At 45.0% G+C, this 61,766-nt stretch overlaps 3 protein-coding genes across 11 annotated transcripts; 1 reads left to right on the plus strand and 2 right to left on the minus strand.

The window, feature by feature from the left end:
• Nucleotides 1–5,086: 5,086 nt before the first annotated feature.
• LOC130530605 (serine/threonine-protein kinase pim-2-like) lies at nucleotides 5,087–24,224 on the minus strand. Of its 2 annotated transcripts, XM_057041965.1 has the most exons (8): nucleotides 7,062–8,111; nucleotides 6,654–6,962; nucleotides 6,449–6,543; nucleotides 6,316–6,363; nucleotides 5,997–6,203; nucleotides 5,707–5,887; nucleotides 5,437–5,625; nucleotides 5,087–5,319 (listed from the first exon to the last, which is right to left on the minus strand). In XM_057041965.1, exons 1-8 carry the CDS (start codon nucleotides 7,201–7,203, stop codon nucleotides 5,201–5,203), a joined length of 1,290 nt encoding a protein of 429 aa, XP_056897945.1. In that variant the 5' UTR covers nucleotides 7,204–8,111; the 3' UTR covers nucleotides 5,087–5,200. The 2 variants fall into 2 exon arrangements, with proteins under 2 accessions (XP_056897945.1, XP_056898030.1); XM_057042050.1 differs by lacking the exons at nucleotides 6,654–6,962; nucleotides 7,062–8,111 and adding an exon at nucleotides 23,887–24,224.
• On the plus strand, nucleotides 8,230–43,611 carry st6gal2a (ST6 beta-galactosamide alpha-2,6-sialyltranferase 2a). 7 transcript variants are annotated; one of them, XR_008951824.1, is made up of 8 exons: nucleotides 8,230–8,426; nucleotides 30,441–30,497; nucleotides 30,573–31,641; nucleotides 33,680–33,777; nucleotides 34,677–34,778; nucleotides 37,486–37,660; nucleotides 40,698–42,568; nucleotides 42,799–43,611. XR_008951824.1 is itself a non-coding variant. In XM_057041756.1 (8 exons), exons 4-8 carry the CDS (start codon nucleotides 30,657–30,659, stop codon nucleotides 40,943–40,945), a joined length of 1,608 nt encoding a protein of 535 aa, XP_056897736.1. In that variant the 5' UTR covers nucleotides 8,297–8,426; nucleotides 24,500–24,590; nucleotides 30,441–30,497; nucleotides 30,573–30,656; the 3' UTR covers nucleotides 40,946–43,611. The 7 variants fall into 7 exon arrangements, 5 of the variants coding, with proteins under 5 accessions (XP_056897401.1, XP_056897578.1, XP_056897736.1 ...); XR_008951830.1 differs by having other exon boundaries at nucleotides 40,698–40,996; nucleotides 42,081–43,611; XM_057041756.1 differs by adding an exon at nucleotides 24,500–24,590 and having other exon boundaries at nucleotides 8,297–8,426; nucleotides 40,698–43,611.
• On the minus strand, nucleotides 37,651–53,736 carry tmtops2b (teleost multiple tissue opsin 2b). 2 transcript variants are annotated; one of them, XM_057042242.1, is made up of 4 exons: nucleotides 53,002–53,736; nucleotides 48,290–48,615; nucleotides 43,936–44,169; nucleotides 37,651–38,111 (listed from the first exon to the last, which is right to left on the minus strand). In XM_057042242.1, the coding sequence occupies exons 1-4, from the start codon at nucleotides 53,366–53,368 to the stop codon at nucleotides 37,989–37,991; spliced, it is 1,050 nt and encodes a 349-aa protein (XP_056898222.1). In that variant the 5' UTR covers nucleotides 53,369–53,736; the 3' UTR covers nucleotides 37,651–37,988. The 2 variants fall into 2 exon arrangements, with proteins under 2 accessions (XP_056898222.1, XP_056898165.1); XM_057042185.1 differs by lacking the exon at nucleotides 37,651–38,111 and adding an exon at nucleotides 38,175–39,711.
• Nucleotides 53,737–61,766: the final 8,030 nt, after the last annotated feature.

A 61,766-nucleotide genomic window follows, 5' to 3' on the forward strand; every position in this document is an offset into this window, starting at 1 on the left:
TGTTAGGAGCTCTATCTCAGCCACCTGGCAGGCTCTTGCTTAAATGAGAATTTAATTTCTTAGAACTTTCCACCAGTTTAAATAAAGAATGATGATGCTGATGGAAATATACAGTGTACTCCTTTAAATGTTGGTTCGTGGGGACTGTCACTTGCGTTTTTGCTGCCTACTTCCTTCCTTGTGTCCCTTGTGTCTTCATATAAATGTTCCCTGCCTGTTTTTGGTGCAACTTGTTCCCACTTTTAAAAGCGGTAGCTCTTTTAGTTGACCTGAGGGCATTACAGTTGTTTAAACTGCTGGCTGGTAATTGTATTTCCTTTTTAGGATGAGATGCTTTTTCCTGGAGGAGAACACAGCTCCTGATGCCATTTAGGTGCTCTTCTCATTCACAGACACACCGATTAAATCAACACAGACAGTCAATACTCAGTAACAAAAACAAGCCATTTGGCTGCTTGTAAACAAGACATTTTACCACTTTAGAACAAGGCAGACATGCAAACTAGCTAATGCCGCTTCACCACGACAGGCTGTTTGATGTTCAGGTACTGTTGGTGGTTGGTGCCCCTTGAGCCCTCATGATTTAGCTGTTCCTGACTCTGCCCATCTGGAAATTCCCTGAAACAATCTCAGATCAGTTTCCCTAATGATTAAACGGTCCTTCAGTAATGATCCCAAGGCCAGGACAACCCATCTTTTATATGCTTCCCTTTTTTAAAATAACCAACTGAGCCATCTGCTGTTGATTTAGCTCTCGCAGGTGAAGGAAACTAGATTATTTGGGAATTTCCTAATCAACAACCCCTCCTTTATCCTCAGAAAATTGCCTTGATGCCGGGCTGTCTTTGTTTGGCAAGACGTTCTTCCGCCTCCGGTTGAGTTTGTTATATCTTCAAAGCGTAAAAAACAAAATGATATAAAATCTGAGTGGAATTGCCTCAATTGCATTGACTCAAAAATGCTATTATCATAGGTGACACTGGGTGGATTACTGGTGGAGGAAAACCATTCTCTTCTAGTAACTCTCTACTATGATACAGGTGAACAGTCCAATCACAAAGCTTTTCAGGACTTTTAATCCATTTTTTAATATAAAGCCTGAATCTCAGCATCTATTTTTGTCTTTTTGAATCTGAGATCAGAAGGCTGTTTAAGGTGTGTTGAATGCCAGCAGGAGAGCAACACTAACTTAACCGAAGGGGCTTTTTAGACTCGTAACCATCCACACTGACAGTGTTTGGGTGGTTCTGTTTCTTGTCCTTTGACGATCCTTTTCTTTTAGGATTCCAGCTCCATCACACCTACAGCTCAGCTGAACATTCTGGGACAGTCTTAAAAGTAGGAGCTTAGTGCCGGAAATAGTGATGTTAAATGGAAATTAGATCTGCCACAGTGCTTCAGAGTCGTACGTTTGGAGGAGGATGATGATAAAAGGAGAGTCGAATCAGAAATGGGGAGGATGTTGTCTGAACCACGGCCCTGAAGTAAGTGTGCACGTTCTGGCTCCTCTGCGATTTGCACTCGCCTGAGTTTTCACCAACAGTGGGAAGACAGAAACATTCTACTTCTGTCATTCTGACACTTGCATGTGCGATTCAAACATATAACAGAGCAACTCTTTGAAAGCATTGGTTGATTAAAGTGAGCTGCTTTAATTCCTCATCTACTGGTGAGGATCCTGCAGGGCTCAGATGCTGCACAGCGTCTGCAGACTTAAATCAATGTGCTTTAGCTCTGGGCTGGTTGGTTTTGAATTTCTACATTATTGATTTGCCTAGAATTATTTGTAGTGTTTCTAATTAATTAATGTTTGCATTCCTCTGGAAGTTTTGCTCTCTGTTTGTTTAGCTTTAATGTTTGCAATTTCCATATTGTATGGATGAATTGTTATGAGGACTTTCACATCTCATAGATAATTAGATTCAGGAGTTTGATGGTGTTCCTTTGTCTCATTGTAGTGTTGCTTCTGTCTCTTTGGTCTCCCTGTCATCAACAAATTCCCTTGCTTCGCTCCAGAGTGTCAACATCAGGAAGATTTGGAGGACCAGTTTGTGTCTATGGACAGAACCAGCTTGTGCTGGGAACAATGGTATTAAAAGTTGAGCTGTAATGGGACGAGTAACAGTTTCCCTCCACCTAAAGTAGAGGCTTTAATCAAACAACAGGCATCAACTCCACCATGTTCTGCTCTACTGTTATTTCAGACACGCCCAACACACACACACACACGCCCAACACACACACACGCACACACACACACACACACACACACACACACACACACACACGCGCACACACACACACACACGCATTCATGAATCGTTCAATTTCAGTTGTCCCTTGCTGTACATCTGTTGTGGACAGAACCAGCTTGTGTTGGGAACAATGGTATTAAAAGCTGAGTTGTAATGAGATGTTATGGGGGATGTTGCTGCTCAGAGATTTATCTTGTTGTTCAAAATGAAAGAATGTGAAGCAGTACCCACCCCCAGCTCGGCCAGACAGGTGCCTCTAGTTGGCAATCTAGCCTAATAGTGCAAATGCATTCTGTTTATTGTTGTTTGCAGGTAGCTCGGTGCTACACTAGCATTAGCATAGGGTTACACTTTCGTAACCACAACAGATATTGTTAATAGGTGGTGAAAGCAACACTTAACTGGCACCAGTTCTAGGTCAGGTAGGTTTTTGTCTTATATAATGGTGAATGTAATGTAATGTATTTAGCATCAATAATTAATTATATTTAGCATAGTTCTGTCCTATTTCTTCTCTTTGATCGTCATTGTTATCTCCTGCTTCTATAGCTCAGCTTTCTCTTACAAAATGATGCCATATAGGGCACAAATACTAATACTAGACACGGACATTTCAGCAAAAGTCTCAGGCGTTGTTTCCTTTATCCTGTCTGAGCTCAATAGATTTAATAATTCGCTGCAGATTGTGTAACATTTGTCACGTTACTCCCTTAATCTCTCCTGCCATTCTGTAGGGAGGAATGCGTTTGTTTAAATTTTTGTTCCGGTGAACAGTCCCATTAGGCCTGATCGACTCCAGTGAAACGTTAACTATGGTATTTATCAAACCACTAGTGATAGCCGACTGTGATTAGAGGAAACAGATGGCATGAAATGACCAGGATACTCAAGGCTTGAAAAACACCCAGGCATGTCGCCACGTTGCCATGGAAACCGCCATGCTCTTGCAGCTTTGTTAATGACCACAATTAGTGGGGAGCGACAACAAAGCGGGGCTGATCAGAAAGACAGCCTGATGTTGTGATATGCTTTTAGCTCTGACTGCTGCAGGAATCAGCTCAGTCACAGTTATAATTCTCCATTATGGTCACCAGTGTGGTGACAAGTGCAGCGCGGCTGGAATTGGATTTAAACCAGGTGAAAGCCTTTAATACATGCGTAATAGAGCGCACTGGCTTTTCTTAATGCTCTTCAAGAGTAAACATCTGAATAGTTCCGGAAATATTGCATATTTCATCAGAGAGAGAGAAAAATGACGCAACGCCTGTAAATGAATGTTTTTTTAAATTTTTTTCGTTGTCAGCAACAGGCTATAGTGAGCTACTCAGTACTGAGAGAGGGAAAAAACATCCAGAACACTCGGCACAAAGGAAAACATGCAGGTGGAGCACACATGCAGTGTAAAAACCTGTCACGTCCAGCCTCAAGCCCATTTCCTCACATTTTAAAAACACTTCCAGTCAGCCTTTACAAAGGCAGCAGCAAGATGAAGTGTGGCTGACTGACACACCTGGAAAAGGAAGATAAGCGCCACCACCGGGCACTCCACAAAGAGCACCTCACCTGCTGGGGGCCTATTGATACAACTGAAGGCAGCGCTTCAGTGCACAAGCCGTGACGTGCCAGAGAGCCACTTCCTTTTTTTTCAGTGAATCAGGGCGACTCATCTGCTTCCAAACACAGTGTTTCTCAGCCCCATTTTAAACAGAGAGAACAGTCTGTGTTTAAAAGGAATAACACATCTAGTAGTATGATTGTGGATACAATCGTAAATGTTCAAATTGGGACAGTGTCACTATGTGAGAAGGTGGTTAAAAATTCTTTATTGTTCTTGTGGTTAGAGACGCTACAAAAGACACACAAATGTACTCTCCTATCACTTGTAGTTCACGCGGGCAGCTGCTGAGACCTCTTTGTGCTGTGATTTATTATTCATTTGCACATCGGGCTGTAGCAGCAGCATGCAGTGCTGCATCTGATAGAGCATGAACAGATGAATAAATCTGGATGGCCATTTGACATTTACTGATGAGGCAATTAAGAGAGCAGCACACAAACCATGCACGCATCCCCCCCCCCCCCCCCCACACACACACAGATGAGAACGGTTGATATTTGAATACGAGTAACGGTTTCCCTCCACCTAAAGTAGAGGCTTCAGTTTCCCGTTCAATTTCAGTTGTCCCTTGCTGTACATCTGTTGTGCAGCACAGATGCTCAGTAGAAGCCATCAGGCTCAGTACTCAAAGACTTGGACACAGTCACAGAGTCCAAATCCAAAAACCAGTTCGACAGATAACCAGGCAGGCTCTGAGATCAAAAACAGAATGCTGATCAAACACTGAGAAGTAAGGAAATATTGCTGGACCGATCACATATAACAAGATGATCCGAGACTGAAGGGGGGAGAAACGGCTCAAAAAGAGGAGGTGGAGGGAGACGAGACAGAGACATTAGCCAATTACACAGGAGGAAGACTTGTCAGGAAGATGCGGAGGACACCCACCAGACTTCAAAATAAAACAGGACGTGATGAAGACAGGGACAAAAACGTGTTGTTAAAAGTTACACTAAATTAATGTCTGTCAAGGCCACCTGGGTTTCTTTTGGATCAGAGCCTCAGACTTGGAAGACTTGTTTTTTTCAGCAGTTCGACACCAAAACATGGGTAACATTTATTGAGCAACCTCTAAAAGCATTCCCCCAGCCCCAAGTCCACCACATGGTCCCCATGTTGGCCCATCTGGGCTGGGTGTATAATAGAAATAGTTACTTAGAAACAAAGCAGAGACCAGACACCAGTCATTTTCTCAGATATTGTAGGATAATAGTAGGATAATAGTGTGTTTATTTAGGCAGTAGTGATAAAGGGTTACATATCATTGTAAGGTTCACATTTCCTTAAAATTACAGTAAAAAAGAGGGACATCGGCTGTCAAATAACCTCAGAGCTGCGCTTCTGGCGGAACACTTGAACAGAACCATGGGTGGCACCTCATCTGTTCCAGGGTAATACGCTGATCCGGGTTGAAAAGGAAACAGCTCATCAAAAACTTCTTACAGTCTGAGGAGGGTAGACGGAGAGAAAAGTGACCTTTATCACAAAAGCTGCATTCATTAATTACAGGTTCAGACAATTGCAAAATATTAATAAAGAAAAGAAGCAGTAGCATCTTTTTACCTTCAGACACTTTCAACTCCATTATGGTCTGGGTAAGGAAATTTTCGCAGTGCTGCATCCCTGTTGTGAACAAGTCAGTTTTTTCACTAAGTAGTTGGAGGAGGATGCAGCCGAGTTGCCAGACGGTGGTCGGGCCAGCTTCATAGGTTCCCCGGTGGTTAAACTCTGGAGGCTCATAGCAAGAGGTTCCTGTGAGGAAAGAAAAAGCTTTTGAATTAAAGTGTCCACTGAAAATCTCTCAATCAGACATCAGCATGAGTTCAGCCGTACCGACGTAGCCGCGATATCCCGGCGTCACAAAACAGCCACAACCAAAGTCGATGACGCGCACTCGAGGAATGAGCCGAGCTTCATCGTCTTGAATCAGTATGTTTTCTAGTTTGAAATCACGGTGGAACACGCCTGCCATATGGATTTGAATTGCAGCTTCCACCAGCTGCCTCATGAATTCCTGATGGACAGAAAGAAGAGTTAACGAACATCCAAAGATATTATCAGACCCAGCTCTGCAGCAGTGGGAGGTGGTCCACCGTAGCACGATCACGAACTAGCGTTATTACCTTAGCCAGGCCTTCGTCTATTTGGCCTTCGTCATACTCCAACAGGTCCATGCAATACTCTGGCCTCTCCATTATCAGTAGGACTTCATCATCAATGCTGGTCCATGCTAATGGGGATATGACGGCATTTTCCCCTACAGAGTCCCCTGCTGTCATCGCCATCAGTACCATCTCCAGTGGGACGCAGTGGAGCTCACCGTTTATCACCTGAAGAGAGGAACACAACATGCTCGTCTGTGTTTACTGCTGGTCAGCAATGAAAAAGGAACAGCTCCACACTGAGCTCAACAGCTGATGGTAGGATCAAAGTTAGCCTTACCACTGGCTGGTATTTGACCAAGTCTTTATCAATGTGCTTGATTGCCACCTGCAGGAAAGAATCATGTGTCAAGGAGAGCAGTGACGATTATGTGTATGTGTGTGTTTGGTGTGATTCAAATAAAAATACTTACTGGAAATAAATCGTCCCTTCTATAACCAGAATACACTGTTCCAAAACCTCCTTCTCCCAGCTGGTCAACTTCTATGTACTGTTTCTGATATTCTTCTGCAAACACAGATTTACTACAGCCTTATTGCACACACACACACACACACACACACACACACACACACACACACACACACACACACACACACCCTCCACAATAAGCTCACCTCTGCTGATGGGCACCAAGACATGCTTGGTCTTTGATATAGTTGATGGCTGCAGCTCAGGAAAAGGGGACACATTATGGGGAACCGTCACTGATTCCGTCTTCTGTCTCTTCCTGAGAGCTTCTGGGTCTGACTGGGCCTTTCGTTTTCTGCCCAGGTTTGACGCCTCCTTCAGTCCCACTCGAGGAGTGGGTTCGCTGCAAACTGTTCTGTGTGCTGCCGTTCGCCTGCACTCAGAGCTGACCTTCCTCTTTTTGCTCACCACCCTACCGTGGTCCCCTGCGCTGGTGGATGGACTGGTGCTGTTCTCTGATTGTGAGGTAAAACCAGTCTGCTTTAAACTTTTCTATTCAATGAATCAGGCCAGCATGAAAAACATGGATGTGGCTTCTCTGATGGTGTAGTCACCTGATTTTGAGGATTCCTCATGTTTGCGTTTATTGGAAGAGACGCCCATTTCTGCTTTGTACCACAACTCAATAGCCAATGTTGAACAATTTGTTAGTATATTTAGCAGAGGAACTTTGTTGACTATACCTTTTTGTTTCATGCCATTGGCTTTAATCTTGGCTTTGACGTATTCGTGTATATCTTTGAAAGTGGCTTTGGTGTTTCTTTAAAGTTTTGACTCTGAACAATGTCTTTATGCTTTGATCCCACCCATCGTGTTTTCGTTGTCTATTCAAGGTAGTTTTCATTGTCAACTGGACTGTTCTTCTTGTCTTTTGAAGATGTTTCACCTTCTATCCAGAAGGCTTCTTCAGTTCTGAACTCGCTTGGGACAGAGCTTGAAAATATAGCCCCTGTGGACCATTAGCATGCTAATGATCTGGGTGGTCACCTAAGAATTGTTGGTAGGGTCGTTCACCTAATTCCAGTTGAGGTCTCTCCCCTTTGTCTGCTGGCTCACATGGATATGAGTCACCAGGTCTCCTGGAATGGTGTGAACGTTTGGTTTGTTGGAAGGAGTGGAGGACCATTGTATGTGGGTGACAGCCCACCCCTAGCCCTCCACCTCTGTTTAAGGATGGCTTTTCCAATTTGACATGGATGGCTTCCTTGACCCCCCTCTCAAACCAGCAGTCTTCTCTGGCCAGTACCCATACTTGGCTGTCCTCAAAGGAGTGCCCGCTCTCCTTTAGATGTAAGTGGACTGCTGAGTCCTGACCTGAAGAGGTGGCACGTCTGTGTTGTGCCATTCTTCTGTGGAGAGGTTGTTTGGTTTCACCAATGTACAGTTCCTTGCATTCCTCCTGGAACTGTACAGCATAAACAACATTACTTTGTTTATGTCTTGGTGTCTTGTCTTTCAGGTGGACCAGCCTCTGTCAGTGTGTGTTGCTTGGTTCAAACTGAACTGGTATGTCATGTTTTTGGGGGAATCCTCCTTGGGTAACTATGACCTGGATGATTGAGAATCTACACAGACATTTTGCGTGTCTATTATTGATCGAACAGTCATTATAGGCAGGATGAGACAGGACAAGAGAACATGATAAACTTTTTTTTGGGTAAACCCAAGATGTCTCAAAAGGAAAAATCGTCGATCCGTCTCTTGTCTCCGCCCCCCCCCCCCCCCCCCCCTCCCCAGAGGTGGATGAGAGAAAAAGGGCAGCAACAGCGGGGCGCTCAGCACAGCCCATCGGCGTGTTGGGGTGGCGGCAGCGGATGCGTGTTCTCCGTGAGCAAACCGAGCCACATGCGTGCTGTGCAACAGAAGCAAAATGGACCACCGGTCACCATCAACATCCAACCGGCAGCGACAGTTTGTAGGTGAGGATTTGTTCGTTGCATTTTGGTTTTTTTTCTTTGTGCGGATCTGCGATCGCCGCTTTGTGCAGGACGCGGTGCTGCACGCACAACGTTCGGCGAGAACCCTGCCGATGCAGATGGCTAATTTAGATTCAACTTGGTCAGAAAATGTGGAGATTGTCCTTTGTCTCTTGCACGTCTTCGGCCAGGAGCAGCACTGGTTTCGCGATGGGAAGTGCGTTTTAAATTGCTGCTCGTGCAATGTGGCGGCTTTTCGAGCTCCAAAACAACAGAAACGATTCCAGAAACAGGTGTGTTTTTGACACGTTGGTCGGACTTCATTGTGTTTGGCCGCGTCCCTTTTAAATAAAAACAAAAGCAACCAGCTTTTGCACAAACTGAGTTCATTGAGAGCAGCCAGGCCTGCACGCTGCTTCACAACTTAAAGATGCAGCACAGCCTCATCGTTTTACTGACAAGTTCTTATTAAACTGCATCCTGCACACGCCATCACCTCAAAACAATAAAGAGCAGAGCTCAGCAGCAGTCTGCGCGTCTAAACTCCCCGAAAAGGCTGTTCCCTTTCTGTAATGGGAGCTTTTATTTTGATAGTCCGATGATTTAACATTGTATCGGGCTTTAAAGTTCCTTACTTGTTTTGAACTCAAACCTTAGCACATCTCATAATAAAGGCACCGGCGTTTCAACTGCAGCTTTTAATCATTTAAGATGATTGAATGATCTTCTGGTGTCATCTCAGTTTCTGCTCCTGCTGGTTTGTCTTAATCCCAGATTGTCATCCAAGTGCCTTCACCTTCCTGGAGCTGGTGAAAGAATTCAGGCCTTCACGCGGAAACAAACTCGTGCAAACAAAGCCCACCATCATAATAAAGCGCACGTCCGTGGCACTCTCAGCAGGGTCATTTCCTTTTATTTTGACACTCTGCACATTTCCTGATATCAGTGGCATGTGAAAGCATGTGTCAGGACAAGCTCAATGTCAGCACATCACCTTCATCAGCAGCCAGGACTGGGTTTCCAGGGGGATCCAAGGCAGCGAGCTGGTTTTTCCTCTAAACTGTAGGAAAGTACGAAGTCCCTCCGGGTCATTGTGACACGGCGTTGGATTAAGTCATTTTGTTGGTGCAGATGCTGAATATTTGTGTTCAGGCATTGTGCTTAACTCAAAAGTTCACGTGGAGGGGTCTTTTGACCCGCCTCAGCACAGCTGCAGATACACACTGATGCAGTCTGACAATGTCCTGATGAATTCCTGATAAATGCAGCCGCAGAAACCGCCACTGACGTGTGAGGAAGTGTGAGCAATGCTGCCGTTATTGCTTTTGCAGGTTGTGTAATTGCGGCCACCACCTTAAAAAACCTGCCAAACAGTTAAACTGTCTCAGTTCTGATACGGCTTGAAATGGTCACAACATTCTGCTTGAAATCTGCACCTTCGTCCAGTCTTTGAAAGTTGGATTTGCCGGCTGCTGCCGACGGATGATGCATGATAATTGATCAGAGATGTGACAACACTCGCCGGAGTTCTGATCTGATCGCACATTAGGAGGCTCGTGTGCCAAAGAGGTGCAAATCCAACTTGTGTGTGTGTGTGTGTGTGTATTTGGGGAGGAATCTGCAGCTGAATATTAAATGTGTGTACAGGTGTGACAAAGAGCTGCAGTCATTGTGTGCACTGAAGCAGAATTCCAGTTTTATCCTCTCCACAGCTCCATATTGAATGAAGGCTTGAAGCTATTTTCCATGCAAAGCATATTTTCTCGTATTTTTGTGTCACTGTGAGGAGAATGGCGGAAGGATGACGTGTGCGTGCACAATGTGGCGCTCAGTTAACGGGAACGTCATATTCTACCATTATTATCCTTTTGATTTTTCTTACTATGAATAAATAAATGAATTAAAACATTCCAGAATATCCGAGCACTGTCAGATATTTAGTCTTTAATGAATAACGGCAGCATTCATCATTTAATCTCTTGCATTTAGTGATCAAATTTTGCAAGTTTGCTATTGTTGCTGCTCCCAGAACATCCACAGAAATACAGTTGGATCCAGACACTTGGTGCTACTATTCCCGTCACTCCTGCCAGCAGTATTCTGCTGGAATTTCTAATCCAAATCAGCAGAGTGCACGTGACACACTGAATGGTGAGCACATTCAAATTCAGTGTCCATGTTGAATGTTTTGTGCTTTCGGAGAATTGCTAAGCAGCAGTAGCAAGCTGGGCGTTCATTATTTAGGAGGATGTCTTATTTTCTCTGCTGTTCATAATTGCTCTTTGGCCAAGCAACAATGTGTTTTACCCGATAAACCGAGGGACTTTTCAGTAGAATACCCGCTAAAATATCTGAAAGCTGCTGATAGGGAGACGTTTAGTACTTCACCAAGCTGTGGTTGACGCAAATGCAACTTTCTGTTTTAACGATTTCTTTGGTTTCTGCAGACTTCAGTGGGAATATCTTTCTGGGGGGGGGGCGTGTCTCCAGCTTAACCACAGTAGCACTACGGTTCACTTCAGTGCAGCACAGTTTGGACCAGCACTGCTCAAAGTGGGGTGGGGTGTGTTTAGGCTGCTAGTCGCTGTTATCAGCTACAGAAAGATTCCAACACTGTATCAGCAGGACACAGGCGGAGTGAGCTGGAACTGATGGGGCCGATGAAATTTATGCAAATTAATTGAATAAAGACACCAGGTTTTCCTCTGGTGGCCTCTCAGTATCTCTCATGTCATTCAGATTATGAGCGTTGTGACGAGTTGCTGGACTAGCGCCACCTGCTGTTGTTCTTGGTGATTCACTGCTGGTATATGTGGCAGGTATGTAGCATTTTATTTGTCAAGTAAAGAGGCAGCCAGTTCAATGTCCAATGAAAGCAAAGTTCCAAATCTTCCCAGAGGACCAGGATGGAAGTCAGAACAGTCTCTTGGTAGGTGTTAGCTGCTAGGTGCTAATGTTCTGTGTGTGTATGCGTGTGTGTGTGTGTGTTAGACAAGTATGAGGGACGTGTGAGCCACGTCTGGACTAACTATCAATCAATCAATCAATCTTTATTTATATAGCGTCTTATACAATCAAAATTGTTTCAAGGCGCTTTCCAGAATCCCAGGGCCTGACCCCAGACAAGCAACAGTGGCAAGGAAAAACTCCCCTTTAACAGGAAGAAACCTTGAGCAGGACCAGGCTCATGTAGGGGGGCCCTCCTGCTGATGGCCGGCTGGGTAAAGAGAGAGGAGAAGGGGGAGGACAGGTAGAGGATAGGATGGGTAGGAGAGGAGAGGGGTAGAGGAGAGGAGAAGTAGAGTGGAGGGGAGGTAGAGGAGAGGAGAAGGAGGAGGAGGGGAAAGAGGAGAGGAAAGAAGAGGAGAGGGAGAGGAAAAGGAGAAGGAGGGGGAGAGGAGAGGAGAGGGAGAGGAGAGGAGAGGCACAGAGCACAGAAACACACACAAAAAATATGATGCACAATCACTTCAGCGGGGCCGTAGGTCATTATGCAGCTCCGAGGGCGGCGATACCTGTAAATAAATAGAGGGGGGGGGGAGAAGCAGAAAAACTACACAAGAATCAGCATAACTAGTCTGCTTGATGAGGAGAGGAAAGGAGAGGAAAGGAAACCATGACCCAGTGGAGTGACAGAGGCCTGTCAGGTGATCATGTTTCCGGACCCCGGCAGCCTTGGCCTATAACAGCATAACTAAGATGTGACCTAACGATTAGACGACCCCTAGGTATGATAATTTGTCTGTCTATGATAGAAACTGGAACTACTGAATTAGTAACAATAAGCTTTTTCAAAGAGGTAGGTTTTGAGTCTGATCTTAAAAGTAGCGATGGAGTCAGCCTCCCGTACCTGGACAGGGAGCTGGTTCCATAGCAGGGGGGCCTGGTAGCTAAATGCTCGGCCCCCCATTCTACTCCTGGAAACTCTGGGAACCACAAGTAGACCAGCATTCTGAGAGTGGAGCGGTCTATTGGGCTGGTAAGGTATCACTAGCTCCTCCAGGTAGGATGGAGCTAGGCCTCTGAGGACCTTGTAGGTCAAAAGAAGGGTTTTAAAAATTATTCTAAATTTAACGGGCAGCCAATGAAGCGACGCCAGTACAGGAGTAATGTGATCTCTTTTGTCAATACCTGTCAGAACTCTGGCTGCAGCATTTTGGATCAACTGGAGGCTTCTTAAAGAGTTGTTTGGACACCCTGATAATAAAGAGTTACAGTAGTCCAGCCTGGAAGTAACGAATGCATGGACTAACTTTTCAGCATCAGGCTGCATCAGTAGCTTCCTAATCTTTGTGATGTTCCTCAAGTGAAAAAAGGCACTTCTAGAGACTAATTTAATGTGTGAGTTGAAGGAGAGATTTTGATCAAAAGTTACTCCTAGATTCCTCACAGAGAGACTAGATGTTAATGAGATACCATCTAGAGTGATCATGTGATCTAATCTATCCCTGAGAGGTTCAGGACCAAACACCATGACCTCAGTTTTTCCTGGGTTAAGGAGGAGGAAATTTGAAGACATCCAGGACTTTATGTCTTTAAGACAGGTCTGGAGCTTCACTAACTTCTCTGTCTCCTCGGGTTTCATGGATAAATAGAGCTGAGTGTCATCAGCATAACAATGAAAATTTATCCCATGCTGCCGAATAATGGGCCAGATTCACCAATATGTTCTTAAGAATCTTCTTAGATTCTTTCTTAACTTGTTATTAAGAAGTTTTTTAAGAAAACCCTACGTCGGATTCATCAACGCGTTCGTAAGCCCCAGAATTGTTCGCAGCTGTGTTCTTAGATTGATGAATGCCATCTGTTCGTAAATTGAAAGCGCGTGCCAGGTGAGTCTAATTAACATACGATTAGCATAAGTCACCGCCCACTAATGCCCATAAAAGGAACTGCAGCAGGACCCTGTAGACAGAGCAAAAAGCAGCCAAATGCCCAAAGCGAAATGCCCAAAGCTTGCCTCTCCACGCCTGATTTCTGACGCCGTGTTGAACAATCAAGAAAGGATGGCTAACACGCTTGATAAAATTGCCTCAACCCTGATGACTATAGCCAACACGCTTAAAGAAATCAACGAGAATGTAAAAAAAAAAGAAGAATGTAAAAAAAATAAACGTGTAAAAGCTGTGCTCGGATTGTGACAATAATGCATTTTATTCACAAACGGGCAATTAATCGCGCTCGAACGTGAACTGCGTGCCTGCAGTCTGGCCCCATCATTGCGTCAGGACGCACATCCTCAGTTGTGGCTCTGTGTCCAAACACATCCAGCGCCCCTTTAACATGCCGATGGTGCGTTCAATGGTGGAGCGACTGCGCGCATGCATCTGATTGAATAAAACTCCCTGTGGAGTCTGAGGGTTGGTCAGTGGTGTCAACAACCAGGGAGCCAGGGCATATCCTCGATCCAGGTGACCACCCGGATCATTAGCATGCAAATGGTCCACAGGAGCTATATTTTCAAGCTCTCTCCCCAGCGATTTCAGAACTGAAGAAGCCTTCTGGATAGAAGGCGAAACGTCTTCAAGAGAAGAAACCCAGTCCAGTTGACAGAGAAAACTACCTTGGATATTGGCCTATAATTTGCTAAGACATCGGGATCCAGTGATGGTTTTTTAAGCAACGGCTTAATCACTGCCACCTTGTAGGACCGGGGTACATAACCTGACACTAAAGAACCATTGATCTGGTCCAGGATAGAACTGCCTATCAATGGTAAAACATCCTTCAACAGGTGTGTTGGGATGGGATCTAAGAGACACGTGGTGGTCTTGGATTTCTGAATTAGCGATGACGCCTCAGAAAAATATATAGGGCTGAAGGAGCTTAAGGGCTCGTTGGAGACCCTGTATGTTCCCACAGTCGGCACATCTGGTGATGGTCCAGTTGTTGGGATGGCCTGGTTAGCTTTCTCTCTGATAGCTAGAACTTTATCAGTGAAGAAGCTCATGAAGTCTTCACCACTAAGGGAAGAAGGGATACGTGGATCTAAAACACTGTGACTCTTGGTTAATTTGGCCACAGTGCTGAAAAGAAACCTGGGGTTGTTCTTATTTTCCTCAATCAAAGAAGAAAAATAAGCTGTTCTAGCCTTGCGAAGGGCCTTTTTGTAAACTAATAGACAGTCTTTCCAGGCTACATGGTAGCTGTCTATTTTACAAGAATGCCACTTCCATTCCAGTCTTTGCACTTTCTGCTTGAGGGTCCTGATATGTGAATTATACCAGGGGGCACACCTCCTCTGATTTACTATTTTCTTTTTCAGGGGGGCAACAGAATCAAGCGTGATTCTCAGTGAGGTTGCTGCACCTTCAGCAATAGAGTCAACCTCAGCAGGGCTAAGATTATAATGATTGATCCCTGGGGAAACACACGGTGGTCCTGGGATCAGCACAGGGATCACTTCCTTAAACTTAGCTACAGCATTATCTGAAAGACATCTGCTATAGTAAGACTGAGCTCTGAGCATAGAAGAATCCTTAATCATAAATGTAAAAGTGATCAAAGAATGGTCTGACAGGACTGGGTTCTGAGGGAACACTGACACATGTTCTACCTCAACACCATAAGTCAGAACTAGATCTAGGGTGTGGTTAAAGCTGTGAGTTGGTTGGTTTATCTGCTGGAGGAAACCAACTGACTCAAGTAATGAAATGAAGCCATTTCTAAAGCTGTCATTTATAACGTCGATATGGATATTAAAGTCTCCAATGATAATGACTTTGTCCGTTCTAAGGACCAAGTCAGATAAGAAATCAGAGAACTCAGACAGGAACTCTGAATGTGGCCCAGCAGGGGGCCGATATACAACTACAAACAGAAGTGGCTTTTCTGTCCTCCAGTTCAGATGAGTGATGCCAAGAGTCAGGCTTTCAAATGAACTGAAGCTATGTTTTGGTCTGGGATTAATTAATAACTTGAAGTGATAGATTGCTGCCACTCCCCCTCCTCGACCAGTAACACCTGGAATATGATAATTAAGATGGCTAGGAGGAGTAGATTCATTTAAGCTCACATACTCCTCCTCCTGAAGCCAGGTCTCAGTAAGACAAAATAAATCAATGTGATGATCCGCTATCAGGTCGTGCACTAACAGGGATTTACACAAAAGAGATCTAATATTTAACAGTCCACACTTAATTGTGATATTAGTTTCTGCAACTTGTGCTTCAGTATTAATTTTAATAAGATTTTGGTGATTGACCGCTCCCCCACTCTGTGCTTGGTGAACTTTTAACCGTGGAACAGAGACTACCTCTATAGTGTTAAATATGTTATTGTTGGTGGGTGAGGGTTCTAAGGAAGCAGCAGAGAGGTGTGTAAGACTACAACTCTGCATCCTGGTCTGGACCCTGGATTGTCAGGTCACTTTGGGTCTAATAAAATTAGCCAGATTACTAGAAATGAGAGAAGCACCATCTCGCGTGGGATGGACACCGTCTCTCCTAATCAGACCAGGTTTTCCCCAAAAGGTGCTCCAATTGTCTATAAAGGCCACCTGGTTATCGGGGCACCACCGTGACAGCCAGCGACGAAGCGATGACATGCGGCTAAACATCTCATCGCTGGCCAGATTGGGGAGGGGACCAGAGAATGCTACGGAGTCCGACATCGTTTTTGCGTAGTTACACACCGACTTCAAGTTAATTTTAGTGACCTCCGACTGACGAAGCCGGGTGTCGTTGGCTCCGATGCTCTGGCCCCCGGAATGCACCTAACTGTGGTCGCTGGAGTCGGCTTCACGTGGCGCAAAACAGAGTCGCCAATTACCAGGGTCGGTTTCTCAGCGGGTGTGTCGCCGAGTGGGGAAAAGCGGTTAGCCACGCGAAGCGGTTGGTGGTGCACCGCGGGCCTTTGTTTTGGGCTACGCTTCCACCCAGCCGCCCTGGCTAGCCGGCTGGTCGGCTGCTGCCGGGGGACCGCTAGCTGTAGCTACGCTAGGCGGCTCCGCAGCAGCTAGCTTACCCTGGCTACATGACGCAACTCCAGCTAACTCCAAACTGCGGAACCGCGTCTCAAGCTCGCTAAGTCTTGCCTCCACAGCCATAAATAAACTACACTTTCTGCACCTATTCCCTTCACTAAGGGAGGCAGAGGAGTAACTAAACATTTCGCACTCTGAACAGACAAAGACACCGGGTGAAACAGACGGTGAGGCCATGCTAACGCTAGTGATCGGCGAAGCCCTGTATTTGTTTAATATGGGTTGTTTCTCACTGTTGATATCGGGTGACTAGAATGTCTCAAGTGTTTAAAATTTTAAGTAAAGTGAATACAACACACCAAGTGTTCAATATTAAGTGAATACAACACACCAAGTGTTCAATATTAAGTGAATACGGCACCCCGTGCACAATGCAACCAACGAACGATAGAGGAGACAGGAAGTGACGCAAGGTAAAGATTTAAGTAAACCTTTAGCTTTAATCGGAATAATAGAGAAGCACCGTACATGATATACTCATGCTACACTGGAGCTAAGAACCAATTAAAAGTGTGTTTTAAATGTCATTCCTAGAGCCAGCCAATTTAATTGGAATTCTAATTAGACTTTTTATTTATAAAGCTTTCCTCTGCTTCTGTCAGCACATTATCCTTGCAAAGTTGCTCTTTTGAGCAAATGTGAGCCATTTATTTATCTTGATTGTTTATTCTGTGTAACCATGTGAGTGGTTGTTCAGAAACTGGAATCACACTGATTAAGATATATAAAATAAACAACCGAGGGTCAGCATACCTGCAGTGAATTACCGTCACTGACATTAGGTAGAATTTAACATTGCAGAATCACTTCCTGTTCCCCAGGATGTGGTTGTACCTGTGGGGGGAAATAAAGCTATCACCAGAGGGTTGGCCTCATTCGTGGAAGCCTTCTTGTATTTTCTTTTTTACAATCTTTAGTTACCCATTTGGACGCAGATGAAGCAGCTACCCTGATATTTGCCTGACTCCTAGCTCCGAGCTGCTCACCACACTGACGAGTTAAAATAGAGGGAAGCTCCTTTTTTTGTGTACTTAATCCCAACATTTGGTTAAAGCCGTATTTTTATCCTTCCTCGACCTCTGCGAGGAGGTGCGCCGTAGTGCAGCGCGGAGGACAGATTGCCTGGGTCGGGCAGTCTGGGAAGGTGTAATTTCAGATGTGGTGGAAGCGGCCAGAGCAGCAGTTGTCGGAGGTCATTCTTCAAAAGGAGCTCTGGAGTCATGAAGAGCAGCTGTAACCTGAAGTCTGGACCTGATGTGTGAGGCCTCGGAGGGCACGACGCCTCCATGGGAAACATATGGTCATCTGGGCCTGTGAATCATGGAGACACACTCCTTCCTCTGAGGAGTTGCTCGGACGCCCGAGAGTGCAGACACATGTTTTCCTGCTCTGTGTTGAATCCTCCTTCACATGGAAGTCTTGGGAAGCTCTTGTGGCCTTTTATTCATATTTGTCACCATAAATCTGATAAACTGCTAATCTTAATCTGTGTTTAGAGGGGACGGTCCAGAGTTTGAACAGATTATAGTGAGGTTAATCTGGCTGAAAATGGCAATGCAGCTTTAGATTAGTCTGCTTGTTCTCCCATCAAACATAACGCTGGTCATCACAGTGCGAAGAGTTTTATATTTAAGACCCGCTAACCTCTGTTCCTTCTGTGTAAAGATGGGTGAGCGAGCGCTTTCAAAAGATGGTAAATTTAGCTCCTCTGGAGAGCCAAACGGCGTGAGATGGCTCCTGTTGTTGTGAGAGGGTGAGACAAGCCGATGGTGCAGGCATTGTTAGGTCTGTTCAGCCTCCGCAAGCGAGAGAGGAGAGACGGCAGAATGGGCTTTAAGCGGAACCTTCTCACATCAGCGGCTGCCTGCATGTGGGCGTCAGCGCTCCTGGCTGTATTTATGGGCTATAATGTGAGCAGCGGAGCTACATTTCCGTCACGGGACCTGGCAGTCTGCTCCGGGCAGGGCACCGTGAAAGCCTGTCATCAAGAACCGCGGCCTCCTGTGATTTATCAGGGTGGGATGTTCTTCAGAGGTCGGGATGAGTCCCATTTTCCAGAGCCATATGTTTGCTGGCTGCGTTTAGCTATTCTTAGAATAAAAATGCTGTTTCATCTTAAGGCAACTTCAGGGTTTTTTTTAGGGATTTATCGTCATTGTTGCCATGAAAAAATATCACTCAAAGGTGAAACATGCACATCAGAATTCAACTATTCATTAAACACAAAAGGACGTGATGGGTCGTACGCCTGCTTTACATTCGCCGCAATCTGTCGCTGGAATGCCGCGGTAATAAAGATCCTTTACAGTCCCTGCAGTCACCGCATCTTTAGCTGCTTTTAAATCTTTCAAGATCTTGCTGTTCACACTCGGTAGGAACCCGGGGTTGCTAACCAGCTCCGGCACAGCCGACGATCGATTTGGTTTCACCTCTGTTCCTGTCTCAGGTTGAACAAATCGGACCCCTGCTGGGTGAGTGTGACGCTCGCCAGCACATTACAGTGGAGTAACGGCCCCATCTTCAGCTGCCGGAGATTTACCTTCAGTCCGACTCCGACCCGGTCGGACGTCGGACCGCTCTTTCGAGTGGACCGCTCTTTCGTGGCGAGTGGAGCCTCACGCTCGTCTCCTGAGGGTCGTATCTGCACTGCTGATTTCAGATGAAACGCCTCCGCCGCTCTAATCACAGCACATATGAGCGCTTCACACGGTCCGCAGTTAAGAAAAAGAGAAGGGCTAATTGGCACTGCCACGTTCTCATCCAGGTGTGTGTGTGTGTGTGTGGGGGGGGGGTGTATATTGTCGCTGTCTCTACATTCCTACAGAGTAAATGCTGCGGCCCCCATCCGTCCACCCTCTGCTGGAGTTTTTCTGCAGCCGATGGGTCTGAATTAGAGACGTCGCCTCCCCACGGTCTTTAGCATTCATTGGATTTCAAGGTTATGCACGAAGCACCGAGCTTCTGCTAAAATAGACATTTTTGCCGGTCCGTGGTTCAGGAGGATAGCAGGAGACGGGGCTGGTGTAATCTGCCTCAGTGGGATCAGTCTTTAATGGAGTTAGCGCTTTTCCGGTCTGACCTTGCTGCCCGTGGCGTCACAGCAGCGTGAAGGGAGCCCTCGCTGATCCCACCGTCGCCGAGAGAGCGGCGGAACGGAAGGTGAAAGAGAAATCAAACCCGTGTCGTGTGCAACAGAACGTGATGTAGGTGGAAGCAAACTCCAAAGCTCTAGGACATGCTGCCTGGGTTTACGTAATTACCGGACTTTGAGTGGTGAAATCTGCTGAAATCTGATATTTTGTAACTCTTCCAGTGTCACTGGAGTCATTTTCCCTGCTAGAGGGAACCACAGACCGGCACAGTTACGTGACTTTCGGCATATGAAGTCTTTAATATTTCCAACTATACTGGAGAGAAGTGGGACAATCGAGGCCTTTTTTCACTTGTTGCCATGGTGACTCATGTTATCTGTGTTCCATTAAAAATGCTTTTTAAATCCTCAAGCATGAACTCGGGGTAACTTTGACTCGGAGTTGACTGAACTAACTCTTAACGCCTGTCCTGAAACTAGAAACCCTGAAATGTCATTATTGCTACTTTCCCATAACTCTCCCACCTTCCCTCTCCTTCCCAAACATTTTCACTTCCTCCTTCCTCTTCGGTCGCTTGGGTGACCACAGACATCCCATATCAGTAGGCGCGTCATGGGGTGTGTCGCCCCGCTGCTCGGACACAGCGCAGCCTCCACATTACCCCGGTCGAGTAAATGGGGAAGAGGAAGATTTAAATATTAAAGCTTTTTAACTGGCCTCACCAGAATGTTCACAGAATTGAGTTTATAATCTACACGGAATAGGTTACAGTTGTACAATTACATTTTTTTTTCTCACACTGAATTATGAACATCTCTGTTGTAGCCACGTAACCAAGGTTACCATTACGTGCCAACTCTCGTATTGATGCTATCTACTTTCTGAAACGCTTTCATCCAGAAATATTGACCTTTTTTTGCTGTTTATTTATTAACACGGGTGACTGTGCAGCCTATGGCCTCAAGCCCTGCCTCGCCCATCCGGTGCTTCCGCATTTAATCAGTTAATCAGTTCCATATTGTGTGTCATTAATGTGCTCCTTCACCAAAAACACATCCTCTAGCCTTACCTCCTCCACTGAAAGGGGAGCAGGTTGTCCTCCACGTATGCTCGAAGGACGTGCATGCAGGCTAGAGCGCTGCTCTTTTTAGGGGATTTCTTGAGACAGCAAAACAGGATGTGTCTAACATCAACTACAAGACCACCGCAGCGTGTTGGCAGGAAGCTGGAGCCACATATAACAGCAGTCATGGTGGCGAACGGCGAGGGAAGCGCTGCTTCGGTAGCCAAGGGTAACGGTCTCATCAACAGCCATTAGGGAGGCGCTATCTCTTTGTATTTTAGTAGAACTAGAAATACTTGTGAATTGTGAAAGTGCTCCCTGCTCCAAGTGGTCCTGGCTGAAGCGGCACAAACAGATGTAACACCGGACACATCAACACCTGTAGTATCTGAAGTCTGTGCCTCTATTCTCTGCAGGCCGTGACCTTTGTAAAGCCACGACTTGTTTTTCAGCCAGTCTGACGCCATCTTAAGATCTCACGTGTCCTGCGACCCTTGTTCTTTCCATAAGTTTGAGGTGTATATTTTGTTTCTTTCCCGTGAGAGGAGCTGATAAGAGGTGATACTGGGGTCCATAGGCTCCTGATTGTTCTTCACATGAGGATGTGTACCATGAGGCCTTACTCCCATTTTTGGGAATAACTGGACTGACCGTATAAGAAGGGGCCATCGAAGTAAGCTCTTCACCATTTGACCCACGAAACCTCCCTCGGTCAAACTGCAGTGTCCGATAGATACCTGACTGTTCTCTCCGATAAACATCTCATATAACCCAGTCGGTGTCGACGAAGATTCCTTCCTCATCAGCACCTCTCGACTACCATCAGAAGAAATACGGATGTCAGCTTTCAAAACGCATATTTGTAACATGCTCACGGAACTGCAGAACAGTATGAAACAGCAGGAACTGCTCAATAATCACATGCTATAATTACCAGTATCACCCGAAAAACCACAAATCCTAAACTGAGCACAAGCAGGTTCCAAATGAGACAAACTTATGCCAGAACCATATGAACATGCCTCCGTGCCCCTTTGAAGCCAATATGACCTTAAAGTCTCTCAATGAGAGAAATTCAGCGGCCACAAACCCCCCAGGAAATATCTGAACATACTGACCATTTTTGAAATCCTCATAACCGTGTGAAACACTTTTGGACACATGAAGATTAAGATGAGGCGTCTGTACTTGGTTTTTCTCTTTATTAACTTAAGCATCAGGTGCTTTGCTGACCCGGACGACTGAACCTTCAGTCGTTCCTCGACACTTGTATCATCTGACGAATACATCAGAATCAACATTTTCATTAACCACAGAATAAACAGTTAAGTTAATAAACAACGAGATAAGAGAACAACTGTGAGCTACACCCTCTGTTCAGGGAATAACCGTTAACGTCTGCTGATATTTACAGTATATCTCTGGGTTGTGCGTGCCAAAAGCAGCGAAATGATAGAGCTTACCTTTAAATGAAAAGTTTATAAGTTGACATGGCTGTCATTCTTGCCTGCATGTCATTTAGCATTTTATGCTCCAAAAACTCAGATAATTGACAGCCATTTATCCGGTAAATTGAAAACTGCCGGTCTCGGCGCTGGCGGTGCATAGTTGTGGAGGATTGAGGGTCTTTTTTCAGTGAAAAAGACAAAACTGTGTAACAGTTAATAGAAGGCCACATTTTTATAGAAAGGCCTCCAACAGATTAGGTTCACAATGTTGTGGCTGTACAGCATTTTTACATCTTTAGCTGTGCACTTTTATCAGCCTTGAAATTTCCCTGACGCACCAGGCGGGACAGAGTGTAGCTTGTCCACACGTGCCTCACGCAACCTTGGCAGCAAAAACATCAGTATTTACAACAACAGGACAGGTCCCACACTGAGATCGCTGTCATGTGACTGGACCTGCAGAGTGGATCCCTCTGACCTCATGGAATCTGTATTCATGAAGTCACAGAGGAAGCAGGTCCATCGCTGTGTTGCTACCAGGTGAAATATTTTAAGTTGCCTTTTTAAAATGATTCCTGGAAACGAAACCTGTAATTACAGGTTTCGTTTCTGTGCTGTCAGCATGAAGCTAATTTCAGATCGTCATTATTTTAAGCTGCTTCACACATTTTAGCTAAATCTGTCAGAGGAAAGAAATATATTGTGAATAATCTGGAATATTATAGCTAAGTACAGTGTGACAAGTATGATTGACTGTAGTTAACCTTTTATGGCTGAATAATTGCCAAGTTATTGCTTTGTGGATTTTGAATTCGACTTTTGCATATTTCTTTTAATGTACTGGTGCAAACATGCAAAGTTTTAATGCTAGATTCAAATAGTAGAGTTAATTTACATCCTTCCTTCTAAAGGTCAGAGGGGTTTTGCTGCAGAGCTCATTCACTTTGATCAAATAACTCAGCCTTTTATGTGAAATACAACCCGCTGGCCATATTTGATCGTTTGTTCAGCGCTGAACGCAGAGCTTTCGCATGGATATAAAGCTGATAGAGACCTGCATCACTTTCATGTCCCTACAAGCTCAGACGGAGGCGTGTCTGCTCTTGTTTTGAATGCAAACACACAAGGCAGATCTCAATCAGAGTCAGCGTCTGCATGTGAAACCACAGCGTGCTTGGTGATGATAAATGGCCGCGGAACAGAAACTGACATCGGATGGTGCTGCTCCGTCTTCAAACGTCAGCAAACAGGATGGACATGTGAAACAGTCAAACGAAAACAACAATCTCATCCTCACTAATGAAAGTGTAGGATAAAACTAGCTTATATAATATTTACCTTCATGTGCCTTATTTCTCGCCATCTTGGTGACGATGACATTAAATACATTGATTCACTTATTCGTTATTGGTTGCTATGACCGCTGAATAATTAAGCACTTTTGAATGAACGTTTGAATGAATTTAATAAAAATACTAGAACAAAAGATGGGTTTAGCTTGATAAATTAAATAGTTAAACTTTTGTTATATGAGTGTATGTAGTTGTATTTAATTTGTAAACAAAACAAAAAGAATTCTGTTTTTAGTTATTCTATTTTAGAGCTGCACCTAGAAATTCACTACATTTTGCTATAATAATGTTTAATGGACCGTGCCCCTAAATATTGCTTGATTTTTGCTCTGTAACTCCTCCTCAGTCTCATTCTGATTTCTTCATTGCTGTTTTACCTTGATGTTGAAAGTTCTGATGTTTAAATCCGGTTTACACAAAGATTTGGCATTTAGATTGTGGGCAGAGCTTAACATTTACTGCAAAAGCTTCCTGATTTTGGCTCCGGATCAACAAACCTGAAACAATAATCCCTCCACGCGTACCTTCACATTTCCACATGAAGCCTAACCGGCAGGGCAATCCCCCAGATTTCCCACGTGCACATCTCCTCCGCTGCAGCTGCCTTATAAACTGCCATCGATTTCTGGTGTGGGTGCGATAGCATTAAAGGATTAAGCGGTAAGCATGCAGACATGTCGCAGGCCCTCCACTCACATCTGCAAGCACAGCGCTGCGGCTCAATGTAGGTCAGAGCAGACGGATGTGGGGGATGGAGAAAGGTGAGGAACAAGCGAGGAGATAATGAAGAGGAAGCGTTTCATTATCACGCTGCCGTGGGAGGGTTTGACTGATTTGTAAGATTCACGAGGAAATTGGAGTCCTCCTCCTGTTCATCACAGATGTGACTGTTGTGCCTCCTCCTGCTCGCTGCAGAACCAGCAGCAGTGCCAGATGCAAATGACAGAGAACGTGTCCTGAAAGAGCAGCTGCTTGATTGCTGCATTAACGCTGTCTTTCATCTGCTCCCGCGATTGATTTAGGAGCACGGGGAGTGGCTGAGCTTTCCTCCGCAGCTGCTCCTTGGTGGTTGGTGCAACAAGAGATTAGAAGTCGCTGAGTAACGTTTAGTAACGTTTGCACTTCTTGTTTCTGCAGGCACATTTAGCTGCGTAGTTCCTGTTTTTGCCACATGATTGGCAAACATTCTGTTCCTGTTGAAACACAACCCAAGTCTGCTTTTGGCCTGGTGGGTAGTATAACAGCAACTGCACACACACACACACACACACACACCACACACACACACACACTAGAGGTGTTGATAACGTGGAAATGCATCTTCTGTCACATCACAGTTCAGGTTGTAAGATTTTCTATTTCATACCTTCTTTTTCTTTTCTTCTTTAACAGCATTCCTCCCTTTGTCTGCTCTTAACGACCCGAGAGCTCTTTACATTAATTTAAAGGGACAACTCCTCTAGATGGCGCTGTTGCTCCATCTTTTGTGACCTTCCACCTCCACCCACGGGTCCATATATTTGTTGTTTCTGGACAGTTTGGCTGAATTCTCATCAGGTTTAATGGCCACACTGTCAGTTGTTTTTTGTGTAGTCCATCATGTTTGTTACAGTTTCCAATACTGCCCCCGTTAAAATCTGCTGTTACTGCAACTGTTGCTCTGTCAGTGGAATTTATGAGAAAATCAATACATTTGATCAGTAAACAAAAGAATGCATTGATGTATTAAAGTTCAGCAAGAGTAGCCTGGATGAGATGGGAAATTCTGAGTAGCGTAGAGAATCTGGGCAAGTATCAACAAGTTTCACTGCAGGAATGAGGTTTCAAGGTTACCCAAGAGCTCATTGGCATGGAATTAAGAAGTTGTGCTTTCAGCATGAAATATTTCACATTTGAAGATGAGGATGGCCCCAACGACCCTGACTAGCTGGTGAGGCTTGATTTAAAGAGCTGTGAGATGGGGAATAGTTCAATTTTGCTATTCTTTGTGCATGTGTTTGTGTTTTTGACAAAAAGAAGTAAAATATCACCACCATGCTATTCTGTGCTATTGAATGCATTGTAGAGGTTGGACTATAAAAGCTTTTGGCTGATGTGTAGACAGACTGTGTTGCGCCAGATGGTTAGCTCTCTCACAGCTCCACCAGATTGGGAAGTGGCGCATTTTAATCCGCAGAATAGTCCGCATGGACCCAACAGACGAGTCTGGATCAGATGGGGAAGCTGCAACCAAACTCCAGAAAAGTGCCACTTTTCATTAGTGGAGAGTCTCACGTTGTCATCTCACAGGTTTGAGTGAGCTGATGTGTAAACGGAAATTGCTGCTTCCTGAGCGCACGCTTGCATCAGCCGCCCGTTGCTCGACTCTTCCCTTTCGTGACCTTGCCGGGACGTGTTATTTTGTAAGCGCTTGAACTGCTGCAGTGTGAATATTAAAGGGAAGTGGCTTTAAAGTTTTAGGGCAGGACCGGCGCCACTCTGGAAGGGTTAATATTTCATGAGGAACAAGCCCTTTTGGCCAGCGCCGTATTTGACAGAACCTACGCTCTTGTACATGCGCTCCTGTAATAAGCAGAATAAAAGAGGATGGCGTGTTCTCTGGACAGCGCCATCATGTCCTCACCCTGTCCTCAATGTCCCCCTGTGAGAAGGGATAGGTGGTTAATATTGGCCTTGTTCAGTAGTATTATGAGTGTCCTCTTTGGAATAAATTGAATCTCTGTTTGTGTTGTGAATGAGAAGAACAGAAGCTGTGACTCCTTCAGAAACCTCCTCAGACTGGCTCTTAACTTTCAAGAAAATGCAACTGGCTCATCCTCTGGCTCATCCTCTGGGCCCTCAGCAGGGCCCCTGAAGTGATCTTCAGGATTTCCAGTTTGATGCTGCGTGACTGGATTCCCTCAAGTAGTTTCCAGTCACCCAGCAGGAAGTCAGTGAATGGCTGGAGTTGAGTTCAGCCACCTCTGGCTGTGACTGTCCTCGTGATGTATGAGAAATATCACTGTGGGCAACAGCAAGGCATGCTGGGACTTTAGGAGCATGATTGCATTGTGAATATTGGGGTTTATGTGCTGTGTGTCCAACAGGTCTGGCGACCAGCCTTCCTCACTAGTGCCATTCATTTAGTGCAGAGGTTTGAGTGTTTCACCCAATATAGAGTTTATGTACACATGTGTACATGTATACATGTGTACATGTCAATATGTTTGTGTATTAAATAAAAGGGTGGTGGTGACTGGTCTGTTGGGAACTGGACTGAGAAGCTGAGGGTATGCGGTTCGAGCCCCAGTGTGGACAAATGGAAGGAGTTTTGCTAGTTGGGGAAGGTGCTGGAACACCTTCAGAGCACTGCCGAGGTACCCTTGAGCAAAGTACCAACCCCACAAATGCTCATATAGGAACTGGCGGTTCACCCTGCCTTCACCCACTGTGTACCCTCGCCGTGACCCAAAAAGGATAAAGCGTTTAAGAAGATGAGACTAATGTTAAATAACGAGCCTGTGCTCAGTAGTTACATGCAGTTGTAATAAAAGCAGCGTCTGTAAACAGGAACACACATCAGCAAATGCTGCAGCTCCCCGGTGCTGTTTGATTCTGAAGTGTTTTTTTTCCACTTTTCATCCTCTTATTTTTGCTGCATTTACTGTCAGGACATTTTTTTTTTAAATATTATAATGGTCATCTTTTTTATGAGGAATTCGTTGCACGGAGGCGAGAAGTGTTTTTCCACCACCTTTTTTATAACCGTGTTGGCAGCCGAGTGTTTGTATCTAAAGTATCGGAACCACAGCTGTTGCACCAGAGACTGACTCTAATTTGTGTCTTCATGCTGCAGTAATGGGTACCTGTTGTCGGGGCGAAAGAATAATAGGGATGATTATGGGAGCTTTGCCAGGAATCAAAATGTGGGCTGGCAGAGAACGGGAGGACCAGGTGTGCACGGCTGGATATTATGTATGCAAACAGTAGAAATAGTTTGCTCTAATGAAGTGGTCCAGTCTATAAGTGTCCTTCCTTGCAACTTCTATAGTTGAATGTGTTAAGTTTGAAATGTCCCCGTTAGAATCAGCTACGATGTTCTGTCTGCCACAGCGCCACCTGCAGGCTGAAGGAGTCCTCTCCCACGCAGGTGCATTCAGCTCAGCAAACGGGTGAGAGAAAGAGGGGGAAGCGGCTAATCTGAACACCAGCAAACCTCAAAAACACCAGCAAACTTCAACTCTTCCTGTACTTTTTGTTTAGTCTCATAAGCCGATTGTTGTGCTCACCCGCAGCCGTCTGCGCTGCACAAACACGCAGCTTTAGCTGTGACTTCGGGCAAATCACACGTAGCCAAACATTCCCTCTATATTCTGGATTCCGTTTTAACTAGAAAATGCCCACTTTTATTGTTTAAGGTTTACAAATGCATGTGCTAGTGCACACAAGCAAACAAGCCTTCAAAATAAAGCAGTGCAGATGTTTCATGACTGTACTCTTACACCAGAGTCGTTAAAGATTTCTAAAAAAAATCCCCATTAACTTTCCTGGATCAAAGCAGCTGTGGGGGCTCTGGAGTTCATAAAAATAACTAAACCTTTAGTTAAATATCATGTTTGGTTGGACTGATGATCCACGAGTTTCCTGTGACAAGGAATGACAAAGAAAATTGCCCATTATGACCTAAACCGTTGTTTCATCCATTCATTTACATGACGAATGGAATTTCCAGCATTTTCCTCCAAAAAACAAAACACCGATGCTTCTTCCACGCGTCGTCATTGACTTTTACTTTTGGACATCTGAGTCATCTGAAATGGTTCAGAAAATTATAGTGGATGTTTCTGTCACAATTCCCACCCTAGTGTCAGATCTCTTAAAAGTCTACCTTACTGTCAGTTCCTGAAGCCCTAACACATCTGTCTCTAACATCTGCAGCAGTATTTATTTTAATCGTCCGCTGCCTGATTGATGAAGAATGGAACCCCAGTGTGTCAGCAGAGTTTTCATTTGAGGTTGATGGTGATTTATGCTCCCCTACATGTTTTCCTGTCTGCCCATTCACTCACTTTCGCTCCTTTTCCCTCCCCTGCTGGTCGTAAACCACACAATAATCCTCCTGAGGGGAAATGACCTGATCCCTCCCTATTGCAGAACTTGTTGTTTTTTCATTTCCCCCCCAACACCATCTATTGAAATGTGCTCTTTCCTGCATTCGTCATCTCCTCCGGCCTTGTGCTGTGTCTGGTTTGCCGTCTGGCACTGACTGGCAGCCATCTTCCTCCGGTTTTGCTCTGTCTGCCCTCCTCCCATCCCTCCATCTGTGCGAGGCATTTATGCTGCTTTGCTGCAGTTATTGAGGCACACATCCTGATTGCTACCAGGTGAGGCGGACTGGCTGCTCTCACACAGCCGTGCACTGCCAGCCTCGGGGCTCACACCCGCAGACGCCGCATGGGGAGCGCGCTCACGCTGGGACGGTGTGGAGCGCTGCTGAATACAGATGGCCTTTGCATGATGACAGTCCTGTCATTAGGCAGCTGTGCTCCTTTCTGCTTGATTTGTGTGTGTGTGTGTGTGTGTGTGTGTGTTTTAGGGCATGCCACGTCCACAGTTGTCTTTTCCAGGTGTCACATGGCATATTTTCCATTAACATCTGACCTAAACATGGCAAACATGTTGAAACTGCTTCACAGGGGGAAGATGTCTCAGACCTATTCTGCTTATGTTTGCGCTTGAAGAATTCAACGTGCTGCATGTTTTCATAGTCGTTGTTTGTGCAGATGTCCTGTTCTGAATCCTCCAGTCCCTTTGTTTTCTCTCTCCCATAGTCTTTCTGCTCCCTCTGGCCCAGTTGCTACCTGCTGCTTGGACATGGCCTCTTGTACTGTATGGCCCTGGGAAAGACGGCAGAGTTGCCTGGGATCCTGTCTGCTGCACCCAGCAGACACAGGAAGCTGTAATTAGAGTGAAAAAAGGTTAAATGCTTTATTTCCCCCCTCACCCATCCCTTTTTTTTTCAAGACTAGTTTGCTCTTGCATTGAGACCAACGCTCATAATTATGCGTGCTGGGGAAGATTGTATTCCTCTAGATGTGAGGCAATTTAATGCCTCATTTATTTACCTTCATCGCTGCGTTTTTCACTCTGTAAGCCATTAGTGAAGCTAATGTGCCGTACAGCAGCTCGCCTGCTTAACGAAGAATGAAAATGAGTGCTATCTTTTTGACAATGGCACATTTCCTTTCTTTGTCCTGTGAAAACCTGCTGAAAGGAGATCGCAGCCTCTCGGTGCAGTCCTGGCCTTTTTTGGCATTGTTGGAGTCCTGGTGTCCACTGTGATGGGCTGTAGTGGCCCCGTGACTCTGAGCAGGAAGTGTCGGGGGTCATGAGAACAGTGAAGGAATGGATGGAGGGTCGGTGTCGTCATGAGGAAATGAGTAATGATTTGGTGAATGAACTACAGATGCGGGGGAACATGGAGTTTTCCTGTGATCTCTGAGCTGTCTGTGCAAGCTCTGATGGTGCACAAAGAGATTCTCATTTATTTATGTAAATAGATATTTGGGAAAGATGGGGTACGGCGGTGAAACAGCAACATGCAGCGAGGAAAAAAAGGAGCCCTGAAACTAAGCAGGATTTAGTTTTCTGGAGACGGATCAGTTGTTGGTGTTGAAGTGGGAAAAGGCACAGACAAACATCCCAGTGAGTCACGGTGACTAAACTTTTTTAAAAAAAGAAACAATTTCCATTGGGAGATGTTATCACACTGACCTTTATTTAATCAAGAAATTTGTTTCTGGGGTTTTTTTTGGAATGATTTGCATGCTGTGAGACATTTAAGGTGACGTGTAAAGGCAGTCCTCTAATACCAGCTTTGCATCCTAACCCTTGATTGAGGAAGCCATGAATTTGATTGTAGGTAATAGCTGGTCCTCGCCTTTTCCCTTCCTCTTTCTGTGTGGGTGGAGAGCGGCCCTGGTTTGCCCTGTAGGCGGTGTTTTCCTGTGGTGTCTCTGCTTGCGCTGTGTTTTCATGCACGCATTCATGCGTGTGCACTTTCGGCTCCGCTAATTTGGGCGTTTCCTCTTCTCCTCAGGGTTGACTTTTATCCTGGAGGAAGCCCGGTCATGAGGAAATAGAAGCATCTGTTCAGGTGAGTGTCTCCTCGCCTCACATTTACCCATGTTCTGTGTTTTCAGGACTAATTGATTCTTCTGTTCTTCTACAGGCCCTCCAGCTGACCTCTGGGCTGAGTCCTGGCCGCGAGGCTTTGTTGTTGGTGGGCCAGCTGAACAGGTGTGACTGAGAGGTAATGACGTCCTGGGTGAGGCAGGGGCGGAGGCTGGTGCTGGTGGGAATGCTAGCCTGGGTCCTCCTCTTTCTTGCGCTCCTCTCCTACTTCTTGGACGCCCGTGTGAACGAGCCCCTGACCAGCACTGGCTCCGTACTCTGCCAACACCCGGACACGCGCCGCTTGGCATCTATACAGGCGTCCCAATTACACAACACCAACCTGGGCCCACGTCCTGAACTGGCTTCCACCTTGACTGCCACATACACCAGAGATGAGCCAAGACCTTCTGCAACCCCAGAGTTCAGTCTGGAAGCGAGCCAGAGCCCCGATAGTGCACCGGTCGCCATTTACGGTGGCCCGGAGGGAATCCACCAGGACTACCCGGACCCACAAAGTCTGGCTGCCTGGTCCTCCTTTGGTACCGAGAATATCGGTTCTCAGTCAGACCCTGTCGTTCAGAGTCGGGAGAGAACTTCCCAGAACCACGGGAGCATCACCCGCTACCGTGGGGGGGAGGAGGAGGAAGAGGAAGAGGAAGAAAGGCAGGAAAACGAAGACGAAGATGTAGCAAACGGCCTGAGGAACACAGCGGCCAGGAAGCCTGGTGGTGACTCCTCAGAGCTGGAGAAATATTACTTTTCCAAATCCATCTCTGTTGTGCAGCGGCTGTGGCGGGGCCACGTGTCTGCAGACATGCTCAGTCCTCGGCTGCAACGCGCCATGAAGGACTACGTGAGCGCCAACAAACATCAAGTGTCCTACCGAGGTCGTCGGCGCCCCAGCCAGTCTGCTAAAGAACTGCTGTGTGAGATGAAAGCCCAGGCCCGCCTGCAGATGGTAGACGGGACACAACAGCCCTTTTCCTCCCTGGGCTGGGCCAGTCTGGTACCGTCCCTTCCCCTGGAGCAGCTGCACAAACATCCGGACCAAGGTAGCTTCAAGAGCTGTGCAGTGGTCACATCAGCTGGGGCCATTCTACGCTCAGGCCTGGGCAGAGAGATCGGTGAGTGGCGAGACGTCTTTAAATGTTCATCTGTGATGTGCCAGTTTCACATGTTTAGGTCAGACAACACAGCTGCAGCCTGTCTGCTGCCTTTATCATACGGCTGCTTCTGCAGACATTCAGTTTGTAGAGTCGTCTGATCATGGATTAACAGTGAATCAACACCTCTGAGTAACACCACTCTCTCTCTTTCTCGCATGTCTATATGTGTTTGCATTTCAGCGTTACATAGACCACAGTATTATAATATTCTTCCATCTTTGCTGTGCAAAAAGGTTAGGGTTTGGTTTAGGTCAGGGTCAGGGGTGGTAGAGGTTTAGTTGTGATGTCAGAGTTAGGGTAAGGAGTAATGCATTATGTGTATGGATGTCCTTGCAAAGATAGAAGTCTAAGGATGTGTGTGTGTCTGACACAAAGATGGAGACAGAGAAAGACTTTGGCAGTTCTTTGGTCACCGTGGAGAGTGTGAAGTCAGTGGCAGATGGCTCACTCAAGAGGAAAAAATAAAAAAACCACCAACCCCTCTGGTAACCAAACATGCTCTGTTGAATCGCACGTAGCCTCGGTGCCTTTCCTCAGCTGCTGCGAGCAATGCTTCAGGCTTCAGGCTTTGTTTCGCGCTAATATTTTAACATGTAAGTGCTGTCACAGGTGTCACTTGACAAAGCGAAGCTGACAAAATGAGGTTGCGTGCGTGCAGCCTGTGCATGTTGACATGGTGGTGACTGCAATGAAAACATCAGCGACCAAAGCTGAAGGATCATGACGTCCATCCAAAGTTTCTCTTTGTTTTTGTAAACCTCGGCAGGCTCATGTCTCTGATTAAAGATAATCCACAGCTAACAGAAGCCGGATGGATGGAAACATTATTAGGTCAGTGTGTCGTGGCCGTAATGAGCTGAAAGAGAAAAGTAGGTTTTTCAGCAGACTGGGCGACTTGACAGTTGTGATGAAGCTCACAAATCGGATTAATTATGGAATGGCCTCGTGCTCCTTGGAGGGAGGCACTTTTCTTTAATTTAATCGCAACCGTCAACTGGAAATCATACACATACCACCCCCCACACACACACACACCACACACACACACACGCATGTTTGTGCTCACACAAAAACTAACAAAAGGTTCTTCAAATAAACTTGGCAGCAGTAATTCATGTGAAATCAGCGGCAGATGAAGTCTTTTGTTCCGTGTTGTGCATCAGCCAGTGATGTTCACCAGTGTTTGGGGAGAGTCACAGCTTTGGGCTTTTGATTCGCTATTCAATATTATGTGTGACTGCCCTCATGTGGTGAAAATGTGAACTACACTCTGAGCACAACATCTTGAAACACAACCCGAAGAAATTGTATTTTAACCATTTTAAATTAATATTTACAGTCAGAGCCTCTATAATAATATGTAGAAACGGGCTAAAAGGATAAATACATACATTTCACAAAAAATAGTCCGTTAGTCATAAAATTTTAAATTATTAGACTCTTCATTTTACTCAGGTCCACATTGTTACAATAAACAACACTTTTAAAATAAAAACGTCTGAGTATTTATTTTATGTTTCTTCCTTAATATGATTTTGTAGAAATCTGTGTTGTATTAGTGTTGTATAGGCGACATTGGAGGGACCAAATGTTTTTCTCTGGAGCATTTTTCTTCTCTAATGACCAAACAATTCAGAAATGGAGCCATTGGAGGACACTTATCTTTCCGCTAGATGTGTTGCTGTTGGTTGTCACACACACAATTTTATACTTGAAGATGTCAGTGTGTAGACGAAGGAATCATCTCAGAGAGCGAGGCTTTCACAGCAAAATTTATATATAGAATTATTTCTTTTTCCTTTCTGATGTTTGATCGTCACTATTTTGCCTCTTCTTTTCAATCCCAGACTGTTGTTCAGTTCATGTTTTCAAGCTCAGTGCAGAAACAAATCTGGGCTACAATCTCTAAATAAAATGCTGCATTGTGAATAATTTCCAGAACATAATTTCAGCCTGTTACCTGCCTCCAGTCACTCGAGTGTGTTCCATCTTTCAGACGCTCACGATGCAGTTCTGCGTTTCAACGCCGCGCCGACAGAAGGGTACGAGAGAGACGTGGGGAATAAAACCACCATACGCATCATCAACTCCCAGGTGAGAGAGAGTCTGGCACACCAGATAATGCAAACACATCTGTCTCGAAGAAGAAGATCATCATTTATGACATCGTTTCTTTAACGAGGCGCTTCATCGGAGGTTGCTCTGTGGTGGATTATATCTCAGCTCTGTCTCCATTTCACAGAAAAGGTGATGGATATCTGTTAATGGCATTTCAGTCAGGACAGATGAGGAAGAAATAAAGATAAGATGAAAGAAAATGGCTCTTTGTAATGCTGCATTATGTAATCAAGGGGAAGAAGATCAAAGGATCTGGATCTGGATGGATGGATGGATGGATGGATGGATGGATGGGTGGATGGCTGGATGGATGGATGGATGGATGGGTTAATGGATGGATAAATGGATGGATGGGTTGATGGGTGGATGGCTGGATGGATGGATGGATGGGTTAATGGATGGATGAGTGGATGGATGGGTGGATGGGTTGATGGATGCATGGATGGATGGGTGGGTGGATGCATGGATGGGTGGATGGATGGATGATGGATGATGGATGGATGATGGATGGATGGATGGATGGATGGGTGGGTGGGTGGGTGGATGGATTGATGGATGGATGGATGCATGGATGGGTGGATGGATGGATGATGGATGGATGATGGATGGATGGATGGATGGATGGATGGATGGATGCATGGATGGATGCATGGATGGGTGGATGGATGGATGATGGATGGATGGATGGCACATGCAGGGAGGACACACAAATGAGTGACTGGTCCAGCCTTTATAGAACCAGACGAGTGTGTTCTGTCTGTTTTCCCATCTCAGTGTTGTCAACAGATGTTTGTAACCAGGCAACGATGGGTTCGGATGATATTCTCTCTTTTTTGTAGATCCACTTTGATCTTGAATCTCGTGTTTCTCTGCAGATTCTGGCAAACCCGAATCACCGCTTCAACACGAGCTCCCTGTATAAGGATGTGGTGCTGGTGGCCTGGGACCCTGCACCTTACACTCTCGACCTACACAAGGTACGCAGGCTCTGTCCCATTACATGTTTCATCTGCCTCTCAGAGGTAGCGTCTTTGATGTTAGTCACAGTCCATGTTGATTTGGGATTGATATTCAGGGATGGGCTTTGTTGTTCATTTTCTGACTGTTTTAATTATTGAATTGATTTCTTTTGGGTTGTAATGTTCAAAACAAAACAGCAAAAAAACCCAAAAAACCCAGCTGTCATCATCTGTTGAATCACCTTTCAGTTCTCAGTCTAGGAATAGAAGCACTGAATTTACATTTTCTCATCACTTCCACCCCAAAGTCTCTGCGGGGCTTATTTAACTGCCCCGGGCTGCAGGCTGTTGATGTGTTAGACAGCAGAACCCTGATTTAGTCAGGCTTCCTTCAGCAGTTGCGTAGCGGCTCAGTGCTGCGTGCTGTGATCTGTTTTCTATACGATCCTGTTCCACCTGACCGAAGCAGCTACGGTCCGTGTCGATGTTGACGCAGTTCCGTCTCGTGACTCCTTGGTTCTCTGTGACATCTGCGTTTCAAAAACCTCAATTGCTGACAGCAGAACATAATAAATGGTGCTCTCATGAACCTGAGAAGCAAACCTGTGTAGACAGGACGCAGCGGTTTGATGCTGGTCCAATCCGGGGCTTCCCAACGCAACGCTGAGGTCATCTCCTGGGGTGTTTACAGTCAACCCCGACTCTTCATTCTGGAGTTGAAACCACTTTTTATTTTGAGAATAAATTTTAAGAAGCATATGGTCGAATCATCTAATTAAAGAATGAAAATGTAATTAAACTGATTTATCTAAGCGGGTGTTCATCTTTTGTCTCTGGCCTCAGCAGCACATTATTATTCCAGATCACATCACATCTGCCTGTTTCCATCCATGTAGCGTGACTCATCTCCAAGTCCTGCTCATCTCTTGGTCACGTCCCACATTGATTATTAGGGTCCGTGCCTGAGCATCAGAGCGGCACTGCTGCTCATCGCTGGGGTGCAAGGTGCCCCCACCTATGAGGCCCTGAACTGCTCCTGGGTCTGCCCTCCACCACACAGTCGCCACAGCTTTGACTCGCTCTGAGCTGTGCAGCGTATGAGGCCAAAATCAAAAAGCTGGCCTGAACACTAGAGATGCCAACATGAACGTTTGACTGGACCCGGTTAGATGGATAAAACTGATGTTCAGATTCTTTAGCTGTAGCAACAGTGGAGGTGGAGCTGTCAGCATCAGGACGCTGAAGAAATTGAGAACAAGTACCGGTAACACGGGTCTGGAAGAGCTGCTGTTAAAGCTCTGTGTGTGTATGTGTGTGTGTGTGCTGGTAGCGGCGTGTGTTTTTTATTATGGCGGTGTTCTTTAAGAGCCGCGCTCGATGACTGTAATGAAGGATTTGTTCAGTAAAGATGATGCGTGTTGTATCACAAGACGCCGGACGACTGATGGAACTGTTTGATGGCGACGGCGCGGCGCGGCGCTCCGGTGAGCAAATCGCCTGTGACGCAGACATCAGCACATCAAAGGTTTCAATGATCCATGCGGGCCGCTTCACGTTATTCATTATTTATGAAATCGAAGAAGTTTCAACTAACAGTGGAATGAAATATCGAGGCTGGCTCACAGAGTTCTCAGCTTGGCCCACATGCAGCATCTCTGGAGCCGTGGGTGGATGAACCCTGGCTCTCGCCACCACTCTGCTGCCTCCTGGTGCTTTCTGTGCAGGAACTCGTTGTCTGTCTCACCGTGTCCGTGTCTCATTACACACGGGAGCCGAGGTGTATCCTCGGCATCATATACGGTGTTCGGGTTCCTCGCTCCGACTCATTCATCATCCTGCTGATGATTAAACCTTGTAACATAGAGCCGGGTTACTGCTGCACGCTGTCCGAGGGTTTTCCCTCCACTAATGCCGTCTATATTTGTTGGGATCCTTTAATTTCCTGCCACAAAGTCGGCTGGCTTTGGTGCCTGCAAGCACAAAAAGGCCCCCTGTTATATTTTGTCAGACTGCACATACGTTTGCCTTCTTTTCAATCAGCGGCCATTGTGTCCTTGTTTTTTAGCTTTTGTGGCGGTTGCCCTTGGAGGAAGGGTCACATCAATAGCAGTCAATGTCATTACAGTCAAAGGACAGGAAATATTGGCTAAAATTCTCCAAGTGATTTCCAGTGCTAAAAGTGAGCTTTGTGGAAATAAGAGAATGAGGAGCATAATGTCACTCTCGCCGGAGCTGCTTCACCGACTGCTGGCTGCAAAACTGATAAGACTGTGAAGAAAGATTTTATTGATGAAAACAATGATCAATGGTGACATTAAACCATGGCTGAGGTGGACACACAGGGCTGTAGGATGGCAAAGAAGAAAGTACGAGGCGCCACTGTTAGCTACAGATTAGGTACGAAGAGTAAGGCTAACTGGAGGAGACACTAGAAACTACACCGCCTGCTGTTCATGCCACAGAGAATCAGCTAATTAATGCTAACTGCGTTAAACAAAGTCCTAACAATGTAAAGTCAACAGTGACAGCGGAGCAGCGGCAGCACGAGATACTGCAGCAACTCCAATATTTAGATTAGGGACTCATTTTTAGTGCCCGTCTAGTCCAGAATAAGCCACAGCCACTGGTTACCTGCAAGCAGGGGGAATTCCTGACTGTCCTTTTGAACTCAGTTTGACATTTGACAAGGAAAAGGTGATTGAAATGGATACGTGTTCTGTCTCAGTGGTACGCCAGTCCCGACTACAACCTGTTCGGCCCGTACATGGAGCACCGGAGGGCCCATCCTGACCAGCCCTTCTACATCCTTCACCCCAGATACGTGTGGCGGCTCTGGGATGTGATCCAGGGCAACACTCAGGAGAACATCCAGCCCAATCCTCCCTCGTCTGGCTTCATAGGTGAGCGCACACGTCCTGGCACTAGATACATGTAAACATTGTCTGTATGGCTGCAAATAGTTTCTGAAACACCTGTGAGGAGTTTTAGGTTGTCCTCCTGGAAGCAATGCGTGCTCAAGGAATGACAAAAATGCTGCATTTCTCCTGAACATCCAACAAAGCTGTCACCAGTCTGCCTTATCCACCATCCTCAATGCAATTAAACATAAATCTGGTTAAAAGGTTACATCAGAGCGATTAAAGAAAGGCTCTGAAAGGTCCAACTGACTGGGAAATCCCTCCATTCTTCCAAATTACCTCTCCTCTCCTGGCCAAAAGCTTGTCGTTTTTACATCACATCCACTTGGGCAGAGCAGAGCCGAATCCCAGTTGAGGAATTGCGGGGAGGGATGGGTGCATCTCCGCTCTCTTCCTGCCCCAGATGGAAAACAGTCAGAGCCACATCTTTATTCTGCACAAACACACGCACACGTGTCATTTATGTGAGTTCCATTAAGTGCTGTTTTAATATCTAAAGTCTAAAACAATTTGTCACAATCCAGTGGAACGCATGCGTCCATGCATTTCTAGAAATATCTAAATAACTTATAAAAAAAAGCTCCAAAAATGGCAGGATAGCAGCTGATCCTTCCCAACTGAAAGTGCTTTCACATCTGTGTCTCCTTGTTCCTCAAACCAAGAAACAAAAAAGAAACATGTGGTGTCTCTAAGGGATGCTGGCAGCATTGCTGTCCTTAAAGGCAGCGACAGCAGTCTTACTGCATAGTTTCCCATGAATAAATGAGGAGAATTGTGCACAGCTGATGGGTCTATCCTGCTGATCCCAGCAACATTGAATATTTAATCAGCCTTTGCATCATGCTTTCAAATCAGGCTTCACATCACTCTTGTAACTAAGAAACAGGAGGGAAGATTTTGATTCCCTTCAAAGCCGAAGCTTCCTCCTATCGTGTATTTACTTGCACATTAAGGCCCTAGAAAAGGTCAGAGAAAAGGTCAACACTGCATGTGTCAAGACTTTAGATTCATTTGGAATTTAATGCACAATGATGTGAGGATGTAAACCATGCTGGTAACACAACAGGGTAATCAAGGACAGACACCAACATCCGAATAAACGTAAAGAATGTCACCAACCAGACAGAAACAGAACAATTTGAATATTTACAAGGCAATTTTAGGATCCTAGAGAATCTTCATTCGCTTGTTCCTGAAGTTCTTTAGTTTTTAAGTAAACCTTGTGAAATTGTGCATTTTTACTGTGATTACGGTTGAAGAAACAAGAAGATCATGAGCACATCGATCTATTAGACACAGAAGCAGCACACGTGATCACACTATGATCGCCTCAAGTTTACACTTGAGTAGAGCTTCAAAAACCACCATAGCAAAACCAGATTGATGCACGATACAAAGCAAATTGCGAGGAGAATTAAGTGGTTTTGATTTGTGCAATGGTTTTCTTTCTTTGTGCTTCTCGGTTCCTGGCAGGACACAATGCACCCTGAATGTGAAACACTTCCTTTCACATATTTGCATCTTTCTGTATTTTATCACTCTGTATCTGTGCACAAAGAGGGGCTTTAAAAATGAGAGATGTTGGAAAAGACCCTGATTTCAGCCCCTTCACCACCTTATTTGGGTGTAATACTGACACTTGAGCCGGGCACGTCATGTGGAAGGTCAGGAAAAGGAAACGGACACGTGGAGTATTCCCACCTTCACATGTACAACGTCACACATTAAGTACATTTATGTACAGCAGAAATGGACAGCGGTTTAGTCCGTGGTCCTGGGAGGACGTGAGCGAGCCGTGTCCTTCGGGTTCAGGACAGCTTTCCTTCGACGGTTGACGTGTTCTTGGTGGATATGGTGTTGGCACTGCAGCACTGTTTGAGTGCGTCAGTGGAGAGCTGGTCGGCGCAGGCCACCGTGTTGCTGTAGACCCGGCGGTTCAGCTGAATGGCCGTGGTCTTTGAGGGCATGGAGGTGTTGCCGTTGTCTGCTGACCAGTGGCCACAGTGGAACAGAATCAGGAAACACTTGTAGAACTGAAAAAAACAACACGTGGACGTATTGATGTGTTGCACTCTCAATAGTGAGTCAGAATCCCGTTTTGTTTGTCATCACAATAGTGATTTCTCCTGATCGCCGTCTGAACTGCTGCTATGTGCGTTCTTCTGTCATTAGATCGATGATCAACAGATGCTAGCGTAGTTTTGTGCAAGAATGAATATTTGTGCATTCAAGAAGAGAGAGAAAAAGATACCTGGGCAGGAATGTACAAATTAAAATGTGATCATTAAAAAAAGATGGTCTGAATGCACGCATGACATGAGTGATCATGCCGAGGCGAGCCAACTCAGCCTGATATATAATGCATTTAGATCTATTTTTACGCCTTAATGGAGAGCTGCTTATTTTGGCACATCCAGACTTTACCTAGAGACCTAAAATCACATCGGCAACCAAGGCTGCAGGTCTTCTTTTCTGATGCAGAGCACGTGCAGATGAAATGACCACTTTTGTAGCTGACACATTTGATGGAACCCACAAGAGGAACAGGAGTGACAATGATGTAGATTGAGAGCGATGATCCACAGGTCTGTGGGAGGGAGGTGCAGCAGTGAGGGACACTTGCTGGGACATTTGCCATTGGACAGATTGTGGTGTTGTTGACTTCCTGCCTTCCCCGGGAGAGGGGCGTGGGGGGGGGGTGGGGGCTGTATTTGTTTTTCTAGCTTTCAGGGCTGCTTTGATGCTAGAACCTCACTGTTTCCTGCCGCTGCCTTTTTAAGATGTTTGTGGTTTTAAAGTATGTATGAGGTGCTCAGGATGTTTTCTTTGCACATCATTTGTGCTGTAGCTCAGCCACCCCCTGCACAGGCAGTTTGACTGACCTGTGCTTATGTGGAAGACAAGACAAAAAGTTTGAGCCAGAACTCAAATGGGGTCGGGGTTAGTTTTATAAACCCTGAAGAAGACTTCTGTTGCAATGACATTCCGCTCCACTAAACTCTTTATTTTGCCTTTCCAGGCATCCTCCTGATGATGACGCTGTGTGAGCAGGTGCACGTGTATGAGTACATTCCCTCCATGAGGCAGAGTGACCTGTGCCACTACCACGAGCGATACTATGATGCCGCCTGTACTCTGGGTGCCTACCATCCCCTCCTGTACGAGAAGAGCCTAATCCAGCGGATTAACACGGGGCCCGGGAGCGACCTGCGGAGGAAGGGGCGCGTCACTCTCCCAGGCTTCAGCACCGTCGACTGTGACATCTGAGATGTCTGATCTCACTTTGAGCCTGAACTGAAACACGCTGGCCTTTCCCAGGTGACAAAAAGGCGCAATAAAACCACTGGAGACGGGGAGGCCGGAGAAAGGTTTCAAAGGTTTCAAATTAGACCCATAAAGAACATGAGCCCCGCAGCTCCAGGAAGGGTGCTGCGCTGTGGCCTTTGGACTGACCCGTCTTCATTAAGATGGTTTAGAAACTGCCAGGAAGAGCCTCCAAGGAGGAGCTACAGAAAATAGATTCTCTGCTTTAGCTGAGCCATGTTAACTGTGGAGCTGACTGGTAGCAACAGATCAGAGTTTTTTTTAGCTAGAGGAGTGAATTTTCAATAACTGGCTGTGTTTTTATTGCTGAGATCAATTGTTTTTAAATAGGTGTGAAGGATCTCCACTTATAGATTAAAAAATAAAGATGATAATGGTGAAAAGCATCGTTGCTGAGCGTAAACCAAGGTGAATGTCATTAATGCAATACTCAAAAATGTGTCAGACTTCTTTAAGAATGAAATGGTCATTTCCAGTGCATGCACACCAGCTCACCATCAGGTTTTATTTTTTACCACTGGTCACTTGGGGTGATTCCTCCTTTCATGTCCACACCCCCTGACTGTTACATGCCTATAGGATGAAAGGCACTGGACGATATTATTATTATTGAAAGTTAAAGGGGCCAAAATAATTTTTTCACAAGCGGTGCTCAGAACCGACGTAGCCCTGTGCCTGCTGGTCAACTGAACACTTCTTGGGTTGCCTTGTCACTTTTTGCATACATGCAGTAATACTGTGGCAGGACTGCAGTAACGGTGGGTGTTTGTTTGTTTTGGCCTTTTTTCCAAAGCAGTTAATAGTTCAGAACTGATCTGACTTTGCACTTGGCACCTTGTCACCAGCCCTTTTCTGACAGTTCTCTCTTTACTGAATGTAACTGCACCCATACTTGTCATGACCAAACGCTACATTTTTTTTTGCTTTGGTTTTTCATGCTTCCAGATATCTTCAAATAGAGGACTGATGTACCAGTGAAGCTCAGAGTGAAGATGATTATAAAAAAGGAATTTGTGCTGGTAATATTATCAGATTTGCCCGGCCTCGCAATGGAATGCTTTTTTTTCCATGTTTACAGGTAGTCAGTGCCACATCCGCAGTGAGGTCAGAGTCTTACAGCTGAGTGAGGAGCTAGATTTGATTTTCCAGGAAGATCTTACCTATAGTAGGTTTTTATTGTTTAATGTGACATTTGGCAAAATGTTCTTGTGCCGTTGGTTGTGGTTTGTGACTTTGATGTGAAACCTTGTTATAAAAATACTGAAATATGTGGAAATTGATGGTTCTGTGTACCAGTAGTATGTAGAAGATTCTGGGCTTGGAGTTCTTTAGTCAGAAAGGGCTGGGTATCATCTAAAATGGACTGTTACTGACAGATGTTTAAGGTTGGGGAAAGGAGCAAACATCTGAAATGTTTGTGCCAAATCTTTCTTCTGTGAACATAAAATGGGCTGTAAAAAAATTAATATATTATTTCCCTTCTTAAAAGGAATCTGCAGGGCATTTGTTTGGATGAAGATGGAGCGCATTTATAGAGAAAATGCACTTTGCTCCTTCGTTCAGAAGGTAAGGTCAGAAAGAAGATCTGATAAATGGCTGTAGAGGTTTCGTTTGCACCGAAGAAGGGACGGAGGCTCGATGCCCTGCCCCAGGCTCGGCCGCATTCTTTAGCATGCTAAGAGAATATTCTGTGACCACAGAACCTAGAAAAGTCAGTGTTTGAGGACTGCATCAGACTTTTTTTAACGGTTATTTTAAGAAGATTTGACTGTTTTTTGATTTACACTGTTTTTCAGCTCAAGTGTTGAACCTTTGTTGGTGATTGTTCCACACTGAAGGTGCACAGCTCTGAATATATCCTTCCTGTGTATTTCTACGTTCCAGCACACAGCATGCAACTCATGATCAGAGCCCAGAGTCTGAAACTGTCAGCATCGACATTCAAGTAGCGGCTCGTTTTTCTTTCCTGAATGGTGTGTTGCAGATTTCTAATACAAGACTGTGGGCCAGGAACATTTCAACCAGCTGTTTTAGTCATCCCCATCCCGCAATTTTATCTTCTGGTCTTGAAATGGCACCACATTCCATTTTTAGTTGTGTTTTGGGGGGGTGATGGCTTAGTGAAGGATGAGGTTTGGGATTAATGGCAGGACTTGTATGAGGTGCTGCAGCTACTCTCTGAAAGGCACACGCAGTTTAACATTCAGGCCATAATATTTAAGGAATGAAGACATTATTTCAAAACACATAAAACACGTTACTCTAATCTGGAGATAAGAAAAACATTTAATCTCATTTTACCCTCCCTGTCTCTGCCATTTTCTCCCAGTCTTGTTTTCACTCAGAATTATGGAAATTTCCGCAGTAGCTGCATCTGAAAAATTGCTCATACTACTTTTTCTGAACGGATGAGATCAGAGGCATTCACGAGTGTATAAGTATGATAAGAGTTCACGTTCAACAGCCTTAGGATGTTCCTCCTAACCTTGATTTGCCAGTATATTCTCTTGTTACTACACTTGAATCAATATTTAAATAGATCATTTGTACAATTCCAACTGTTGCAGTTTGTCTTTTTTACTGTATAAATAAAGCTGTTGTAAAAGCCACAGTGTCCTTGAAATTCAAGCACGTCCTCTCTCACATTCATGCCTGCAGGCCCGCTCGAGGCAGCAACCCCATAATCTTAAACTGCAGATAAATGCATCTACAAAAGCTCCTTTTCTCGTCTGTGGCTGCAGCTATAAAATACCAGCCACTGTTTGAACTGTAACCTCTGAGTGGATTCATCTCCCAGATTTCAAAGCACCTTCTGTCACTGACGCGTGTACTGTACCACTGTAATTTCTGTTCTGGTCCAGGGGAGGAAATGCTTCTAGATACTGGGTATAATTTACGTTGCTTGCTGTAGTCTTCAGTTTTCTCTGACTCACCTGCTTGTTCATTAGTATATAGATGAGGGGGTTGATGACTGTGCTGCTCTTAGCAAGGAGAGAAGGCACCACACTAGCCACAGGACTGATAATGTTCGGCGGTCCAAATGTGGCCATCATGGCCACTACCCCGTACGGCATCCAGCACACCAGGTAGCAGGCCGCTGTGGTCACAACCATGAACAGTATGTGGTACTCCCGCTTACGTGCTGCCGTCTTCCTGATCCTACCCACCTGTGGATATAAGAAAGGGGAAAGATTAAGTATTTGAAATATTATTTTTACCTGCATTTTTTTTTACTTCTAGAAATGTTTTTGGTAACTTTAATGCATCATTGCATTGAAGCTGTGGGTAACGCCCACGTGACCCTTCAGCGTCGGGCTCGTGTGTCTGTCATTGCAAGACAGTGGTGACAATGAGCTCGGCAACAAAAAGGGCGTTCCCTGACGGGGGAAGTCAACAGTCACAATAGCAGAGACATTCTTTCACATTGGCTCAACATTTACAACATTGTATCTCTACCGTACAGCCAGTCTGGCCAACTATAAAGGTGGAAGAACCACACCTTTATAGTTCCTGTACATTGAGCTTTGGTAACACAGGGCCAAACATTATCTGTCAGGTTTTCTCCATAACACCACCTCCATCCACCTCAGTGCCCCCCTCCCAACTCTAGAACTCTCCCCCAACTCAACACACCTCCTATTACACACTGTGTTATTTTATCTGCCATCTTGTACGGGTTTTATCTGCTCTATTCTGTCTCTGTAAAGTGTCCTTGTACGTCTAGAGAGATCAAAATCATCACAATCAACTTGTACAAAAGGCTAAAAAGCAGCAGCAGCTTCTAAGATTCCAAAAAATAAGCTGGACTGGCTGCTTCTGATGATGATGATAGCAACAACAATAAGTAATGCAATAAAAAACAATGTCATTGCTCCATAGTCGAGACAATTTCCACGTTAGTGGAAATAAAGCACGACAATAACATTTTCCATGTGTCAAAAACTGATTACACAAAAATAATGAAAACCACTACATGCCCATTTGCCCTTCATTCATTTCTTTTCCCAGGCATTTGTCATGCATGCTAATTCTGACAAAACCGTTGATCCCATCTGACCAGGAGACAGCAGTGACCCGGCTCCTTTCAACAAATCAACAGCTAATCTGCACATTTCCAGGAGTGCTGCCATTGTAATTCACTCTATCTGCAGCAGCAGAGGCTGTATAAAAATAATGTCAATCAATGGCCAAATTTCATCAGTAATTTGGTGTTTTTTCTTTGATGCAGGCAGATACCTCAGCCAGCAAAGCACTCTGGGTAACTGTTTGGTAGTGTGATGTTTGGTTCATAACTGACGGTCCGGATGTTTGACTTTTATATCATCTTTGCTGGAATTTGAATGAGCTCTGTTCACATAAAGATGATTGTACCTTAGAGTGATGTCTCATTTATAAGGAGGCTGACGTTGATGTGTTGCTATAGCAACTTGGCCAGCAAGTACTGTTCCTACAAAAAAGGGGGCAAGTGAAATGAAATTGTGTTTAAACTAAATCAGAATACTGATTTATGTAATAGGTTATTTCGTAACTAACAGACATACTCATGTGACCATAGTAACAAGACATTTTTACATCTCAGTAAAGATTTTTGGAGAATAATTCTTTATTCCACATACAAGGTTAGCCTTTTGACATGAGGTGCCTTTGTGAAGCCTCAATGCACATTTAAATCATCCTGAAACAGTCATGTCATCTCTCAGGTAGAGTTAAATCCTTTTTCAGTTTTTTTAAGCAGTTCTCAAACTTCCACATCTGCTAACATTCAGAGTTTTAGATGTTTGTTATCTGGTTTAGAGCTACGTCTGAAGCATGATGTCAGAATGGTATTTTCTTCTTCTTCAAAGTGTCGCTACAGGTTAACTTATGAGGTTAGAATATTACGCCCTTGTCAGGTTTTACTGATATGATGCAGGTTACATTCCCAATGCTCGAAGGGCATCTGTGTCAGATAAGCACAATTAAATAAAGTCAGCATACGGTTACATTCCTAATGTGTGAAACTCATATATATCAATCATGTAAAATAATAGCTATCAGTATCTGTCTAGCTATCAATATGGAAATGGTATTATAGAAGCAATTTTACTGCAGTCTATCTTTGATTTAAAAGAGCAGAGCTGGTACTGCATCACCGTCCATATACTGTCGAGCCTGCTATCCCTCCCCCTGTCAGCCACCTCATCTTTTCAAAGACAAGTCAGCCATCCTTGTTTTGTCCTGACTTTTTTCTGAGGTTCTTGGGAATTATGAGGCCTTTTAGGTTTAGTAATGTTTGTAGCAGAAACCTGGATGTGACACGAAAGGCTCTTGACAGGCTCAACATTATTCTCGTGACTCTTTGCTTTTAAAATGAAGATATTCTGGACTGTTGTCAGTGAAATAAGCGCTTAAAATTAACAAGATTCCGCTATGTCTCACATATGTCATATGTTATGTTCACATATCGTGGTTAATAACAGTTGTGTCATCTCATGGTGATAGATTGGTTTTTTTATCTTTAACGTACCAGTTTTTAAAAGTCCGTGCTTCCAACAGCTACCCACTATTATACAGGAGAATGACTGACAGTGAAGATCCTGCAGGTGCAGGAATTTTCTGTCTCATTTGAAATTTAAGCGCTACTGAGAATCATTTATCATTTGTTTGGATTTAGAGGACGCTTCACAATGCCAGCTGCCTGGCATCAGACACACACTAACGCACGAGTCCAGTCTGATAGCTGCAGCGTAACATCTATATGCACATTTATCCCAGCACATGCCTCGGCAATATTTGCTGAAGTTCCGGCAGCATTTATCTTCTTTAATGCACATTAGTTTTTATGAGTGGGGATAAAAAGATCCGCCTGGATTTCATCAAGATCTCATCATAATCACACAAGGCAAAGCTACTCTAGACAAAAATGTTAAGCTACTCTAGACAAAAATGTTAAAGTACCAAATGAATCTGACCTAATCAAATCCTTCTGGTCACATATCCCTAATGTGATTTGTAAATACTGTAAATAAAGGGATTTTAATCAGTTGAGGGTATACCACATCTTCCTGAGGAGATCAACCTGATCTGAAACAATAATAAAGAATATATTTGTAGTAGAAAATAAAGAGTATTGCCATAAATCCCAGGAACCTCCCTCAGACATTCACCACACAAATGTGATGTAACAAACCTTTTCTTTTGTACCCTGTGTATGCTGCAGTCGTTTTCTAATAGCAGTTCTGCATCTTTCTCTAAGGTCCAAAGCATCTTACAGAAAGACGATTAACATGATTAAAGCAGCAAGAAGCACCTCTAAGTGGCAGGAGGCGTCATCGCAGCAGCCGGGCTGTACGAGGTGTACAAAAGGAGGCTCTTCTCTCCTGAATAAATGATGAAATTCACTGATACCCCCGAGGATTTCACTGACACCTCCGCTTGCTGAGTTATTTAAGAAGCAGTTCATTGAAAAAAAATCTTTTGGCAATGAGAGGATTACAACAAAAATTTACATCCTCTGTTCTTTGTCATGAAGCAGAGTGACAGAAAGTCATTCCAGCAGGGCAGAAAAGCAATTTAACTAAAAAAAAACCCACAATGGTGATCCTGCTGGACTCACGCTCGCTGTGTTCTTCTGAAAACAAACCACGAATCGACGACATGAACTGAAGACACAAGTGGACTCTGACTCAAATACATGCACGCGGGATGCATGTGCACGTGCAACAACATGCCCCAGTACTGTTCAACGAATCTGTCGGGAATAATTCCACAGAGGTCTTTTTTATTTTTTCGTCCAATCAGAATAGAGCAGAATGACATTTCTGCTGTTTGTAGCGTGTTGACTGTGAGGGACTCCGACATGGAGAATTTTAGACGAGCTCTGACTGCAGAGTTAGTGGATGCATGCATCAACGGACAGAAAACAATGTGAATGGATGTTTTATTTATTTATGTTTAGACCACAGGGGATTATTGAAGTGCTGGGCACATCTTTCTGTATTTCCTCTTCATTATGAAGGCAGTTTGTTAAGGTAAACAAATGGAGATTAAGTGGACATTACAGATTAAGTGCAATAATCAACACTTACTTTCTTATCAAATTGGAATAAAAGTGTTTTTTTGTTCCTGTAAGTCACCAGTAAAGGTCACTGCAATTAACCCTCGACCACTGTGTGTAAACCCTCCTCTCAACCTTACACAATTGTCTTGCTCCCCCTCATCATGTCACGGGGCTTCACACACCGTACGCAACGCTGACAGGCAGGGAAATGACAGAGATATTAGCATGGACATGTGATGTTTCTCTACCTGCTTGACCGCCCACAGCAGCCTGCTGTAGCAGTAGATCATCACCAGGACGGGTATACCCAGGCAGAACGTGAAGAGGCAGATGATGTAGGCATGGGACTGGGCCGTCTGGACCGTCCAGGACACAGAGCAGCTCGTTCCTGCTCCCTCTATGCCATAGCTGCTCCAGCCAAGCAGAGGGGGCACGGTCCAGAACAAAGAGTATAGCCATGTGCCCCCCACAGCCAGCAGTGGCTTGCGGTAGTTTATCCCTTGTTTGTTGTACACGGTGAGAGTGCTGTAGCGATCATAGGAGAGGATTACCAGAGAGATCAGCGAGACAATCCCTGAGAAAGCAGACAGAGGAGACGTTAGAGTGAGCAGAAAACCATCCAAACCATTTCAAACATGCTCTGTTTATTGCACAGCGGGGATCCGGGAAAAAGACATGACAAACAGGAGGGATAAAATAAAAGGCTTATTTAAAATTGCCTGCCAGTACTGACTTTATAAGTCCATGCTTAAATTAAAATGAGTGGAGGATAACAACTCCAACCAGCATGTTTCCACTTAGTTTAGGATTCTTTTGCTTTTACTCAAATCCAAATTTCTTGGCTTTCAACATCCAAGCACAAATCACACAAATCAAAGAACAACCTTTAAAATTTGTTTTTGTAGAGAAGAAGGAACTACTGCAGAATGTACACAAATTTTACACAAATAAAGACCTGTATTTAAAGAAGAGCCTCAAAACATAGTTATGACTCTGAAATGTCTTTAAGGCTCCTACAAGAATCTATAAAAAGAATATCCTGCTCTTCTTAACTATGTGATCCAATGTCGCTTGTGTTTCCCAGTCATTTCTACTGTGAGAGTGACTTTTAAATGAAGTTCCTGTCAAACCAGTAGACCCATGGGATTAAGACCTTGGAATTTTCACTCCAAGTGGGTGAAAAACCAACATCTCTAGTTAGTCCATCACTATTTGCGATTACAGTTATGGGCCTATGAGGATTACTCAGACTTTTACTTCTCATGGAAAGGAATGGGAACCTGAAGAATAGGCATTTAAAATAAAATATAACCTGTATAAACCTTCAATAGTCAAAGTTCGGGTGGTTTTGGTACACAGTGCTGAAGGACGTCACAGGTAGACGAGCCAATACGGTCTAAGAGTTGAAGCAGGATGTGATGGATCAGAAGGGAAAAAGCCATTTATTCCAGTGGTTGACGATGTTTTAGGGTGTGACCGTTTCAATTCAAGGCATCAGTGAAGTAACACAATTAACAGGTTAATATAGTAACAAAAAAGGTCCAGTGTTGTGTTGGCCCACTGAGGCGCAGACCCCTCTGGACCCATGAAGGTGTGCTCTGGTATCTGGTACCCCAATGTCAGCAGCAGATCATTTAAGAGTTCAGAGGTGGGGCCTCTGTGGATCAGAGTGGTTTGGCCAGTGAATCCCACAGATGCTGGACTGGACTGAGAGCTGAGGTTTCTAAGGCCACAACTACACCTAAAACTTGTTGTTCTACTACAACCATTCCTGAAACTTAGCTCTGTGGTGGGGTGCACACACACTCACACACACGCACGCACGCACGCACGCACGCACGCACGCACACACACACACACACACACACACACACACACACACACACACACACACACACACACACACACACACACACACACCAATTAGTGGCCTCTGCATTTAACCCATCCTTTACACACCATCAGTGAACACACACAAGCTGGGCACAAGAGCAGCTGCCCTTTACTGTGTCAGGGGAGCAACTGGGCTTCGGTGCCTTGCTCAGGGGCACCCCCAGCCCACGGCTCGTCTCGGGATTTATAAAGCTCTAGTTGCAAAACCAAATCCGTTCCTTAGTGTAGAGCTGCCAACATCTCCTGGTGCCATGTCCGCCCCAGATAAGAGCTGCAGTTTTTTAAAACGATCTGACTGAACTCATCATCACAGTTGTCAAACTCTTCTCAAACTGCCTCAGAAACTTACAGTGCCCATTTAAAACAATTGATTTTGTTTTTGCTTTTACACGTTGACGGGGCACTTCACATGGGCCATTCCCTTGACCTACCAGTGATTGTAAGATTATGCCTCATCGCTGTGTGCTCTGTCATTATAATAAACATCTAATGAATGCTCTGTTTACTCAACTAGCTCTTTATAAATCACACCCAGAACAAGAAGTATTGTGACATTTGTGGAGTTCAAGGGATAATCAGTCCTGATTTATGCTCCAGTCAACCAGTCAGCTTTATCATCACCCAAAACATTTGTTCATTGTTTTGTATAAAGTAAAAATGGTGTCATGGTGATAAGATATGGGAAGAGACTGTAAGGGGCTGTATTTGTTATATGTCACCTAATCAATCCAAATGAATCTAGTCTGACTATAAAGCTGAAGAACGTGTCTGTGTGAAGTTTGTTGGAGCCCATTAATGTGTTGGGCCTTGCATATGCTGCGCTCTGTGCTATGACACCATAGAAGTTGCTATGGTTCTTGCTTTGCTGAGATCCCATGTCTTGTTATGCTCAAATACTAGCTTCACTTTGTATTAACATGCAGGTCAGTTGTAATTCCAGTCATTTGGCGAAAATATCTTATCCAGTTATTAGATTACTGTAGATTGATCATCTTGGGAACATTTTTGGCCTATTTTACTCCCATGAGCACACAGTAACCCTCGGATATACTGTATATATTTAAATCTCCAGTTTCATTTGATCATTTTGCAATTACTCCCATTTGTCTGTTCTGCCACCTGCAGACAAGCTTCTTACTCCCTCTCTTGCTGATGAATCTCTGTACTTCAGAAGAGCTAATCTCTCCCGTGCACAGATCATTTGTGTTTTTCTTCCACTCAGCATGTTCTAGAAATCCATCCATCGATTTTCTTTCTCCACTAGTAATAACCACGAAAGTGCTGCCTGTTCTGTAGTTCAGGATTTTTTTTCACCTATAAAATCTCCAAAACCATCAAAAGCAACAGAAATCCCCAAATGATGCTAATATGTGCCCAGGTCATCATCAAGATGTGGTTATGATTTCATGCACTGGTGTTTTTTGTCTAATAAATGTATAGATGCCCCTCGTTATGTTTTAATATTCAAAATGCATCTCTTCTTCCTAAGCATTGATTTAATATTAATTCTAACAGAAATCTAAAGGAGTGACTAAGACTGTGTAATGCATTGGAAGAAAACTAGACACAACAGTGTTGACATTGGTCTTGAAGTGTGCTTTTTATAAAAGTATGGGGTCTTTTTTTCCTCTATCAGAAATATCTATTCTGATAAGAATTCTCTGCAGATTTGGTTCATGAAAAAACTTTTTTTTTAAAATTTGGAATGCTAAATCATCGTCGATGATCTGTCAAAATGGGAAGAGTCTTAAGTATGATGGCAAATATCACAGTAAAGATTCCTGAAGTTAATGTAATAATAGTTAATGGCCGGAATAGATTTGTTAATAAGATCATTTACGGGAGGAATAAATAGATGAGGTTTAATTTGATTTATCACATTTATCACATCCAGGTTTCACCGCTCTTAGCAAGACTATCTAATGTAATCCATTAGGTGGTGTTTTTCCCTTTAACACTGGATGGTTGATCCTGGCCTGAACCACAAATGAGCAGTTCTGACAGAACAATTGATTAGAAAAAGAAATTCATGCTTCACGGCCGATGTCTACAAAAATGTTGTTCTGCTTGACAGCGACAGAATGACAGCGCTGACGCTGAGATTTACAGAGGAAGTGAATAACAACAGCCCTGATTCATATATTCTTTTGAGCTGAACCCAAGCACTCTGCCATTATTTCAAGCACAGTCCTGCCATGTGAAACCAACTGCATGATGTTCTTTTAACGAGGAACCCACTGAAAGAGAAATAGAGGTGGACCACTGGAATGTGTTGCATGTTTCCAACATTCTCCGGCTTCATTCAAGTGTGCTGGAAACTTTATTCAAAGACAATTAATGTTGATATTGTGTTGTGTGAAATGGCCATTATGAGCTCCAGGAGACAATGACTGAACACATATGGAAAAAAAAAAGACCACTGATGCACAAAAACGAGACTCAATGGATGCCCCATTTAATTTTTAACACCATCTCTGTGGAGATGGATGTATTTACCCAAAGCTATGATCCTGGGTTGTTGATTTAATGCAGATGTTTTAAACTAAAGTATTCTATATCAGTCATTTTGCCTTTATAAAACTTGGGAGTGAGACTGTTGCTTCATTCTTTAACATAGGAAAACATTCGATTGTTGCCCTTCAACTGCTGAAGTCTTTGTTTGGCAACAGTTGTAAAACAAACTCTAAAAAGCTCTAAAAGCTCTAAAAAATAAAAAAAGAAGCTCTAAAAGCTCTAAAAAAAGCTCTAAAAAATATAGTCAATGTTATTATGCTGGTGTATCAATACAGATGGCGCCAAATGCTGAGGTGTGTCGGTGTTGAGTGGTCTCTGGCCCCAATGACCCAGAATACTTTCTATTTTCGAGTGCTACAGCCACACATAATTTTAGTTTCTACATTTACTCTGTGCAAGTTTGCAAAACTAACAAACGACATTGTTTAACTGCTACTTTTCTAAGGAACCGTGCAGCTTCAGTCACTTATCAAACTCTGTTAATCTGGTAATCGGAAAGAATAAACCGCACCAGCCCATTTTTCTTCAGCACAGTAGAAACAGCATAGCTCACCGAAGCAGGAGTTGATGAAGCCGTACCAGCTGCAGCCGCTGCGCCCCAGCAGCCACCTCCCCCGAATGCTGGACGCGAAACTCAGAGTGGTTCCGAACAAACACACCAGCATGTCGCTGACGCTGATGTTCAGTAACAGCATGTTCACCGGCGTGCGCAGTTTCTTGAATTTGCAGAACAACAGCAGCACAACAAAGTTGTTGAGGAAGCCGAAGGTCATTATGAAGCCCAGCACCACGGACAGCAAGACGAAGCCCGTCGGGGACAGCTTGGCTCTGCCCGCCGGCGCGTCCAGCAGCTCCCGGTCATCGCTCAGGTTGAAGCTGTAATTCAGACCAGCCTGACCAGAAAACATGCTGCTCTCCATTCATCTGAAGCTGGTTCCCCTTTGCAGTTAAGCTCGGTCCCGTCTCTCACCTGTGGAGTTTATCAGGAGCGGCACGCACGCTGCTGTTCCTCTGGGATGTAAGAATTGCCACACACACATTCCCATATTAACTGACGATGACCGCCGTTACCTCTGGGATCTCCTTTATAATTCTCAGAGCGCACCCCTTCCACCCTTTCAGATGCATTTTACAGGAAATTTTAAAACAACACTATGTCTCTATATATGTTTTTATGCTGAGTGAAGTCTGTCTTTTGCAAATAAATTAGAAGTTGTTAAAAAGAACTAATCTATAATCCGCATTCACGGTAAATATTTCCGATGGCTGAGACATGAGGCTGTGCACTCCGAGCCTGTCCAGCGTGCTTTATAGGAGAAATCTTACGTCACTAAACACTGGAATGACTGGGACCCGTGTGTGCGTGCGTGTGTGTGTGCGCGCGTGCGTGCGTGTACGTGTTCTACATGCTACACAGTCAGTACCAACATACAGACGAATTTATCCTGCAAATTGAAAAGGGCATCATTTTGGCTCACAATTCCAAGACTTAAGTTTAAGGTACTGATTCGAATTTAGTATAGGTGGTTTGGTTGGGGTTAGTAGCTGGGAAATGGATTATGTCCTCACAAAGATAGGAGGGTGTGTGTGTGTGTGTGTGTGTGTGTGTGTGTGTGTGTGTTGTGTGTGTGTGTGTGTGTGTGGTTGCTCACCACATTTTCTGCTGTGTGTCCATTTTATTCGGATATTAAATAAACAACTTTTATATTTATGTTGATGAACAGACATTTAAATGATGTCATTTCAGTTTGGGATTATCTTTGTGACGAGATGAGCGGCTAGGGGCTCGTGTTTTCTAGTGAGGGAGGAGGACTGATGCTGGCTCCCTCGCGGGTTAGGAGAGCAGATGCTCTGTGAAGAGCTGTGTCTTCAAGAGCTTTGTGAAGGAAGAGAGGGGCGCTTTAGCTCTGACAGAGCTCGGGAGGTCATTCCTCCATTGGAGAACAAGCTATGGAAATAGTTATAAAGTAGGAAGCTGTAAAGTTTATAATGTTCAGTTATAAAATAGGATCGCCGTGCCTGTGCAGGTGGCTTTGCCAGACGATGCTCATGCCAGAAACAAGGACAACGACTCTCCTGCAGCCGTCAGTGCAGGAGATCTTCCTGGCTTGTACCAGCAGCTGGGTGCATGCTGGCTTAGGAAAGGTTGGATTCTTCTAATGGTGAAAGTGGCGCAACAGACGGAAGGAACATGATCAAAAAAGTCAGTTGATCATCAATCGTGACTCGGTGATTTCAAACTGTTTTGGTAAAAGCCGGAGACAAGGTGCCATTGTTGATGTCAGCGTTGAGATGAATGGATTGGTTGGTCAGGAAAAACAGGAGCAGTGTTACCAGGGATACGGTGGAGCTGGTGGTCCTGCATCCATCCGGATATAACCCAGAGACAGTTTGAGATCTGAGACTGAGGGTTCATCCTTGCGGCTGCATGCAAGAAGCTAGACATGATGCTAATTATCAATCAATAATTAAGTTACGTATGAGGAGCACGGTAGTACATCAACAAAGAAAACATCACTGAATCTGTTAATTAATCTACTTAACCCTGATCCCTATATTGTGAGTAGAGAAAAGTCAATTGGTGAGCATTTGTTAGCGATTACCACAAAATACCTTGATTGCTATTTTCTCGCATTTTTTTCTTGTGTTGAGAGGCGTGGGGGGCTCCTCTAACACCTCAGTGCTTTCGTAATCACTTTGAGGTTCACGAGTCAAATTGATTTGAATCAACCGAGTGTGTGTAGTTCAACGCCACATAATTAAAACGTTATTCTGAGTACTGAGTAACGGTACTTGCTTTGTGGTTTAGAACTGGAGTACCAGAGGACAGCTTTAATTTATATCTGTGAAAGTGGCTTCTTGCCTCAATAGCCTTTACTGTTTGCCTATTAATATTGTACCAAATACTGAACTGTTATTGGACAAATGGAATGACAGTATGTCTCTTAATTAGTGGTGATTTATCACAAAATGATTTGTTGTATTGGATTGAAGCTTCTTTTTGTCCACTGCACATAACTTTGCTGAGAAATGTGAAAACTCTTGAATATCAAAGAGATTTAAAATGTGTCCGGATATTAAAGTTACATTGCATTGTTGCGAAATCACAAATCTAACTTTAGAATATGGATACAAATCAAACCCTGTTCAACCCTGTTTGGGCTGTAATTCTCTTCAGTTTATGCTCCTTTTTTTTGTTTTGTGATTTTTGTTTATCATAAAAACAGCCCTCTGCTAAACTTAACTGCTTAAAATAAACATAATAAATTTGAGCAGATCTGATCTCTTTATAGCTGCTCCAAGACTTCTCATCTTTCAGAATATGCGTGTGGATTTTTCCCAAAAGTGGAATAAAACCGTAATGAAACACAAGAATTACACTCAGGAAGGTCCTCTCGGATGCACCAGTGGGCCAGAAGTCACGACAAAGTATCTGAAATATCATCATGCTCTGAATTCTGATGAAAGGTTCAAAAATACCACTTCATATGAAAACGTGGTGGAGCTAAAGCAATGAGTATTTTTTAGCGACCTGCCTTCAACTCCAACAAGACGATCAGGACTTCCATCTTGAGTGTAACTGCTGCTGTATTTGAAGGGGTAACAACAGGGAGGAGTGAGGAGTAGGATGACATGTAGACCATTGTCAAGGTTGCTAAAAGTGGATAGTCAAATACTTGTAGCTATTGAAAGTGTGGGAAGTACCTTCTGTTTTGTTTCTTTTTTTAAGATCAGACTTAAAACCTCCCTCTTTGAAAAAGCTTATTGTTAGTAATTCTGTAGTTCCAGTTACTATCATAGACAGACAAGTTATCATACTTAGGGGGTCGTCTAATCATTAGGTCACATCTTAGCTATGCTGTTACAGTATAGGCCAAGGCTGCCGGGGTCCGGAAACATGATCACCTGACAGGCCTCTGTCACCCCACTGGGTCATGGTTTCCTCCCCTCTCCTCTCCTTCCTCTCCTCTCCTCTCCTCTCCTTCCTCTCCTCTCCCCTCCCCTCCCCTCCTCTCCTCTCCTCCCCTCTCCTCTCCTCCTCTCCTCTCCTCTCCTCTCCTCTCCTCTCCTCTCCTCTCCTCTCCTCTCCTCTCCTCTCTCTCTCTACCCAGCCCCCCCATCAGCAGGAGGGTCCCCCTACATGAGCCTGGTCCTGCTCAAGGTTTCTTCCTGTTAAAGGGGAGTTTTTCCTTGCCACTGTTGCTTGTCTGGGGGGGGGGGGGAGGTCAGGCCCTGGGATTCTGGAAAGCGCCTTGAAACAATTTTGATTGTATAAGACGCTATATAAATAAAGATTGATTTGATTTGATTTGATTTGATTTGATTTGATTTTTGATCACATTTTGGTCAGATTCTCACAAATTTCACAGTTTTACCGGAGCAGGCCTGGATAATGAGGCACGGCTGCCTATAGTGTGAGGCTGAGATCTGCAAGGACTATGGGGAGTATGGTGACCTCGGCTCTGACATGTTTAATATTCTCCCAAGCTGCGAGTCAGCTTCATGCTATCTCACAAAGGAGATGGGTGAAAAAAACCTTTGTTAGGATCCACGATTTACGGGAGAAAAATAGCTTTTGCCCCAATGTAGAAACTTGCACTGTGGCCCTTTTCAAATTACATTTTAAAAAGCCTTTGTGACTTCCAATCCCAATTCCCTCCCGTATAAAAGCTGTGCCACTCCCTCAGTACCTGAGTTTTTCAGCCTTTGTCAATCTGCTGCTGCCTGCCGCTTCCTTGTGTTCCTGCACTCAGTCTTATCAGTTGAATTTTCCATGTTTTGACTGTTTCTGTTATTGTTTTTGGTTGAATTGCTTCTTGTTTTTCGATCCTGGAGATTTTGGGATCTGGATTGGATTATCACCGCTACAACAAACCTCTCTGAAAATCTGTATCCTTCTTGTTCTCCAGTCGGGTCTTAACTCCAGCTCCAGTATTAATGACACCAATCTTGCCCAAATAAAGGGTCAAAATTGTGAAAGTGGAGCATTTACTGACACACACAAAGACAGCTGTTATTTTCCTATCTTTGCTTTGGTAGAATGAAGGATTCATAAACTGCTATTTACTGTATACTAATTTATCAACCACTCATCAGTGGGTACTTATATAACATGTTACAACATCCAAAGTGCATTAAACATTAATTAGATAATAATAACAACATTAAACTGATGACAAATACTATATTAATGTTGTGATTTTTGAAAGGGCCAGGTTATTTACAGGCTGCACAAACTGGCTCTAGGGACATGGAATGTCACCTCTCTGGTGGGAAAGGAGCCTGAGTTGGTGCGCGAGGTTGAGAAGTTCCGACTAGATATAGTTGGCCTCACCTCGACGCACGGCAAGGGCTCTGGAACCAGTCTTCTTGAGAGGGGTTGGACTCTCTACCACTCTGGAGTTGCCGATGGCGAGAGGCGACGGGCAGGGGTGGCAATTCTGGTTGCTCCCCAGCTCAGTGCCTGTGTATTGGAGTTTACCCCGGTGGATGAGAGGGTAACCTCCCTTCGCCTTCGGGTGGGGGGACGGATCCTGACTGTTGTTTGTGCCTATGGTCCAAACAGCAGTTCAGCGTATCCACCCTTTTTGGAGTCCTTAGAGGGAGTGCTGGAGAGTGCCCCTTCTGGGGGCTCCCTCGTCCTCCTGGGTGACTTCAATGCTCACGTTGGCAATGACAGTGTGACCTGGAGAGGTGTGATTGGGAAGAACGGCCCCCCTGATCTGAACCCGAGTGGTGTTTTGTTATTGGACTTCTGTGCTCGTCTCAGATTGTCCATAACGAACACCTTGTTCAGACATAAAGGCGTCCACATGTGCACTTGGCACCAGGACGCCTTAGGCCGCAGATCGATGATCGACTTTGTGGTTGTGTCATCGGATTTGCGGCCGCATGTACTGGACACTCGGGTGAAGAGAGGGGCGGAGCTGTCAACTGATCACCACCTGGTGGTGAGTTGGCTCCGATGGTGGGGAAGGATGCCGGACAGACCTGGCAGGCCCAAACGTGTTGTGAGGGTCTGCTGGGAACGCCTGGCAGAGTCCCCTGTCAGAAGAAGCTTCAACTCACGCCTCCGGGAGAGCTTTGACCATGTCCCGGGGGAGGCGGGGGACATTGAGTCCGAGTGGACCGTGTTCCGTGCCTCCATTGTTGAGGCAGCTGACCGGTGCTGTGGCCGCAAGGTGGTTGGTGCCTGTCGTGGCGGCAATGCCCGAACCCGCTGGTGGACACCAGCGGTGAGGGATGCCGTCAAGCTGAAGAAGGAGTCGTATCGGGCCTTACTGGCCTGTGGGACTCCTGAGGCAGCAGATGGGTACCGGCGTGCCAAGCGGAGTGCAGCTACGGCGGTTGCCGAGGCAAAAACTCGGGCATGGGAAGAGTTCGGTGAGGCCATGGAGAACGACTTTCGGACGGCCTCGAAAAGGTTCTGGACCACCATCCGGCGTCTGAGGAGGGGAAAGCAGTGCACTGTCAACACTGTGTATAGTGGTGATGGTGTGCTGCTGACCTCAACTCGGGATGTTGTGGATCGGTGGAAGGAATACTTCGAGGACCTCCTCAATCCCACCAACACGCCTTCCAGTGAGGAAGTAGGGCCTGGGGACCTGGAGATGGGCTCTTGTATCTCCGGGGCTGAAGTTGCCGAGGTAGTTAAAAAACTCCTCGGTGGCAAGGCCCCGGGGGTGGATGAGATCCGCCCAGAGTCCCTTAAGGCTCTGGATGTTGTAGGGCTGTCGTGGTTGACTCGACTCTGCAACATCGCGTGGACATCGGGGGCAGTGCCGCTGGATTGGCAGACCGGGGTGGTAGTCCCTCTTTTTAAGAAGGGGGACCGGAGGGTGTGTTCCAACTATAGGGGGATCACACTCCTCAGCCTCCCTGGTAAGGTCTATTCAGGGGTACTGGAGAGGAGGGTCCGCCGGATAGTCGAACCTCGGATTCAGGAGGAGCAATGTGGTTTTCGTCCTGGGCGTGGAACAGTGGACCAGCTCTACACCCTCAGCAGGGTCTTCGAGGGTGCATGGGAGTTTGCCCAACCAGTCCACATGTGTTTTGTGGACTTGGAGAAGGCATTCGACCGTGTCCCTCGGGGGGTCCTGTGGGGGGTCCTCCGAGAGTATGGGGTGTCGGGCCCGCTGATACGGGCTGTCCGCTCCCTGTACGATCGGTGCCAGAGTTTGGTCCGAATTGCTGGCAGTAAGTCGAACTCGTTTCCGGTGAGGGTTGGCCTCCGCCAGGGCTGCCCTTTGTCACCGATTCTGTTCATAATTTTTATGGACAGAATTTCTAGGTGCAGTCATGGTGTTGAGGGGATCTGGTTTGGTGACCTCAGGATCGCGTCTCTGCTTTTTGCGGATGATGTGGTCCTGTTGGCTCCATCGGCCCGTGACCTCCAACTATCACTGGATCGGTTCGCCGCCGCCTGTGAAGCGGCTGGGATGAGAATCAGCACCTCCAAATCCGAGGCCATGGTTCTCGACCGGAAAAAGGTGGAGTGCCTTCTCCGGGTAAAGGAGGAGATCCTGCCCCAAGTGGAGGAGTTTAAGTACCTCGGGGTCTTGTTCACGAGTGGGGGAAGAATGGAGCGGGAGATCGACAGGCGGATCGGTGTGGCGTCCACAGTAATGCGGACTCTGCACCGGTCCGTTGTGGTGAAGAGAGAGCTGAGCCGAAAGGCGAAGCTCTCGATTTACCGGTCGATCTTCGTTCCTACCCTCACCTATGGTCATGAGCTTTGGGTCATGACCGAAAGAACAAGATCACGGGTACAAGCGGCTGAAATGAGCTTCCTCCGTAGGGTGGCTGGGCTCTCCCTTAGAGATAGGGTGAGAAGCTCTGCCATCCGGGAGGAGCTCGGAGTAGAGTTGCTGCTCCTCCGCGTTGAGAGGAGCCAGATGGGGTGGCTTGGGCATCTAGTCAGGATGCCCCCGGACGCCTCCCTGGTGAGGTGTTCAGGGCATGTCCCTCCGGTAGGAGACCCCCGGGGAGACCCAGGACACGTTGGAGAGACTATGTCTCTCGACTGGCCTGGGAACGCCTGGGGATCCCTCCGGATGAGCTGGAGGAGGTGGCTGGGGAGAGGGAAGTCTGGGCTTCTCTCCTTAGGCTGCTACCCCCGCGACCCGACCCGGATAAGCGGTAGAGAATGGATGGATGGATGGATATTTACAGCTGCTCCAGAGTTCTTGAGCTGCTACAGGGAAGAATGATCTGTAGCAGCTCCACTCTTGGAAAGCAGAGGAGCTGTTATACTGATGAAAATGCAATAACTGATGACTCTGTAAACAAAATTCATAACCTAACTTTCTATTATAAAACACAGGGAGAAAATGGAGAGGGTGGTGGATGATGTGATCACATTTTTGTTCCATTTTTGTAAAGTCTGGAGGCATCACAGGGGAGGCTGAATAATCCACAGAGCGTTTCGTCGAGCTGGAACTTGATAAAAGCATGAATTTCCTTCTCAAGGTCTCATCGGTGCTAGCAGAGCTGGCAGATGAGGCTTGATTTGACAATGTCTCCTTTACAGGTTTCAATACACATGGGTTATTTTAAATTTTATGTGCTTTTTTTTGTTTTAAATCCTTTATAATCCATAGTATTTGCTCCCGTATGTATCCTCTTAGGGGCACATTAGGGATATTAATGCCTTTTGTTATATACAGCGTTCTATCATTTCAGCCTTCTGCTGACACCAGATTCATATCTGACCTTCCAATAACCACAGGGGTGACACTAAAACTCAGCATTTAACCCGGTAGACGGCCTTTGAACTGTACATGGAGATCACACCTAGACCTGAAATCAGGATGGTCAAGGCACTGACAAAATGATCCTCTTCTTGCAGACAAGAAAAATATACACAGGCAATTTACACAAAAAAACCCCATGCCATTATGTGGTGCTAATGCCTGAGCTACTGTGTGTCTTGATGCGTGTCTATCTGAGGAGATGGAATTTTGTTTACTCTTGTTTACTCGTACTCCTGTGTAGCCCAGTGCCGAGGTCTTTTGAACGTAACGAGTAATACGTGGCATATGAATAACAATTATTATTTAATATGTAAGATATTGTGAAAGTTGTTCTTGATTTACCTGATTCTAAAAGTCTTTCAATAAGTTAAAATGTGAAACCAAGGATTAAATAAAATGTATTAAATAATGAACTAAATTTAAAAAATAAAACAACGATGAAAATTGAAAATTGATTTTAAAATAAATGGTACAAGAAATAACAAAAATAGTCATAAGTGGTGGAAGTATTGTGCAGTTCCTTAAGTAAATATTGTTGTAATGTGCTGAGGAAATACTCCTCTAT

Source organism: Takifugu flavidus, chromosome 1, assembly GCF_003711565.1.
Source record: "Takifugu flavidus isolate HTHZ2018 chromosome 1, ASM371156v2, whole genome shotgun sequence".
Lineage (NCBI taxonomy): Eukaryota > Metazoa > Chordata > Actinopteri > Tetraodontiformes > Tetraodontidae > Takifugu > Takifugu flavidus.

Excerpts from the sequence above, each read along its gene's own strand:
- LOC130530605 (XM_057041965.1), bottom strand. The coding sequence starts at position 7,203 with ATGAAACAAAAAGGTATAGTCAACAAAGTTCCTCTGCTAAATATACTA. Across the intron at positions 6,544-6,653 it reads CTTGGTGCCCATCAGCAGAG|AAGAATATCAGAAACAGTAC; the intron begins GTGAGCTTATTG and ends CTGTGTTTGCAG. Across the intron at positions 6,364-6,448 it reads GAAGGGACGATTTATTTCCA|GTGGCAATCAAGCACATTGA; the intron begins GTAAGTATTTTT and ends TCTTTCCTGCAG.
- st6gal2a (XM_057041421.1), top strand. The coding sequence starts at position 30,657 with ATGACGTCCTGGGTGAGGCAGGGGCGGAGGCTGGTGCTGGTGGGAATG. Across the intron at positions 31,642-33,679 it reads AGGCCTGGGCAGAGAGATCG|ACGCTCACGATGCAGTTCTG; the intron begins GTGAGTGGCGAG and ends TCCATCTTTCAG. Across the intron at positions 34,779-37,485 it reads ACACTCTCGACCTACACAAG|TGGTACGCCAGTCCCGACTA; the intron begins GTACGCAGGCTC and ends GTTCTGTCTCAG.
- tmtops2b (XM_057042185.1), bottom strand. The coding sequence starts at position 53,368 with ATGGAGAGCAGCATGTTTTCTGGTCAGGCTGGTCTGAATTACAGCTTC. Across the intron at positions 44,170-48,289 it reads TGCTGTGGGCGGTCAAGCAG|GTGGGTAGGATCAGGAAGAC; the intron begins GTAGAGAAACAT and ends TTATATCCACAG. Across the intron at positions 39,712-43,935 it reads ATATACTAATGAACAAGCAG|TTCTACAAGTGTTTCCTGAT; the intron begins GTGAGTCAGAGA and ends TGTTTTTTTCAG.